Genomic DNA, 72089 nt, shown 5'->3' on the forward strand with positions numbered 1-72089 from the left:
ATTATCATTATCCACTTAACGAGTCTAGGTCCAAATAAAGATTTGGATCAAAGGAACTCCTAATTTGATTAGGAAGGCTGATCTTTATTTGTAGATAAGATAAGGGATTATCCTTATCACTTAAAGAGTCCAGATCCAAATAAAAGATTTGGATCAGGAAACTCCTAATGAGATTAGGCAATATTCTCTTTAAGAATATAAATAAGAGACTAGGGTGAACCTTCAAAACACACTCACTGAATACAGAGAGAAGACAACACAGTTAGACTGATCTTGCCTTTTGCTCTTTTTCTTACTGCTCTTGCCGCCTTACCCTATTCGATCTCCAGTTCTTGGATTGGATCAAGATTCGATCTTGATATTGTTTCTTTCTAGAATAAACAATTTAGAAGTTGTGCTCACTGTCCCATTCAATTCTTGCTGAAGAATCACTACTTCTTGGTGAAGAACTACCTACTGATCCTGCCTCATCCTAAGATGTGTCATCTTCAGTGAAGGGAGGATTTGGTACACTCATTGGGCTTGAACACCTACGTTGGGAGGAGCATTCTTGCATGGATTCCGTATCAGGTATATCCCTCCCTTAATTTGATTTCAGGTTTCGTCCGGTTTGGTTACAAGAATGAACCTTGAAAATGAAATTTACTAAATTGTGAATAGGATTCTCAGATGGGAGTGAAGAAATTTTAAAATTTTGCCCAACCTTCCTATAAGGTTCGGCCATCCATATGATGGATCTCCCATCCCTTCAATATCATCTACATAAACCTCCATTTCTCTATGGATCATGTCATGGAAGAGGGTGGTCATAGCTCGTTGGTAGGTTGCCCCAACATTCATCTACCCAAAAGGCATCACCTTGTAATAGAAAATATCCCAAGGGGTAATGAAAGCAGTCTTCTATTTATTTGATTCATCCATTTTTATCTGATTATACCCTGGGAAACCATCCATGAATGAAAACATTTCATGGCTAGCTATGTCATCCACCAGGATATTGATATTCGACAAAGGAAAATCATCTTTTGGACTTGCTCGGTTGAGATCACAAAAATCAAGACACATCCATACGTTACCATTTTCTTCAGCACTGGAACTATATTAGCCAACAATTCTGGGTATGTAGCCACTTCTATAAATTTGGCCTTAAACTGCTTTTTTACTTCTTCTTGAATCTAGAGTGACCACTTTGGGTTAAGTTTGCGAAGCTTTTGGTTGACCGGCTTCATATCAGGGAAAGTGGGGATCTTATGAACCACCAGATCAGTATCCAAACTAGGCATGTCTTTGTAAGACCATGCAGAAATGTTGTTGTAGTCATGCAACAATCTTATCAGATCCGCCTTTCGGGGAAGAGAAAGATCTGCTCCAATCATTACTTCTTTTGGTTCATCCTTAGTACCCAAGTTTACTATCTCAGATTCGGCTTTTGGCTTATTCTCCTCAATTCGCTCAACTTGATCAAGAAGTTCCTTCGGAACATCCTCATTAGGATGCTCTTGTTCAATACCCATGAGAGTGAAATCTATCTCAATGCTGAAATCATATGGCTCAAGAGTGGTATGACAGCTTTTAGAACTTTAACGGAAGACCAATCTATTGTGAAAACCATACCTTGACTTTCACTATGGCCACTAGAGCTATCTTCGGCAATTGGGAGGGATACCAAGCTCTTTCCCATACAGTGAGTAACCTCCTCTTCAATAAAGAGGGTAGAGAGGTCTGGGAATTTGATAGGCTCGAGTTGGGTTGTGGGGATTTGGATGTTGAGGGTTTGATCCTTAGATGTGGTTCCGACCTTAACAAAATGGATTGAAGTGCTTGAGGATGATGCTTTCTTCTTCTTCCTCCCAAACAGATCATATTCACCAGGCTTATACCCAAGACCAAATCTGCATCCAATTCTCTGGCTTTAAGTGGACTCTTTCACCCCAGTTGTTTCTTCCCCAAACTTCCAGCTAGATTAAACTTCATCTTAGCCATCATCTTCAAGTGCGGAGCCAATTCTTTTTTCATTGCCTGCTCTCTCTTTACTTTTACAATTGAATTCACTTCTTTGAATTGATATGAATAAAACTCGCTCCCTTCTTCCATGTGTTGAATTGAGGATGCTCCTATAGGGGCAATTAGACTATCCCCTAAAATAGTGATTAACTCATTCTCATGTACAAATTTCAATCTTTGATGCAAGGATGAAGGGACTGCCCCAGCCATATGAAGCCAAAGCTGTCCTAGCAACAGAGTGAAGGAAGTCTTGATATCTAACACTTGAAAGCTGATTTGGTATATAATTTTCCCTATAGTAACTGAAGGGATGAAAGATCCATCATATGGATGGCCAAATCCTGCAAGAAGGTTGGGCAAAATTTCAAAAACCAAACCAGATTTAGAAAACTACATTTTCAAGGTTTGTTCTTGAATCCAAAACCAGACCAGATCAGAAACCAAAAGGGAGGAGAGGGATATACCTGATATGAAGTAACAGTAACTCCCAATGAAGGTGTTCACACCCAAGGAGAAGTCCAAAATCCGCCTCCACTGAAGATGACACAGTGTGTGGTGAAGCAAGATCAGCAGGATGACTCTTTTGTAAGAACCAAAATTCTTCAGCAAGAATGAAACAAGGGCTGGTGAGCACGACTTCAGATTGTTTCTTCATCTAAGGAACAATATCAAGAACCTTTCATGATCAGATCCACAATTGGAGATCGAACTAGTTAGGGATGGCAAGGACAGGAGAGAACTCTACAGATTGTTGTGTATAAAACTGAGGAATTTGGCTCCTATTTATAGTCTTCTTTGAATTAGCCTCCTATTCTAATTAGGAGAGAGATTCATGATACAAATCTGATATTTGGATCTGGACTCTTAAATGGATAAGACTTATCTTATCCTTCAGCTAATCATAATTAGATTATAAATCAGATCTTGCCCCTTTTAATTAACTAACTTAAGCCCACTTTGAATTGGCCTTTAGACCCATTAAGCTTATATGCTCACTTACTCCTTAACTACTGCCTAGTTGGCTCTCTTTGTATGGTGTGGGACCCTTACATCGATCTACACATCAGTTACATGATTTCAGCCCAGCCTTTGTTACAAGGCCTAGCCGAATTCACTGTAGGAGACAGTGAACCCCAGAGTTCATTACCATGGGCTCTTAATGGGTCCAACATTTACACTAAATGGTTCTTGGATCCAATCACCTTATGCAAATCCAAGAACTGTGGACAGATGCAAGATTATCCCATTAGGTATTACCCACAATTGTCTTACACTTAACCTCTCAGCCCATAATGATCAAACACTGTCTAACAAGAGACGACCTCTCCCTTGGCGGGAAGGTACAGTGCTGCACTCTCTACTCACATGGATCCTGGTTATTAAAACCTTTTGCAAACATTTTGAAATCATAATATATATATATGTATATCTCTATATAAATATATTTTGCAAAAACAAATTTCAACGTTTTAAAGCAACTACCGACAGTTTAGGTTTCCATCAGAGAGAGTGCATTCCCTGGTCATTCACTTTGTCCGATAAGGGGTTGATCACTATGATCACCCACTCAGGTGAATTCTTGGACTGTCTCAACATACCCAGGTTTTGACACCCTCTAAGGATCTCACTAATTGGCATATCAAAGAAAGCCTAATCAGATACCTAGTAAGACACTTAAAGGTTTGAGGTTATCCGACACATGTTAAAAGAACGAGTGCGGACAAATTGGAATCCAAGACCAGTCATTGCTTATTTATAGGCTACCCCAAAGGCTCTATGGGTTACTCATTCTATGACCCAGGAGAACAAAAGGTGTTCTGTAGTCGAAATGCCCATTTTATGGAAGATGATTACATCCTGAACAATCATCATCAAGAAGTTGTTCTTGATGAGGAGAGCTCAGGGGTAGTGGGAGATGTTCCAAAAGCTCCATTTAATGACCAACCTAGAAGATCTACCCAGATTTCTAGGCCTCTAGTTTGTTTCGGCTATAACCAAGAAAGTTACTTGGTGGAAGGCACGACCAGTGAGGAGGATCCTGTGACTTATATGGATGCTATGTTGGACATAGATTCCTTGAAGTGGGTAGATGCCATGAGAGCAGAGATGGACTCAATGGAGACCAATGGAGTTTGGACTCTGGTAGATCCGGCCCTAGGGAAAAAGCAATTGGCTGCAAATGGATCTATAAGAGGAAGAAGGGCCCTGATGGTAAGGTTGAAACCTACAAGGCTCGTCTTATGGCGAAAGGGTACAGTCAGAAAGAAGGAATCGATTATGAGGAAACCTTTTCGCCGGTGGCCATGCTTAAATCCATTAGGATCCTGCTAGCTATAGTAGCATACCATGATTACGAGATTTGGCAAATAGATGTCAAAACTGCATTCCTGAATGGAGATCTTAGTGAAGATATCTATATGCAGCAACCGTAAGGTTTCATAGCTACGGGTTAGGAACACATGGTATGTAAACTAAACCGATCTATATATGGGCTTAAGCAAGCTTCTAGGAGTTGGAACATCTGATTTGACTCCACCATCAAAAGGTTTGACTTTGTGTAAAATCCGGATGAGCCCAGTGTTTATAGGAAATCCAGTGGGGATAAGGTTATATTCTTGGTTCTGTAAGTAGATGACATTCTACTCATTAGGAATGATGTAGGAATGTTGACTATGGTGAAAGTATGGCTTTCATAGTAATTTTCTATGAAAGATCTTGGAGAAACCTCCTACATATTGGGTCTTCGACTCTATAGAGATAGATCGAAGAGGATAATAGGATTATCCCAATCTGCTTACATTAACAAAATAATCAAGAGATACAGCATGGAGACCTCCAAGAAAGGAAATGTTCCTTTCAAGCATGGAGTCAATCTCTCCAAGGGTATGTCTCCCAAGACTCCCGAAGAGATTGAGGGCACATAGGGAGCATCATGTATGCCATGCTGTGCACTCGTCCTAACATCTCTTAGGCAGCGAGAGTGGTAAGAAGATTCCAATCAAACCCAAGGCAGGAGCATTGGACTACTATGAAAAACATACTAAAATACCTTCAAAGGACAAAAGAGTTTTGTCTGGTATTCGATGGTAGTTCACTACAGATCCAGGGGTATACTGATGCGAATTTACAGTCAGATCTAGATGATAGAAAGTCTACATCTACTTATATCTACACGATAGGATCGTGTGCTATTAGCTAGAAGGGAAGCAAACAAGGATCCTAAGTAGTAAGAATAATAGTCTACAACCCAAGCTGAACACATTGCCATAAGAGAGGCTACCTAATGAATAAAGGTGTTCATTCTAGAATTTGGAATTCAGCACATCACCCATTCCACTATTGTGTGACAACACTGGATATATGGGAGATTGATGTTAAAAGGTAGCATTAGTGGAAAATGTGGCAGACCCATTAACTAATCCACTAACACAGAAGGTGTTTGAGAAATACGTAGAAAGCTTGGGACTCCAGCTTGTACCCGACTGGGCCTAAGTGCAAGTGGGAGCTATTAGAAAGTGTATGCCCTTAGCTCCAATTAGAATGATGTACATTATGACATTTAATGTAAATGAATAAAGTACATATTTGATTCATGTTATTATGGTGGGAGCTGTTAGACAGTGTATGCCCTTAGCTCCAATTAAAATGATGTACATTATGACATTTAATGTAAATGAATAAAGTATATATTTGGTTCATGTTATTATGGTGTGTTTTTGTGTAATACCCTTAAATTGGACACATATGAGACTCCGGTTAGTTCAGAATCTTCACATCCGTTGGAAAGATCTAGGGAGATTTATCCTGCCAAGTCTGACATTGATGTGCCACCAAGTTGGTTGGGGTGGCTTGTCTCAGCTGCTAGGGTGAGACTTGAGCTACATGTAGTGTTGGTTTTATTGAAACCCTGAATCAGACCAGAATTCTAGTATTGCCCGAGACTTTGGAGATAGATGGGCAAAATTGGAATGTTTGACGGGTTTGTCGAAGCCCTCAAAATTAGTACTAGTCCCACAATAAAATATTTGCAATAAAAGTGGTTCTAGGTCGAATCCCACAGGGAGCAAATCAGTAATCTCTTAGCCGAATGGATAAAGTAATTGTGTGGGAATATTAAATAACTAAAATTAAAAGAATAACAAACTAAACAAACAAGAGAAAATCAGTCTTACCGAATTCTGGTTCAAGGTTTCGGGTTGAATCGATTGGCCATCGATCCTAGGTACAATTTAGCATTCTTGCAATTCAAGCATTTAACGTTAGATTTATTAGGATAGCTATAATAAACCTTATGTTTTCCTAATTCAGTTGACCAAACCCAGTATTCGATCAACACTTATCACCACTCAACTGGGTACGATGGCGTTCCATGTTAAACAATGATAGCATTAAGATTTGTGAAAATAGTTAAACCAAAATAACAATAATTGAGATAGCTGCAATTACTGAATTTTGTTCCATCAATTCTTTTAGGTTGAACCATGTTAAAACATTGGTCAAAGGCTGTCACGAACAATTGACCCAAAAAGATATCAACCTAATTGCTACTTGTACCATTATTCATGACAATTACGGATCACCGAAATCATGGATAGTAGTAGGAAAATCAACATTAATTCAGTTTGTCAGATTAATTAACATTAATATCCAATAAAAAATGTGCACAAGAACCAATGAATACTTGAATTAAAAAGAAAGAAAATAAAGTAACTACAGAACCTCACAATGACACAATCGAACCTCCCCCCTTGAACCAGAAAAAGAAGCTTAGCTGCTCATGATCTGTGCAATCTCCATGCTTTGCTTCTCCATGGCCGAACTGATCTTCTTGAGTTGCTTGATGCTTGATTGCTGGATGATTGAGTGATTTCTAGAGCTGGTTCGCCCCCCTCTTTATATAGCCAAAGGAGAGGGTTGTTTTCCAACTCCTTCTAGGAGATCATCTTATCCTTAGGGAGTTTTGATCTTATCTTGAACTAATCATATCCTATCTCTTATCTAATGCTCTAATCTCAATCTTTTTATCTCTCTAGGATTACATTCAAGACTTTAGATCTGATAAAACTCTCTCCTTAGAGATTACATTCGAAATTCGGACTCTTAACTCTTGAATTCGAGTTGGGCTGTTTCAAGGTACTTCTGCGAGTTGGGCTTAAGTTGTGAAATGGGCCTGGCTGCGAACTTGCTCCGACTTTGGGCTCATTGTCGTACTCGATGCGGGCCGAATCTGTCAAAACCCAAAACATAAAAGTTCTGGGCCTTCCTTTCCTCTTTCTAATGCTTCTTGAATTGTCCAATTCGGTGTCCAGAATGGAGAGTTAGGCCCAGATTACTGACTGTCGCCGAAACTGTGCAAAATCAAACGATTTGTCCAGTTTTCTTCCAATTGCCTTCTTTATTGCCCTAAATCGAAATACAAGAGTAATGAGTCCATTTAAGTGATAAATAAATGTAAAAGAATGAAAATTAGGGGATAAAATTAGGGTTCGTTTTGGTCTCATCAAATCCCCCCACACTTAAACTTTGCCCGTCCTCGGGCAAGGAAAAAACTCAAGTAACACAAGAGAGACTAGCTATTGATTTTCAATCTTTCTTTTTCTCTACATGAGGCCTAGTTCATTTCATGCTTTAGTTCAGACTTGGTAACCTTTCCCTTTTCATCTCTTTCTCCCCTATTTCTTGTCCAAGAGTGATCGCAAATCACCATTCCTCATGGTCCCACGTTAAATCGATAGTCAAGGAGACAAGCCTTCCATGGCTGAAACTCCTTGGACTGCACGGGTGCTCATTGTTTTTAACAAACCAATTCAGCCAGATGCAATTACTTTCCTTTGAATCAAAACAGGGTGTGCTTATTGCCATAAGTTTTCTATGTATCACATCTTCACCACTTAGTGTGAATTCGTAGGATCTGAAGGTGAGAATGGGGTTGGGGTTCTAGGGTGAGTGCATCTTATGCTCCATCTCACCCTTGCCTTCTTTTCAAGATGTGAGTGCATTTTATGCTCCATCTCACACTTGCTTTCATTTCTAGATGTGAGTGCATTTTATGCTCCATCTCACATTAGTTACGATTTTATTTTCAAACTCCCTCTTTTTTTTTTTCACAAGAATCACAGGGTTTCACCGCCTGATCCATGAATTCATTGATCATGGTCTCTATATGCCTAACACAGCAAGTTCTAGAATAATCAACCCATGTTTGACAGATAATTATGTGAAAATCAATCAAACCCTTATGCATCTTGCCTATTGATTGATTAAAAACATGAGGTACCATATGCAGCCAAGAAAGATTCAGTTAGTCATGCTTGCATCCTATCTTATCTATTCAGCCTAAGCACATGATTCCTGATAAGTTGAAATCGTTCAAGGATAAGTTCCTAGGGAGCAGAAATTTTAAGATGGTAAGGTATCTCAAATTTCCATCAGATTTCCCTAATCCCTCCACACTTAAGTGTTACATTGTCCCCAATGTATGTGATTATGCATAAAGTAGAAGGATTTGGGGGTACTTCCCTGTTTGTCTTGTTGGGTTCCTGCTAAACACAAAAATCAAAATCAAACAAAATAATAAAATTAACTAAACACAATGGGTTGCCTCCCACAAGCGCAATTGTTTAACGTCGTTATGCTCGACGTCGTCCTTTGCTACTTTAGCTCTTGTGGTTTCAGCTTTCGGTGTGCTCCCCTTCCATCCATCATGGGCGGGTTGAAATCTGGAATAGGGGCCTTCGTATCCAATTGTGCACTCAATTCTAGCTCCTCATTCATATCTTTTTCAAAAAATTCCTACACAGTTGGATCAATAGTATCAACCGAATGGTCTTCATTTGGGTACTTCATAGCTTCAAAAATATTAAATTTAATAGTCTCCCCGCCGATTTCGATGGAGAGGGTACCCTCATCCACATCTATTGTGGTCTTGGCTGTTTTCATAAATGGCCTGCCTAATAGAAGTGGGGCTGAACTTTCGATCGTGTCCTCCTCCATCTTTAGAATGTAAAAATCAGCTGGGAAAATTAAATCGTTAACCTGCACCATTACATTCTCAACAATCCCTTTTGGGTAGGTGTTAGAACGATCAGCTAATTGGATAACAGCTTTAGTTTCCCTTAAGGGACCTAATCTCAAAGCATAGTAAATCGAGTATGGCATGACATTGATAGATGCACCTAAGTCTAGCATGGCATGCTCGATTTGCTTATTGCCAATCGCACAAGGTAGGGTGAACATACCTGGATCAGCATGTTTTTTTGGTAAGGTCCTCTTGATCATGGCTGAAACGTTCTCTCTAACTCTTGAGTCCTGCACCTTGTCTTCTTCTTGTCTTTTATCCACCTTCCTTGGTGAGGTATGTTCTAGTTGCAGTTCCTTCCCGCTTCTCAGCACCACTGCACTTACAATCTCCTTGGGGTTCACTACCATTTGTGATGGTAGTTTCCCGGAGCTCTGCACCTCCAACTTGCTAACGGCAGTGGCAAGTTGGCTGATTTGGTTCCCCAAATTCTGAATGCTGGCTCTTGTTTCCTGTTGAAATTGCTGAGTATTAGTAGCTAGAGCCTCAACTATATCTTCTAATGACATACCTGAATTCGAGGGTTGGCCTTGCGCTGTGATGGGTGTTGAAAACTGGGGCGGTTGACTGAAAAAATGGGGCTGGTATTGCTGCTGTCCTCCTTGGTTCCCGTAGCTTAGGTTTGGGTGATCTCTCTACCCCGGTTTGTAATAATTGGAGTAGGGATCATACTTTCGTTGGGGGTGGCCCGAGAATTTTCCTACGGCATTGACTTGCTGCATCGAACCATCTTGCAATGATGGACACATGTCCATAGGATGGCCAGGAATCGAACAGATACCACACACCCTGGCAGTTTGTACTTGTCCTGCAGCGAGTTGTCTTACCAAAGCAGTTAGGTCAGAAATCTGATTTTCTAAATTTACATGGCTTACCTCATTAACCCGTCTAATGGTACCGTCTGTCCTTGCACCGAACTGTTGTGAATTTTCGGCCATGTTGGATACTAACTCCTTGGACGCTTCGGGTGTCTTGTTCACCAAGGCTCCTCCACTGGCTGCATCAACCATACTTCTATCCATGGGCTGCAGCCCTTCGTAGAAGTATTGGATTAACAGTTGTTCGGGTATTTGGTGATGTGGACAGCTAGTAACAAGTTGTTTAAATCTTTCCCAATACTCGTATAGTGTCTCACCACCAAATTGCCAAACTCCACATATTTCTTTTCTTATATTTGCAGCCCGGGATGCAGGAAAATATTTATCTAAAAATATCCTGTTCATCTCATCCCATGTGCGTACAGAACCGGGAGGGAGAATATACAACCAATCCTTTGCTTTATCTCTTAAAGTAAATGGAAAGGCTATGAGTTTTACTTGGTCCTCGGTCATACCATGGGGTTTCATGCTTGAACAGACGACATGAAATTCCTTTAGATGTTTGTGAGGGTCCTCACCTGGGAAACCATGAAACAGAGGTAATAATTGAATCAAACCAGATTTGAGTTCAAAGGCTACCTCAAGAGTGGGGTACGTGATGCATAAAGGTTGTTGGTTCATAATTGGTGTAGCCAACTCCCTTAATGTCCTCTCTCTGTCAGCCATTCTTTCTACTTCTTCGAAGATGGGAAGATCACAATCTGAATTCACCTTCTTTGGTGAACGATCATTCCTTTGCTTCGCCTCCTTTCTTAAACGACGGGTGGTCCTCTCAATTTCGGGATTGTACTCGAGTTCACCTTGTTGAGAAGCACGAGTCATAAAACAAAAGAGGTTAACAAGAGGAAGGTAATAGCTAAGAAATTAAAGTTGCTCCCCGACAACGCTGCCAAAATTTTGATGGGTTTGTCGAAGCCCTCAAAATTAGTACTAGTCCCACAATAAAATATTTGCAATAAAAGTGGTTCTACGTTGAATCCCACAGGGAGCAAATCAGTAATCTCTTAGCCGAATGGATAAAGTAATTGTGTGGGAATATTAAATAACTAAAATTAAAAGAATAACAAACTAAACAAACAAGAGAAAATCAGTCTTACCGAATTCTGGTTCAAGGGTTCGGGTTGAATCGATTGGCCATCGATCCTAGGTATAATTCAGCATTCTTGCAATTCAAGCATTTAACCTTAAATTTATTAGGATAGCTATAATAAACCTTATGTTTTCCTAATTCAGTTGACCAAACCCAGCATTCGATCAACACTTATCACCACTCAACTGGGTACGATAGCGTTCCATGTTAAATAATGATAGCATTAAGATTTGTGAAAGCAGTTAAACCAAAATAACAATAATTGAGATAGCTGCAATTATTGAATTTTGTTCCATCAATTCTTTTAGGTTGAACCATGTTAAAACATTGGTCAAAGGCTGTCACGAACAATTGACCCAAAAAGATATCAACCTAATTGCTACTTGTACCATTATTCGTGACAATTACGGATCACCGAAATCATGGATAGTAGTAGGAAAATCAACATTAATTCAATTTGTCAGACTAATTAACATTAATATCCAATAAAAAATGTGCACAAGAACCAATGAATACTTGAATTAAAAAGAAAGAAAATAAAGTAACTACAGAACCTCACAATGACACAATCGAACCTCCCCCCTTGAACCAGAAAAAGAAGCTTAGCTGCTCATGATTTGTGCAATCTCCATGCTTTGCTTCTCCATGGCCGAACTGATATTCTTGAGTTGCTTGATGCTTGATTGCTGGATGATTGAGTGATTTCTAGAGCTGGTTCACCCCCCTCTTTATATAGCCAAAGGAGAGGGCTGTTTTCCAACTCCTTCTAGGAGATCATCTTATCCTTAGGGAGTTTTGATCTTATCTTGAACTAATCATATCCTATCTCTTATCTAATGCTCTAATCTCAATCTTTTTATCTCTCTAGGATTACATTCAAGACTTTAGATCTGATAAAGCTCTCTCCTTGGAGATTGCATTCGAAATTCGGACTCTTAACTCTTGAATTCGAGTTGGGCTGTTTCAAGATACTTCTGCGAGTTGGGCTTAAGTTGTGAAATGGGCCTGGCTGCGAACTTGCTCCGACTTTGGGCTCGTTTTCGTACTCGATGCGGGCCGAATCTGTCAAAACCCAAAACATAAAAGTTGTGGGTCTTCCTTTCATCTTTCTAATGCTTCTTGAATTGTCCAATTCGGTGTCCGGAATGGAGAGTTAGGCCCAGATTAATGACTGTCGCCGAAACTGTGTAAAATCACCCGATTTGTCCAGTTTTCTTCCAATTGCCTTCTTTGTTGCCCTAAATCGAAATACAAGAGTAATGAGTCCATTTAAGTGATAAATAAATGTAAAAGAATGAATATTAGGGGATAAAATTAGGGTTCGTTTTGGTCTCATCAATGTTACACCTGACCCTGATCCCTAGACTCAACCGTTGAAATTTGTTTTGCAAAATATATTTATATAGAGATATACATATATATTATGGTTTCAAAATATTTTGCAAAAGGTTTTAATTCCCAGGATCCATGTGAGATTAAATGTTTGATCATTATGGGCTAAGAGGTTTAGTGTAAAACCATTGAGGGTAATACCTGATGGGCTAATCTTGCATCTGCCCACAATCCTTGGGTTTTTATAAGGTGGTTTGACCCAGGGACCATTTAGTGTAAATGTTGGGCCCATTAAGAGCCCATGGTGATGGGCTCTGGGGCTCACTATCTCCTACAGTGAATTCGGCCATGCCTTGTAACAGAGACTGGGCTGAACCGATGTGGCTGATGTGTAGATCAATGTTTGGGTCCCATGCCATACAAGGATATCCAAATGGGCAGTAGTTTGGAGGGTAAGTGAGCAAATGGATTTAATGGGCCTAAGGCCCAATTCGAACTAGCTTAGTGAGATTAATTAAAAGGGGGTGGTTCTGGGATTTAGATCAGCAGATAGGATAAGGGATTGTCCCTATCCGCTCAAAGAGTCCAGATCAAACTCCTAATTAGATTAAGAGGGTTGATCTTTATCTATAGATAAGATAAGGGATTATCCTTATCTCTTAAAGAGAGTCCAGATCCAAATACAAGATTTGGATTAGGAAACTCCTAATGGTGTTAGGAGATGCTCTCTTTGAAGGCTATAAATAAAGGAGAAGGGATAACCTCCAACACACAACAATTCTCAATTCAGAGATTAAAAAGGGAGAAGAACCTACAATTCGACTGCTCCTGTCTTCTACTCTTTCCTATTCTTGCCGCCATACCAGTTCGATCTCCATCTGTGGGAGTGATCAAGAAGTTGATAAGAGTAGAATTTATCATATTTTTATCCTCAATTATTCTGTCTTTTATACTGAATTAGCACATAATTGGACTCATATTTCTGTTCAGGGCATGAATGAAGGCATCGGGAGCAAAGAAAGACAAATCGGATGATTCAAGATCCACTGGAAAGAAAAGAGAAAAAGCCACAACTTTCATGTTTTGGGCTTTCGCAGATTCGTCCTGCATCGAAGTCAAATCTGGGCCCAAAGTCATGGCAATTTCATAGGAAGGCCCAATCTATAGCTGAAGCCCAACTTGCAGAAAATCCTAGCTGAAGCCCAATTCGTAGAGGAGGTCTAATACGAATCCAAGAACAAGAAACTGAGAAGAGTCCTTTCAGATCTAAATTCTTGATGTAATCTTAGAGAGATAAGAGGATTGGGTTCATTAGATTAAAAGATAAGATTAGAATTAGGATAGGACTTTCTATTCTTGTAAAGATCAACTTCAAGAGGAAGTAGGAGACCACCCCCTCCCCTTGAAGCTATATAAAGGAGGGGGCGAACCAGCTTTAGGCATCACTGAATCACTCAATTTCTGATTTGGATCAAGAAGCAAGGAGCAATCAATCAAAAAGGGTTCAAGAAAGGTTCAAGAATTCAAGAAACTTCAAGAAGAAGGTGGCGGCAAGAAGAGGAGATCTCAACACCATGGGTGAATTCAAGAGTTCTTTCTTCCCCTTTGTTTGCTTTAATTCTTCCATCATGGACTAATTTGTTTTTTGCTAGGGTTGAGGAAAGCCTAATCATGTTAATGAATATATTTTTATCTTTATGATTTATTCAAGATTGTGATTTTCATGTAGTTTATGAATTATTGTGCTTAATGCAATTAAGAGCTTAGCCACTTCATAGTGTGAATTGAATGGTATATAGAGATATATATATATACATGATTCATCTGAATTTAATGGTTTTCTTGGACTTAATGCACTCCCATCTTGAGAGCTCTACTCGAGAGATCGAAAGGCTACCTAATGGACATAGGTTTAGTATTTCTCGAGAGAGAATATTAAATAAATTTGGGAAAATCTCAGCTTATGGGAATGACAATTAGTCTTGGATAATCGGACCCATCAATATTCATTACATTGGTTAGGTGGACCAAAAGTCCTAGCGATTTCATCATTTGCATATTCGATTAGTGATCACCCTTATTTTTATTTTCTTTTTCTAGTTTTTATTTTCAATAGTTCTTGCTCAATTATGAAATTCAGTTGTCCAGATAATTAGGGAAGATTGTGGTTCTAATACTTATTTTGTTAAATCCCCGTGGGAACGATATTTTATACTACTTGAAAACTAGTGTACTTGTTAGGGTTATATGTTTATATCTATCAAAAGTGTTCTTAATATTACCTTTTGGCAGAAAAGGTAATCAGAAGTCGTGCTCACTAGCCCTCCATCAGATTCTTGCTGAAGAATCAGGTTCTTGCTGAAGAGTCATCTTGCTGATTCTGCTTCTTCCTGCACCATGTCATTTTCGGTGGAAGCAGTCATTGGATCTTTCCTTGGGCATGAACACATTCATTGGAGGTTATTGTTACTTTGTATCAGATATAACCCTCCACTACCTTTTGGTTTCAAATCTGGTCTGGTTTTGGTTCAAGATTGATCATTGAAAATGCAGTTTTCTAAAATAGGGAATGTGATTCCCATGTTAGAGAGAGAGAAATTTTCAAATTTCGCCCAACCTTCCTACAGGGTTTGGCCATCCATATGATGGATCTCTCATCCCTTCTCCTGTCACTATGATCACCCACTCAGGTGAATTCTCGGACTATCCCAACATACCCAGGTTTTGACCCCCTTTAAGGATCTCACTGATTGGCATATTAAAGACAACCCAATCCGACACTTAGTGCAGTACCATAATCAAGTCTAGTGGTCAGGTGTAAAATTCCAATTTTGCCCATCCATCTCTAAGGTCCAGGCCAATACTGAAATTTGGTTTGATTTAGGGTTTCAAGAAAACCCACACTACATGTACCTCAAGTCTCACCCTAGCAGTTGAGACAAGCCACCCCAACCAAGATGTAACCAAACGTAGACATTCTACCATCTGGATTTGATTGGCAGTTTGTATTAGTATACCCGACGATCTATAGTGAACTACCATGAATACCAAACAAAACTCCTCTCTGACACACCATTTAACTATGGTGTAGTAGGAGGGGCTAATTGTGATACTATCCCATTGTCCTTTAAGTAGTCCCTGAATTTGTTAGAGAGATACTCACCACCTTGATCTGATCAAAGGGCTTTAGTTTCTCTCCCTAACTGTTTCTCGACTTCTTGTCTAAACTCCTTAAACTTTTCAAAAGATTCAGACTTATGTCTCATTAGGTACACGTAACCATACCGAAAATAATCAATGGTAAAGGTTATGAAATAAATGTGTTGATTACGTGTCCTAACTATCTTGGTCATAACCAAAACGGACTGGTAGCCTAGATACCTAGGTAGATCTTCTAGGTTGGTCACTACCTGGAATTTGTGGAACACCTCCCACTACATCCAATCTCTCATCATCAACAATAATTTCCTGACGATGATTGCTCAGGATGTAATCATTTTCCAAGAATTGTGCATTTCGACTGCGAAACACCTTCTGCTCACTTGGGTCATAGAATAGGTAAACCACAGAGCCTTTGGGGTAGTCTACAAATAGGCAATGGCTTGTCTTGGATTCCAATTTGTTCAGACTCATTCTTTTAACGTGTGCCAGACAACCCAAAATCTTCAAGTGTCGTACACTTGGTTTCTTTCTGGTCCAAAGCTCATAGGGGAGTCTTTGGAACTGATTTGGTCGGAACCCAGTTCAGCACGTATATTGCAGTCTCCAATGTGTATCCCCAAAAGGATGTGGGTAACTCTGAATGAACGTGAAGTGACTGGACCATATCCAATAAGGTCCTATTCCTCCTCTCTAAAACACCATTAGGTTTTGGTGTATCAGGAAGAGCTAACTATAATACTATCCCGTTGACCTTCAAGTAGTCCCTAAATTCGTCAGGGAGATACTCGCTACCTTGATCTGATCGAAGGGTCTTAATTTCTCTCCCTAATTGTTTCTCGACCTCTTGTCTAAACACTTTGAAAATTTCAAAGGATTCAGACTTATGTCTCATTAGGTACACGTAACCATACTGACAATAATCATCAGTAAATGTAATAAAGTACATGTGCTGATTACGAGTCATAAATTTTGCACAAAAAGACAATCTTTAAGTACAATGGATCCTTCTCTAAAAAGTAACTCTACGGTTCCTATCATCGTAGCTGCAACACTTGCAGAAGTTCCCAAGTAGAGCGTCACTTCACCTTCATTCAGCCTTCTGCTTACCTTGAACCCCTGCAGTGAGTTACACGCATGAGTTGAAGCCCTAGAGTCTATACACCAGGACGCAGAAGCCACCAATAAATTGGTTTCTATGACACAAGATTCAAAATTACCTTTCTTGGATTCCAGGTATTGAGGACAATTCCTCTTCTAGTGGCCGGTCTGTTTGCAGAAGTGACACACATCCGATGCCCTATCTTTCTTCTACTTCTTGGGTTTGGTAGCTTTCTTCTGAGGCTTCTTTGCCATCCTCTTTTTCTTGCCCTATTTGCTAGCTTCAGCAAGCATAGCCTCAAGCTCATCCTTCTTAATCAAATCCTCGGCCCTCTACAACATATTGCTGAGTTCCTGGATGCTGACATTTAGCTTGTTCATATTGTAATTCATTATGAATGGATTGAAGGAAGGAGGCAAAGAGTTAAGGATGGCATCCACTTGTGTGCCAAGATCTAGCCTGGATCCAAGGGCTTCAAGCTTGTTGATATAACCCATCATCCAAAGACAATGGTCACGAACCTGTTGCCCCTTGGACATCTGAGCGGTCATGAACTGTTTCAAGACCTTCTGCCAAGTAGAACAATTCTACTCTTCGTACATTGTCTTTAAACTATCCAATATGCCATTGGCAAGTTCAATCTGATCGAACTGCCTCTGTATTGGATTGTCTAGGGAGGCAATGACATAGCAGTGGGCTAGGGAGTTTTTATCCTCCCAATCTTGGAATTCCCTCCTTCTAGCCTCAGAGGCCCTATCACTCGGACGCTCCAAGGCAGGATTTTTGACTATCTTATCCAAATTTTCAGATGTTAAGATCAGCATGAGGTTACGGTACCAATCAGCATAGTTCGGTTCCTTAAGCTTGTTGCTGTCAAGAAGCTTTGCAAATTATCCGTTTGCCATTTTCTGGTAAAACAACAAACATTAGTCCACAACCTAATTTGATTCATGTTCATTACATGGATATGACTTTTAATCTATGTTCCATTTCCATTTGTTCCATCTCTGAGATTTCCCTCCTATCTTAGTGGCGGAGATAGCGAATTGTCTTTGGAAATGTGGGAAACCACATAGGGTGCATGGAGCCAACGGTTTCAGCTGCAAAACCCCACCACCTTTCTATGAAGGATCATATCCACTCATCATATGAGTTTTCCCATTGGCCTCTGTCAGACAAGGTTCAGAGCCGTTTTCAGGTATACCTTTCTGTCCAGTGAGTGCTCACCCATCATATTCGTGAATGCCAACGTACCGTGAGAGAGTTCCCATTTTCTGGTGAAGCCCCTCCCACATCGATCTATGATGCCCCTATCATCTTATGAAACACTTAGACAATCCCAACAACAAATGGATAGCCCATTTTCTGGTGCATTTCCTCATTACTGAAGGACCCATCCTCATGTTAATGATGGAAGGCCTTTAGAGAGTTCATCATATGAATCTCCCTATCACATGCACTAATATTTGCTAGGGGGAATGAAAACTTACACCCTAATTTATATTAGGTCAAACCAAAGTGGCTCCCACTGACTTTCAGAAAGCCAGATTTTAGTGGGCCCAAATCGGCTAGGGTTCTGCACGATTCTTCTTTAGGAGGTGTGGGGCCCACCACTGAGGGAGGTCATCTAATGACCAGCAAGGACACCATGACAATGATGTGCATTTAGCCATGGTGCGTGCAAGAGCCACTATCGAATCAGCATGGGCCAAGCACCTATGGCCCATGAACATAGCATATCACACATCCATACATCACATGTAGGAAAGAATTGATCCGATCAATTAATAACTATAAAGCCCATTTAAAGCCCATAATATTAACCATTAATATTATCTAGGTATATGGGCCGAAATTAGGGTTGATCAAATCGGTCCATATGGCTTTATCTGCAAAGTGGGCTTTTAGCAGTTTTAACAATTTAAAACTGTGCCTTTACAGGTTGGGCCAAATTAAACATTCAATTAATCATCAATCCTTAGGCCCATTAGTGGGAGAATTAGGGCTGACATTTAGCCTTTATCGAACCCTAGATTTGGTCCAACCAGTTTGGACCAATTTGGTTCGAATGGGTCTAGGGTTTGATCTTTAATTAAAGATTTAATTCAAGAAATTAATCTGAAATTAAATACTGATAAAAGAAAATCAAGAATCAGTCAAATAGGGTTGTTCGCAGAATCCATCCTGCAAATCGTAGATAGCGATTTTCCCATCTATGAAATCTCCTTCCTTGCGCCAACATCCTCGATCCAAAATAAAAATAAATAGAAAACCTAATTTCTATTACAATTACATCAGATCGAATGCCTATACATTCAGTCTAAAAAATAAAAAAAAATATATTTTACAAACCAAATCTAATAAAATAATCAAGAAACTGCAAAATCGCAAGTTCCCTGCACCAATCAAGATTTCGATCTCCATGTGTACGAACAACCCATAAATCAAGAAGATTATAAAGAACATTTCTAAATACTAATCAGATTTATAAAATTTAATTGAAGATAAATCGCCCATCAACTAGAAACAAAATTTCCAGAAAAAACTTATATCTGCGCAAATCGGGTGGGATGCCTTCTGCCCATTTGTGCAGGTTCAGATTTGATCCAATTCGGTTCAAAACTTGAACCTGGCTCTGATACCACTGAAGGGAGGAGATATCCATCGTATGGATGCCCGAATCTTATGGAATAGAATGGGCAAATTTCAAAAATTTTTCTCCATCCTATTGGGAATCGTATTCCCTATCTTAGAAAAATCATATTTTTCCAGGATCAATCTTGAACCATTAACCGAACCATATCTGAACAAAAGCAGTAGGAAAGGGATATACCTGATACAAAGAAATATTATCTCCCAATGGAGATGTTCACGCCCAAGGAAGGAACCAAAAACTACTCCCATTGAAGATGGCACAGTGCAGGATGGAGTAGAATCAGTAGCATTCTTCAAAAGAACCAGATCCTTCACAAGAATCAACTGGACGACACGTGAGCACTTCTTCCAGTCAACCCTTTCACAAAGGACTGATATCAAGATCCAATCTTGATCACTCCTATTGACAAGAGGAGATCGAATTGGTAGATATGGCAGTGGTAGGAAGGAGGTGGCAAGAGAGATTTTGCACAGTGATGCTGAATTCTCTCTTCTGTGATTTCAGCTCTGAAGACAGAATGTGTTGTGCGTCTAAAGGCTGCCACCTCCTCCTCCTTTTATAACCTTAAAGGGATCAGCTCCTAATCCCATTAGAAGTTGCTAATCCAAATCATATTTTGATTAGAATTCCCTTTAAGTGATAAGGGTAAACTCTTATCTTATCTGCAGTTTAGATCAGCCCATTCCTAATCCTATTAGAAGGTTTCCAGATCTGAATCACAGATCTGAATCACATTCAGATCTGGACACTTTGAGTGGATAGGGTTAAGACCCAATCCTATCTGCTAATCTAATCTCAGAATTCACCCCCTCATTTAATTGATCAAATCAGCCCAGTTCAAAATGGGCTTAAGGCCCAATAAGGTTATGTGTTCACTTAGCCTTCCAAACTACTGCCCAATTGGGCTTCCTTGTATGGCGTGGGACCCAAAAATTGATCTACACAACAGCCACATGGGTTCAGCCCAGCCTTTGTTACAAGCCCTGGCCAAATACATTGTTATGGACAGTGCACCCCCTGAAACCCATCACATGGGCTCTATGGGCCCAACACTTACCCTAAGTGGTCCCTGGGCCAAGCCACCTTGTAACACCCAAGAACTGTGGGCAGATGCAAGATTAGCCCATCTGGTATTACCCTCAATGGTCTTACACTTATTCTCTCAGTCCATAATGATCAAACACTACCCAACAAGAGAGGACCTCTCCCTCGGCTGCAAGGAACAATGCTGCACTCTCTGCTCACATGGATCCCGAGAATTAAAATCTTTTGTAAACGTTTACAAAATATATATATATATATATATATATATGTATGTATATCAGTATATAAATATATTTTGCAAAATAAAATTTCAACGATTGAAATCGGATGTCGACAGTCTTAGTTTCCATCAGAGAGAGTGCATCCCTGATCATTACCTTTGTTCGACAAAGGGGCTGATCCTATCACTATGATCACCCACTCAGATGAATTCTCAGACTATCCCAACATACCCAGTTTTGATCCCTGCTAAGGATCTCACTGATTGGCATATCAAAGAGAGCCCAATCCGGTACCTAGTGCAGTATCATAATCAAGTCTAAGGGTCAGGTGTAACTTTCCAATTTTTCCCATCAATCTCCAAGGTCCAGGGAAATACTGAAAATTTGGTCCGGTTTAAAAATTTAATTAATCCTACACTACATGTGCCTTGGGCCTCACCCTGGCGGCTGAGACAGGTCACCCCAACATTTGGCAGCACACCAGTGTCAGCCTTGGCAGGATAAATCTCCCCAGACTTATCCAATGGCTATGAACATTTTAAACTAACATGAGTCTCATAAGTGTCCAGTTTAAGGGTATTACACAGAAACACACCATAGGAACATGAATCAAATATGTAATTTATTCATTTACAATAAATTCATAATGTACATCATTCTGATTGGAGCTAAGGGCATACAACTGTCTAACACTCCATCACTCAGTCTTCTACTTATCTTGAATCCTTGTAGTGAGTTACATGCATGAGTCGAAGCCCCAGAGTCAATACACCAGGAAGCAGATGTGACCAACAAATTGGTCTCTTTACTGAAAAAATCGAACATACCTTGTTTTTGAAGTGATGAGAGATCCATCATAGTTTCCATCAAAGAGAATGCATCCCCGTTCATTCACTTTGTCTAACAAAGGGGTTGATCTTGTCACTATGATCACCCACTCAGATGAATTCTCGGATTGTTCCAACATACCCAGGTTTTGACCCCCTCTAAGCATCTCACTGATTGGCATATTAAAGATAGCCTAATCCAACACCTAGTGCAGTACCATAATCGAGTCTAGGGGTCAGGTGTAGCATTCTAGTTTTGCCCATACATCTCTAAGGCCCAATGCAACACCGGAATTTCATTCTAGTTCAGGGTTTCAAGAAAACCCACATTGCATGCACCGTAGGTCTCACCCTGGTAGCTGAGACAAGCCACCCCAACCAACTTAGCGGCACATCAGTGTTAGCGTTGGCAAGATAAATCTCCCTAGATCTATCCAACAGCTGAGAAGTTTCTAAACTAACACGAGTCTCATAGGTGTCCAGTTTAAGGGTATTACACAAAAACATACCAAAACACATGAATCAATTATGTACTTTTATTCATTTTCAATAAATGTCATCAAGTACATCAATCTGATTGGAACTAAGGGTATACACTGTCTAACAACTCCACTTGCACTTAGGTTTAATCGGGTGCAAGCCCAAGACCCATACTTTCCACGTGTTTCTCAAACACTTTTTGTGTCAGTGGGTTAATTAATGGGTCTGCTACATTTTCTGCTAATGCTACCTTCTCGAAGTACATGGTACTTCCTCTCGATGTGCTTTGACTTCGAGTAGGATCGTGGCTCCTTAGCCTAAGCAATGGCTCCAGTGTTGTCAGACAACAACAGAATGGGTGATGTGTTAGATGGAACTACTTCTAATTCCTTAATGATCTTCTTCATCCAAACGACTTCCTTCGAAGCTTCACTTGCTGCAATGTATTCGGCCTTGGTTGCGGAATCTGTTATGGACCCCTGTTACTGCTTTTCTAGATAACAGCACATGATTCTATCATGAAGATATAACCTACTGTAGACTTTCTATCATTTGGATCTAACTAGAAATCAGCATCAGTATACCCCTGGATCCGTAGTAAACTACCACCGAATACCATACAAAAATCTTTTGTCCTTCGAAGGTATTTTAGTATGTTTTTCACAGTAGTCCAACGCTCCTGCCCTAGGTTAGATTGATATCTGCTTACCACACTCACTACTTGAAAAATGTCAGGACGAGTGCACATCATGGCATACATGATGCTCCCTACGGCTGATGCATAGGGAATCTCTTTCATGCCTTCAAACTCTTCAGAATTCTTGGGAGACATACCCTTGGAGAGAATGACCCCGTGTCTAAAAGGAACATTTCCTTTCTTAGAGTTCTCCATATTGTATTTTTTGATGATTTTGTCAATGTAAGCAGATTGGGATAATCCTATTATCCTCTTTCATCTATCTCTATAAAGTTGAAGTCCCAATATGTAGGAGGCTTCTCCAAGATCTTTCATGGAGAATTGCTATGAAAGTCACACTTTTACCATAGTTTACATTCTTACATCATTCCTAATGAGTAGAACTTCATCTGCATATAAAACAAAGAACGCAACCTTATCTCCCACTGTCTTCCTATAAACACAGGGCTCATTCAGATTTTGCTCAAAGTCGAACTGTTTGACGGTAGAGTCAAATCGGATGTTCCAACTCCTAGAAGCTTGCTTAAGTCCATATATGGATCGTTTAAGTTTACATACCATGTGTTCCTGACCTGCAACTATAAAACCTTGTGATTGTTACATATAGATATCTTCAGTAAGATCTCCATTCAGGAATGCGGTTTTGATATCCATTTGTCAGATCTCATAGTCATGGTATGCCACTACAGATAGCAGAATCCTAATGGATTTAAGCATGACCACAGGTGAAAAAGTTTCTACATAATCGATTCCCTCTTAAAGAGTCTACCCTTTCGCCCTTCTTCCTCTTATAGATCCATTTGCAACCAATTACCTTTACCCCAGGGGGTGGATCTACTAGAGTGTAGACTCCATTGGTCTCCATTGAGTCCATCTCAACTCTCATGGCATCTATCCACTTCAAGGAATATATGTCCAACATAGTTTCTGAAGAAGTCATTGGATCCTCCTCATTGGTCGTGTCTTCCAGCAAGTAACTTTCTTGATCATAGCCGTAACGAATTGGAGGCCTAGAAACCTAGGTAGATCTTCTAGATTGGTTATTTTATAGAGCTGGTGGGACATCTCCCACTACACCTAGGCTCTCCTTATCAAGAACAACTTCCTGATGATGATTATCGATGATGTAATCTTCCTATAGGAAGTGGGCATTTCGACTACAAAACATCTTTTGCTCTTTTGGATCATAGAACAAGTAACCTACAGAGTCTTTGGGGTAACTTACTTATGTGAATAAAAATTACTATATTTTTATCCCTAAATATTCATTCTTTTACACTTAATTAACAATTAATTAGACTCATTACTCTTGTATTTCGATTCAGGGCAAGCAAGAAGGCAATAGGAGTAATATAATGCTAATCAGATGATTTTGCACAGTTTCAGAACCATTTAGTAATCTGGGAATACCTCTCATATAAGGACTCCGATTGGGATGATTTAAGATGCACCAGAAAGATAAGGGAAAACTACACAACTTTCATGTTTTGGTTTTGACAGATTCACTCTGCATCGAGGTCAAAATCGGGCCCAAAGTCGAAGCAAATTTGTAGAGAAGCCCAGCTCACAGCTAAAGCCCAATTCACAGAAAAGCCTTATAGCAGCCCAATTCGCAAAAAAGCCTTGTAGCAGCCATTTTATTAAAGAAGCCCAACTCGAATTCAAGAATAAAGAGTCTTATCAGATTTAAATTTCAAATGTAATCCTAGAAAGATAAAGAAGATTGAGATTACTAGATAAGAGATAGGATATGATTAGATCAAAACTAATTAGGACTTTCTATTTTTGGGGAATGAACTCCTAAAAGGAGTTGGAAACAGCCCCTCCTCCTAAAGCTATATAAACGGGGGGGGGGGGTGGACTAGCTTTAGGCATCAATCAATCCATCTTGGAAGCAAAGAAAGAAGGAGAAAAAGAGGAAGGTGGCGGTAAGGAGAAGACAAACTCTTATATCTCAACTTCAAGGGTGACATCATGAGTTCTTTCTTACCCCTTGTTTGTTTTATTTCCTTTATCATGAATTTATTTATTTGTAGCTAGGGCTGTGGAAAGACTAACCATGACAATGGATTGATTTTTATTATGATTTATCCAAGATTGTGATTTTCATATTGTCTATGAGTTATTATGCATAATGCGATTAGGAGTTTAGCCACCTCTTAATTGATTTGGTTTATTGATGTGTGGCTCATTGTGACACTAGCAAGTGCACTAGCCGTTCAAGTAATAAAGTAGTGAGTGAAGTATCGTTCCCACAAGGATTTAGGAAACAATTACCAATACTAAATTGAGCACTTCTTATCTGATCAACAAATAAATCAAAAATTTAATGAAAGCTAAAAAAAAAATCCTAAATTAAAATCTATCTAAATCATTGGCCCAATTGCCTTCAAATCAGGTTAGAAGAGTAAGCAGTAAATGTCAATCTCAGAATTCAGCAATCTATCAATTTGGATCATTCGAATAAATCATGATTGAGCCTTGGGTTGGTGAAACCCCAAGGTCATGAACAGCCTCTCTCAAGTGCATGTTCATCCTATGCATGAGTGACGGTTCTTCTATCTCTAGCAAGAATCTAATCCCCATGCATGCATTTCTTCAAACACTTTTAAGGCATCAATTCAAGTTTGAATTGATCACCAACTGAATTGTGCAAGTTATCTCTAACCTTGCACTCAATTCAGTTCTTGAATAGTAGATCTGAATTCCTAGGGTCTCTCTCAAGCACTCTAGGAATTCCAAGCTTTAGATCCATTCGGCCAATCTGAAAATTGCATATCTGAATTCTCTTTCAAGCAATTCAGATCTTGCAATCTCAGATCTGAGAATTCAGATATGAGTTTTGAAGGTTAGTTGGCCGAATTAATCTACAATAACACCCTTATTCAAGAAACTTCAAGTACAATTCATGACCATTTGAATGAATCAAAAAGAATTAGATTGCTGAACTGAAATTTTACAAGCTGAAATACATCAAGGAAGAATGGAAACAAGGAGAAAGAAGAAAGAAAATACAACAAAGAAACTGAATTCAAATCAAAATAGAATGAAACTACAAATGATTTATTACAAAAGATCTTTGAATCACAAACCCTCAATTCGAACTCACCTTCTCTTCTCGCTTGCTTGTCTTGAACTTCCTTCAGCCCTTCTTCTTCTTCTTCCTTGCGCCTAGCCTTCTTCTCTTCTCTTCTCTCAAGGTGGCCGAACCTCTAAGAGTGGGAGAGCCTTCCTCTCAAGCAATTGAACACCTCTCCCCCCTCCTAGAGGCCTCCTTATATAGTTTTTCAAGGGGGCTCTTGCCCCTTCTTGAAGCCTCTAGAATGGGGTGTATTACACCTCTTTCTTGATCTTTCTAGAGCTCTCTTGAAAGCCTCCTAAGGGCTGCTATTTGGGCTGCACTTTGGCTCTCTCTTAGCACATGATAGCTATACATTGAGCTGCTCTTTTGGGCTGAGAATGGGCCTTTCTTGCTGGGCTGAATTTTACTCATAGCTAGGCTTTCTTTTCTTGGGTTTTCTTAAGAAATTCACTTGCTCTTCTTGGGCCGAAGTGCTATCTCTTGCTTCCACGACCGGGCTGGACTGAAATTGGTATTTTTGAACATTCTTTTCTTGCCTTTTTCTTTCCTTTTCTTGGATTAATTATCCCTAAACTTATTCTTAGCATTAAGCTAAATTAAGGCAAAAATTAATAAAACCGGCATAAAAATCCATGCTAAAGTCCTCAAAAATTATAGATAAATTGTAAGTTCATCATTTATATGAATGAATCGAGAGAATAATTCATATAGTAGACTGAATAATTCATAGTGTGAACTGAAAGGTATATAGGAATATATATACATGATTCATTTGATGATATAAGTTTTTCATAGAACTTACTGCATCTATATCACGAGAACTCTAGTCGAGAGATCAAAGGGTTACTTGATAGAGGTAGATTTGATATATCCTGAGAGGGAATATCAAATAAATTTGGAAAAACTTCAACTTATGAAAATAATAAATTGTCTTGGTTAATCTAATAAATTGATATCCATTGGAAGGGTTAGGTGGACCAATAGTCCTAGCGCTTCCAATTAGATTGTTGCAAGTTTTGTCATTGCTTGCCCTTATTTTTATTTCTTTTTTTCTTCCATTCTTAATTTTCAATAGTTCTTTTTGTTAGATCTTAAATTCGGTTGTCCAAATAATTAATAAAGGCTATAGTTCTAATACTTATTTTGTTAAATCATCATGGGAATGATATCTTTATACTACTTGATAACTAGTTCACTTGCTAGGGTTATATAATTATAACTATTAGAACATGTTAACCTTGGTTAATATGGATTTTTATTTTTTTATTTTTACATTGTTTTTTTAAATTCTTGTTTAGTGTATGACATGCACTAGAGGAGAAGAACTAGCAGAATTCGATCCTGAGATAGAGAGAACCTTTCGCATGCTACAAAGAGCCAACAAAAGAAAAGAAAGAGAAACAGTTGAAGAGGGTGAACCAGTAGAAGAAGATATGGCAGAAGCAAATCAAACTCTTTTAGACTATGCCTGTCCAACAATGGATGGGGCTACTTCTAGCATTTGCAAACCAACAACCCAAACCAATAATTTTGAGATCAAGCGCGATTATCCAAATTATCCAAATGAGTATTCAGTTTAGTGGGTTGCCGAGTGATGATCCTATTAGATAGTTTAGTATGCCCTTAGCTTCAATCAAAATGATGTACTTTATGAGTTTATTGTAAATGAATAAAAATGTACATTTGATTCATGTTCCCTTGGTATGTTTCTGTGTGATACCCTTAAACTGGACATTTAATGAGACTCGTGTTAGTTTAGAATGTTCACAGCCAGTGGATCGGTCTGGGGAGATCTATCCTGACAAGGCTGACATTGTGGTGCCACCAAGTCAGTTGGGGTGGCTTGTCTCAGCTACTAGGGTGAGACCCTAGGCACATACAGTGTGGGATTAATTGAATCTTTGAACTGGACCAGATTTCTAGTATTGCCCTGGACCTTGGAGATTGATGGGCAAAACTAGAAAGTTACACCCGACCCCTAGACTCGATTATGATACTGCACTAGGTGTCGGATTGGGCTGTCTTTGATGTACCAATCAGTGAGATCCTTAGCGATGGTCAAAACTTGGGTATGTTGGGACAGTCTGAGAATTCATCTCAATGGGTGATCATAGTGACAGGATCAGCCCCTTTGTCGGACAAAGGTAATGATCAAGGATGCACTCTCACTAATGGAAACCAAGACTACCGATAGCCGATTTCAATCGTTGAAATTTGTTTTTGCAAATTTTATTTTATATATAAAAGTATATATCTATAGTTTCGAAATGATTTGCAAAAGGTTTTAATTCCTAGGATCCATACTTGAGAGAGTGCAACACTGTTCCTTGCAGCCGAGGGAGAGGTCCTCTCTTGTCGGGCAGTGTATGATCATTATGGGCTGAGAGGTTAAGTGTAAGGCCATTGAGGATAATACCTGATGGGCTAATCTTGCATCTGCCCACAGTCCCTGGGTGTTACAAGGTGGTTTGGCCCAGGGACCACTTAGGGTAAGTGTTGGGCCCATAGAGCCCATCTGATGGGTTTTCTGGGGGTGCACTGTCCATAACAGTGTATTCGACCAGGCCTTGTAATAAAGGCTGGGCTGAACCCATGTGGCTGATGTGTAGATCAATGTTTGTGTCCCACGCCATATAAGGAAGCCCAAATGGGCAGCAGTTTGGAAGGCTTAATGAATACATAACCCTAAATGGACCTTAAGCCCATTTTGAACTGGGCTAATTTGATTAGTCTTTAAGGGGCGAATTCTGAAATAAGATCAGCTAATAGGATTGGGCCCACACCCTATCCACTCAGATAGTTCAAGATCTAAATGAGATTTAGATTTGGAAACTTCCTAATTAGATTAGGAGTTGGCTGATCTAATCTGCAGATAAGATAAGGATTATCCCTTATCTTAAAGGGACTTCTAATCCAGATATGATTTGGGTTAGCAACTCCTAATGGGATTAGGAGTTGATCCCTTTAAGTCTATAAAAGTAAGAGGGGGCAACACCCTTTAGACACAACATCCAATAGACTCACCAGCAACAGTCTTGTCTTCAGAGCTGAAATCACAGAAGAGAGAATTCTGCAACCTGCAAATACTCTCTAGCCCCCTCCTTCCTGCAACCGCCACCTATAGCAGTTTGATCTCCATTGCTTGGGAGAAATCAAGATTGGATCTTTATTCCAATCTTTTGGAGAAAAGATTGGTAGGAGTTGTATTCACAAGCCATCTAGGTGATTCTTGAGAAGAATCAAGTTCTTAGGAAGGACACTGTTGATTCTGCTTCACCTTGCACTGCACCATCTTTAGTGGGAGCAGTTTTTAGTTTCTACCTTGGGCGTGAACACCTCCATTGAGAGATATTGTTTCTCTGTATCAGGTATTATCTCTTTCCTCCTTTTGGTTTAGATCTGGTTCAGTTTATGGTTTAAGAATGATCCTTGAAAATATGATTTTCTAAATAGGGAATTTGATTCCTAGTTGAAGGGAGAGAAAAATTTTTGAAATTTGCCCCCTTTATTCCGCAATCTTGGGCGTCCATGTGATGGATTTCTTATCCCCTTAGTGGTATCAAAGCCATGGTTCAAATCTTGAACCACTCTGTTTCAAAAACAGATGGGCAAATAATCTAAAATTAATTTTGAATAAATCTGATTATTATTTAGAATAGTTCTCTATAATTTTCTTGATTTATGGGCTATTCGTACAAGAGGAGATTGAACTTTTGGTTTGCGTAGGGAGAACTGCAAGATTTGTAGTTTATTGAATTTATTTATTACATTTGGTCTGTAAATAATTTTTTTTTTATTTTTAGACTCAATGTATAGGCATTCGATCTGATGTAACAATTAATAGAAATAGGATTTGTATTTATTTTAATTTTGGATCGAAGATGGCGGTGCAGAGAAGGAGATTTCGCAGATGGGAGATTCGCTATTTGCGATTTGCAGTTTGAGAAACTACAATCTGTGATCTAACCTCTGTTTTGCAGGATGGAGTGTGCGAACAACCCTGATTAACTGATTAATGATTTTCTTTTATCAGTTATTTAATTTCAGATTATTTTCTTGAATTAAGGATTTAATTAAAAATCAAACCCCAGACCCATTCAAACCAAGATTGGTTCAAACTGTTTGGACTAAATCTAGGGTTTAATCAAGGCTGAAAGTCAGCCCTAATTTTTCCCACTAATGGGCCTAAGGATTGATATTTAATTAAATGGTTAATTAGGCCCAACCTCTAAAGGCCTAGTTTTAAATAGTTACAATTGCAAAAGCCCATTTTACAGGATAAAGCTATATGGGCTGAACTGGGTAACTCTAATTCAACCCATATACCTAGATAATATTAATGGTTAATATTATGGATTTTTTAACGGGCTTCCAACTGGCCTTATAGATAATTAATTGATTGGATCAATTTATCCTTGCATGAGATGTATGGATGTGTGATGTGTTGCATACATGGGCCATAAGTACTTGGCCCATGCTCATTCGACAATGGCTTTTGCGCACACCATGGCTGAATGCACATCATTGCCATGTTGTCACTTTTGGTCATTGGATGACCTCCCTCAGTGGTGAGATCCACACCTCATCAAGAGGTTATGTGCGGAACCCTAGCCGATTTAAGGCCCATCGAAATCTGGCTTTATGAAAGTCATTGGGAGCCACTTTGGATTGACCTAAATCAAACTAGGGCGTAATTATTTGTTCCCTCCAGCTAATATGAGTGCAAGTGATAGGGAGATTCATATGATGAACTCTCTAAAGGTCTTTCATCATTAGCATGAGGATGGGTCCTTCAGTAATGAGGAGACGCACTAGAAAATGGGCTATCCATTTGTTGTTGGGCTTATCTAGGTGTTTCATAAGATGATAGGGGTGTCATAGACCGGTGTGGGAGGGGCTTCACCAGAAAATGGGAACTCTCTCATTGTACCTTGGCGTTCACGAATATGATGGGTAAGCACTCACTGGACAGAAAAGTTTACCTGAAAATGGCTCTGAACCTTGTCTGATAGAGGCCAAAGGGAAAACTCATATGATGAATGGATATGATCCTTCACAAAATGGTGGTGGGGTTATGCAGCTGAAATAGTTGGCTCCATGCACCCTATGTGATTTCCCACATTTCCAGAGACAACCCGTAGTCTCCGTCACTGAGAAAGGAGGGAAATCTCAGAGATGAATAAATGGAAATGGATCGTAGATTAAATGCCATATCTATGAAATGAACATGAATCAAATTAGGTTGTGGACTGATGTTTGCTCTTTTATTAGAAAATGGCAAACAGATCTTTTGCAAAGCTACTTGATGACAACAAGCTTAAGGGCCCAAACTACGCCGACTGGTACAGGAACCTTATGCTGGTCCTGGCTTCAGAAAAGCTGGACAATGTGGCAAAGAATCCTGCCCCAGAGTGTTTGGGAGACAGGACTTCTGAGGCCCGAAGGAGAGACTTTTTGGAATGGGAGGAGAAAAACTCCCTAGCCCGGTGTTACATCATCGCCTCCTTGGACAACCCAATACAGAGGCAGTTCGATCAGATCAAACTTGCCAAGGACATATTGGACAGCCTGAGGATGATGTATGAAGAGTAGAATCGTTCTACTCGGCAAAAGGTCTTGAAACAATTCATGACCACTCAAATGTCCAAGGGCCAACAAGTTCACGACCATTGTCTTTGGATGATGGGTTACATCAACAAACTGGAGGCTCTTGGATCCGAGCTGGACCTCGCAACCCAGATAGACACTATCCTTAATTCTTTGCCTCCTTCCTTTAATCCGTTCATCATGAACTATAACATGAACAAGCTGAATGTCAGCTTGCAAGAGCTTAGCAATATGTTGCAAAGAGCTGAAGAACTTATTAAAAAGGATGAGCCTGCAGCTATGCTTGTTGAAGCTAGCAAAAGGGACAAGATAAAGAGGAAGGCAAAGAAGCCTCAGAAGAAAGTCACCAAGGGCAAAAGGCAGAAGAAAGACAAAGCATCGGATGCCTGTCACTTCTGCAAGAAGACTGGCCACTGGAAATGGAATTGTCCTGCCTACCTGGAATCCAAGAAAGGTAATTTTGAAACTTGTGTTATAGAAACCAATTTATTGGTATGCGTCCTGGTGTATTGACTCCGGAGCTTCAACTCATGCGTGTAACTCACTGTAGGGGTTCAAGGTAAGCAGAAGGCTGAGTGAAGGAGAAGTCACTCTCTACTTGGGGACTACTGCAACAGTTGCAGCCACGACAATAGGAACCGTGGAGTTAATTTTTAGAGAAGAAAAAATTGTACTCAAAGATTGTCTTTATGTACAAAACTTAAGAAGAAATTTGATTTTTGTTTCAAAACTGTGTGCAGATGATTATTCTGTCTTCTTTAGTAATACGATTACTATTAAAAGAAATAACAGATTCATCTTATATGGGGAAATGAAGAATGGTCTCTATGTTCGACATCCTTCTCTAGAAACTAACATAACCGAAACTACATCGGCTGAAATCCCCAAGAAGAGACGCTGTGATATAGTTAATCCCATGTGTCTGTGGCATTATTGACTTGGGCACATCGGTGTTGACCGAATCACAAGGTTGGTAAAGGATGGTCCTTTGGATTTTCTGATTGTAGAAGATCTTCCCACCTATGAGCCTTGCCTACAAGGCAAGATGATGAAATGGCCATTTGATGGTAAGCCTGAAAGAAGTACAGGCACACTTGACTTAATACATACTGATGTATGTGGTCCCCTGAGTGTTAGAACACGGAATCAACATGTGTATTTCGTCACCTTCACAGATGATTTCTCATGATATGGTTACATGTACCTAATGAGACACAAGTCTGAATCCTTTGAAAAGTTCAAAGAGTTCAGACAAGAGGTCGAGAAATAGTTGGGGAGAGAAATTAAAGCCCTTCGATCTGATCGAGGTGGCGAGTATCTCTCTAACAAGTTCAGGGACTACTTAAAGGACAATGGGATTGTATCACAATTAGCTCCTCCTTCTACACCACAACTTAACGGTGTTTTAGAGAGGAGGAATAGGACCTTATTGGATATGGTCCGGTCACTTCTCATACACTTAGAGTTACCCACATCCTTTTGGGGTTACGCATTAGAGACTGTGATTTATGTGCTGAATCGGGTTCCAACCAAATCGGTTCTGAACACTTCATATGAACTTTGGACCGGAAAGAAACCAAGTGTTAGACACTTGAAGATTTGGGGTTGTCTAGCACACGTTAAAAGAATGAGTGCAGACAAGTTGGAATCCAAGACCAGTCGTTGCCTATTTGTAGGCTACCCAAAAGGCTCTATAGGTTACCTTTTCTATGACCCAAGTGAGCAGAAAGTGTTCTGCAGTCGAAATGCCCAGTTCTTGGAGACCGATTACATCCTAGACACCCATCGTCAGGAAATTGTTCTTGATGAGGAGAGCTCAGGAGCAGTGGGAGATGTCCCACAAGTTCTAGGTAGTGACCAACCTAGAAGATCCACTTGGGTATCCAGGCCACCAGTCTGTTATGGTTATGACCAGGATAGTTACCTGGTGGAAACCTTGACTAGTGAGGAGGATCCCATGACTTACGTGGAAGCTATGTTGGACATAGATTCCTAGAAGTGGGTGGAGGCCATGAGAGCAGAGATGGACTCAATGGATACAAATGGAGTCTAGACTCTAGTAGATCCGCCCTCCAGGGTAAAAGCAATCGGTTGCAAATGGATTTACATGAGGAAGAAGGGCCCCGATGGTAGAGTTGAGACATTCAAAGCTCGTCTGGTGGCGAAAAGGTACACTCAGAAAGAGGGCATCGATTATGAGGAAACCTTTTTGCCTGTGGCCATGCTTAAATCCATTAGGATCTTGCTAGCTGTAGCAGCATACCATGATTATGAGATTTGGCAGATGGATGTCAAAACTGCATTCCTAAATGGAGATCTTACTGAAGATATCTATATGCAGCAGCCGCAAGGCTTCATAGCTACGGGTGAGGAAAACATGGTGTGTAAACTTAATAGATCCATTTATGGACTTAAGCAAGCTTCTAGAAGTTGGAACTTCCATTTTGACTCTGCTGTCAAATCGTTTGACTTCGAGCAGAATCCGGATGAACTCTGTGTTTATAGGAAGTACAGTGGAGATAAGGTTACCTTCTTGGTTCTGTATGTAGATGGCATTCTACTCATTGGGAATGATGTAGGAATGTTGACTACAGTGAAAGTATGGCTTTCATAGCAGTTCTCCATGAAAGATCTTGGAGAGGCCTCCTATATACTGGGTCTTCGACTCTATAGAGATAGATCGAAGTGGATAATAGGATTATCCCAATCTGCCTACATTGACAAAATAGTCAAAAGATACAGCATGGAAAACTCCAAGAAAGGAAATGTTTCTTTCAGGCACGGAGTCACTCTCTCCAAGAAGATGTCTCCCAAGACTTCTGAGGAGATTGATGGCATGAAAGACGTTCCCTATGCCTCTGCTGTAGGGAGCATCATATATGCCATACTGTGCACTCGCCCTGACATTGCTCAGGCAGTGAGTGTAGTAAGCAAATTTCAGGCCAAACCAGGACAGGAGCATTGGACTGCTATGAAAAACATACTTAAGTACCTTCGAAGGACAAAAGAGTTTTGTCTAGTATTCGATGGTAGCTCACTATAGATCCAAGGGTATACAGATGCCGATTTCCAGTCGGATCCAAATGATAGAAAGTCTACATCTGGATATGTTTTCACGATAGGATCGTGTGTTGTTTGCTGGAAAAGCAGCAAATAGGGGTCCACTACAGACTCCACGACCGAGTCCGAGTACATTGTCGCAAGTGAGTCTGCCAAAGAAGTCGTGTGCATGAAGAAGTTCATTCACGAGTTGGGAGTAGTTCCGTCTAGCACATCACCCATCCCATTGTTGTGTGACAACAATGGAGCTATTGCTCAGGCTAAGGAGCCACGAGCCCACACGAAGTCGAAGCACATCGAGAGGAAGTACCATGTACTAAGGGAGATTGTTGGTAGAGGGGATGTCCTGATTCAGAAGGTAGCGTTAGCGGAAAATGTAGCAGACCCATTGACAAAGCCACTATCATAGAAAGTGTTTGAGAAACACGTGGAAAGTATGGGACTCTGGCTTGTACCTGATTGGACCTAAGTGCAAGTGGGAGCTGTTAGACAATTTTGTATGCCCTTAGCTTCAATCAAAATGATGTACTTTATGAGTTTATTGTGAATGAATAAAAGTGCATATTTGATTCATGTTCCCTTGGTATGTTTCTGTGTGATACCCTTAAATTGGACACTTAACGAGACTCGTGTTAGTTTAGAATGTTCACAGCTAGTGGGTCGGTCTGGGGAGACCTATCCTGACAAGGCTGACACTATGGTGCCACCAAGGCGGTTGGGGTGGCTTGTCTCAGCTACTAGGGTGAAACCCTAGGCACATACAGTGTGGGATTAATTGAATCTTTGAATTGGACTAAATTTCCAGTATTGCCCTGGACCTTGGAAATTGATGGGCAAAACTGGAAAGTTACACCCGACCCCATGACTCGATTATGATACTGCACTAGGTGTCAGATTGGGCTGTCTTTGATGTACCAACTAGTGAGATCCTTAGCGGGGGTCAAAACCTGGGTATGTTGGGATAGTCTAAGAATTCATCTGAGTGGGTGATCATAGTGACAGGACCAGCCCCTTTGTCGGACAAAGGTAATGATCGGGGATGCACTCTCACTAATGGAAACCAAGACTGCCGGCATCCAGTTTCAATCGTTGAAATTTGTTTTTGCAAAATATATTTTATATATAAAAGTATATATATTATGGTTTCGAAATGATTTGTGAAAGCTTTTAATTCCCGGGATCCATACTTGAGAGAGTGCAACACTGTTCCTTGCAGCCGAGGGAGAGGTCCTCTCTTGTTGGGCAGTGTATGTTCATTATGGGCTGAGAGGTTAAGTGTAAGGCCATTGAGGATAATACCTGATGGGCTAATCTTGCATCTGCCCACAGTCCCTGAGTGTTACAAGGTGGCTTGGCCTAGGGACCACTTAGGGTAAGTGTTGGGCCCATAGAGCTCATCTGATGGTTTTCAGGGGGTGCACTGTCCATAACAGTGTATTCGGTCAGGCCTTGTAACAAAGGTTGGGCTGAACCCATGTGGCTAATGTGTAGATCAATGTTTGGGTCCCAAGCCATACAAGGAAGCCCAATTGGGCAGCAGTTTGGAAGGCTTAATGAATACATAACCCTAAATGGGCCTTAAGCCCATTTCGAACTGGACTAATTTGATTAGTCTTTAAGGGGCGAATTCTGTGATAAGATCAGCTGATAGGATTGAGCCCACACCCTATCCACTCAGAGAGTCGAAGATCTAAATGAGATTTAGATTTGGTAACTTTCTAATTAGATTATGAGCTGGCTGATCTAATTTGTAGATAAGATAAGGGTAATCCCTTATCTTAAAGGGACTTCTAATCCAGATATGATTTGGGTTAGCAACTCCTAATGGGATTAGGAGCTAGTCCCTTTAGACACAACATCCAATAGACTCACCATCAACAGTCTTGTCTTCAAAGCTGAGATCATAGAAGAGAGAATTCTGCACCCTACAAATACTCTCTAGCCGCCTCCTTCTTGCAATCGCCGCCTATAGTAGTTCGATCTCCATGGCTTGGGAGAAATCAAGATTGGATCTTGATTCCAACCTTTTAGAGAAAAGATTGGTAGGAGTTGTATGCACAAGCCATCCAGGTGATTCTTGGAAAGAATCAAGTTCTTAGGAAGGACACTGCTAATTCTGCTTCACCTTGCACTGCGCCATCTTTAGTGGGAGCAGTTTTTGGTTTGTACCTTGGGCGTGAACACCTCCATTGAGAGATATCGTTTCTCTGTATCAGGTATTATCTCTCTCTTCCTTTTGGTTCAGATCTGGTTCAGTTTATGGTTCAAGAATGATCATTGAAATTTTGATTTTCTAAATAGGGAATTCGATTCCCAGTTGAAGGGAGAGAAAAATTTTTGAAAATTTCCCCCTTAATTCCATAATCTTGGGCATCCATGTGATGGATTTCCTATCCCATCATATCCTAATCCACATCTTGTTAACTTCCCAGAAATATGTGACACATTCAAGCATAATGGAGTTAGCGATGATGTTTTTAGGCTTAGGCTCTTTCCATTCTCATTACGTGATAGAGCTAAGTATTGGCTTAACTCACTCCCTGCAGGAAGTATCACTACTTGGAATGATTTGACTCAAAAATTCTTGGCTAAGTATTTTCCTCCCTTTAAAACAGCAAAATTGATTAATGATATCACTACTTTTGTTCAACTAGAGAGGGAATATTTGTATGAGGTATGTGAATGATTTAAAGAGATGCTTAGGAAGTGTCCTCACCATAGAATACCATTTTGGTGTCAAATTCAAACTTTTTATAATGGTATTACTCCATCTAATCGTTCCATTATTGATGCAGCTACAGGTGGCACAATCATAAGGAAAACTCCAAAGGAAGCCTATGATCTCATGGAAGAAATGGTATCAAATAGCTACCAATGGAATAATGACTGAACTAATCGAAAAGGGAGTACACCATATAGATTCTTTTGCAGCTTTATCTACTCAACTTGCTAGTTTGAATAAAAAACTAGACAATCTTAGTATTGCAGAATAAATATGTCATCTTGTAATCCATGTGATGTTTGTGGCCAATTAGGACATATAAATTCTGATTGTTAGGTAGGAAGTCATTTTGCTTCACATAAAAGTGCTAATTTTGTTTCTCATGGTGGCGGGACAAAATTCAACCCTTATGTGAATACATACAACCCAGGGTGGAGGAGTCATCCGAATTTTTCATGGAATAACAACCAACAACAGCCGCCCCCGTAAGAAAATAAGGGAAACTTGGAGGACATGATTTATAAGTTCATTAATACTGCTGAAGCAAAGTTCCAAGATCACGAAAAGAAATTCTTAAATCAAGAGGCATCTACTAAGAACTTAGAAGTTCAAGTGGGGCAAATTATGAGCATGCAGTCAGAAAGAAGAGAGGAACAATTGCCTAGCAATACAGAGAAGAATCCAAGGGAGCAAGTGAATGCCATTGCCTTGAGAAGTGGAAAGACTATTGGTGAGATCAAGGATGATGATCAAAAAGTTAAGGTAGCCGATTCTCAAATGGAGATCAAAGGGAGTACACCTAAACTTAATTTAGATGCTATTAAACTTCCTCTTCCCTACCCTAGAAGAGTTTTGAAAGCTAATTTGGATAAACAATTTGAGAAATTTTTAGAAGTATTTAGAAAAATACATATTAACATCCCTCTTCTTGATGTATTGTCGTAGAAGCCTTATGCGATTTAGGTGCCAGTATAAATCTAATGCCATATTCTATTTTTGAAAAACTTGGTATGGACTAACATCTACTACTATTACCCTGCAATTAGCTAATAGAAGCATTAAATATCCTAGGGGAATAGTAGAAGATATTTTAGTCAAAGTGGGCAATTTTATTATTCCTGTTGATTTCATTGTATTGGATATAGAGGAAGATAGGACAATGCCCTTGATTTTAGGGAGACCTTTTCTTGCTACTAGTAATGCTTTAATTGATGTGTAGAAAGGTCTACTTACTCTTAGAATCAATGGGGAAGAAGTAGTATTTAATGTATTTAAAACCATGAAGTATCCCAACACAATTGAACATGAAATATATGCAATAGATTGCATTGATGTTTGGGCAGCTGAAGTTGATACAAATGATCATTTAGAACATTGCAGTCTTAATTCTTGTAAAAATGTGCAAGTCTTGGATGAAGAAGTTAAGGAGGCTTTGAACTATTTGGAGGTCGGTCAAGAAGAGTGCAAGCCAAGATAAGGAAAAGTTTTACCATTGGATGGACCGACCTCTACCAAGCAATTGCGACCTTCCAATGAAACACCTCCAGCTCACACAAAACTCCTTCCATCTATTGTGCATGCCCCTATTCCAAATTTAAACCCACCCATGATGGATGAGAGGGGAAAACATCGGAAGTTGCAACTACAAAGCTTGGAGGATCCAGTTTATGATTAAAAATAGGGAAGTTTGTTTTTCTTCTTTCCTCTCATCTTGATTTTATAGTTAAGTTATTTCCACCTTTTCTTTTTACCTTATGTTGAAGACAATACGTAGACTAAGTGTGGGGAGGGGGGGAGAGTATAGGATTTTATTTTAGTTCAAAAAAAAAAAATCAAAACCTTAGCTCCTTTGAAATCAATTGAAATAACGTTCTAGGAAAATTCTTGTGAACCTTGTAATGAGATACGATCAAGGAGTACATGACTTATTTGAAGCCATTTTCAGTTAAGCTAGTCCTAAATTCAGGTTTAAGTAAATGGGGTAGTTGTTTTACCTTTGCTACAATTGGTAGGATGGAGCATAAAATGCACCTACTAACCAAGTAATTCAATAGTAGGATGGAGCATAAAATGCACCTACTGGCCGAGTGATCTAAAAGTGAGACGGAGCATAAAATGCACTCACTCCCGATAAAAAGCAATAAAAGAGAGAAAATAAAAGAGAGGTTTTCCCTGATTTACTACTTGGTTTGTAGTAGCAAAAATTGGATTGACTGATGAATAAGTCATGTATGACTTGGTTGTATTAATTTAATAGTATGCAATAGTTAATCTAGAATATTTGTGGAGAAAGATGAAGGAGAAAAAAATCGGTAGGATAGTTAGTTTGTTCTTGTTTTATTTTGTCTTGCTCGAAGACGGGCAAAGCTTAAGTGTTGGGGGATCTGATGTGAATAAAAATTAACATATTTTTATCCCCAATGATTCATTCTTTTATACTTAATTAACACTTAATTGGACTCATTACTCTTGTATTTCGATTCAGGGCAAGCAAGAAAGCGACAGGAGGAAAATAAGGCTAATTGGATGATTTTGCACAGTTTCGGAACCGTTCAGTAATCTAAGCATAACTCTCACAACTTTTATGTTTTGAGTTTTGATAGATTCGCTTTGCACTGAGGTAAAAATCTAGCCCAAAGTCGAAGCAAATTCGTAGAGAAGCCTAGCTCACAGCTGAAGCCCAATTCGTACAAAAGCCTTGTAGCAGTCCAATTTATTAAATAAGCCCAACTCGAATTCAAGAATAAAGAGTCTTATCAGATTTAAATTTCAAATGTAATCCTATAAAGATAAAGAAGATTGAGATTACTAGATAAAAGATAGGATAGGATTAGATCAAAACTAATTAGGACTTTCTATTTTTGGGGAATGAACTCCTAAAAGGAGTTGGAAACAGCCCCTCCTCCTAAAGCTATATAAAGGGGGGTGTGCGGACTAGCTTTAGGCATCAATCAATCCATCTTGGAAGCAAAGCAAGAAGGAGAAAAAGAGGAAGGTGGCGGCAAAGAGAAGACAAACTCTTAGATCCCAACTTCAAGGGCGACTTCATGAGTTCTTTCTTACCCCTTGTTTGTTTTATTTCCTTTATCATGAATTAATTTATTTGTAGCTAGGGCTGTGAAAAGCCTAACCATGACAATGGATTGATTTTTATTCTAATTTATCCAAGATTGTTATTTTCATATTAATGTGATTAGGAATTTAGCCACCTCTTAATTGATTTGGTTTGTATGAATGAATCGAGAGAGGAATTCATATAGTGGACTGAATAATTCATAGTGTGAATTGAATGGTATATAGGAATATATATAAATGATTTATCTGATGATATAAGTTTTTCATAGAGCTTACTGCATCTCTATCATGAGAACTCTAGTCGAGAGATCGAAGGGTTATTTGATAGAGGTAGATTTGATATATCCTGAGAGGGAATATCAAATAAATTTGGAAAAACTTCAGCTTATGAAAATAATAAATTATCTTGGTTAATCTAATAAATTGGTGTCCATTGGAAGGGTTAGGTGGACCAATAGTCCTAGCGCTTCCAATTAGATTGTTGCAAGTTTTGTCATTGCTTGCCCTTATTTTTATTTCTTTTTTTCTTCTATTCTTAATTTTCAATAGTTCTTTTTGTTAGATCTTAAATTCGGTTGTCCAAATAATTAATAAAGGCTATAGTTCTAATACTTATTTTGTTAAATCCTCATGGGAATGATATCTTTATATTACTTGATAACTAGTTCACTTGCTAGGGTTATATAATTATAACTATTAGAACATGTTAACCTTGGTTAATATGGATTTTTATTTTTTTATTTTTACATTGTTTTTTCAAATTCTAGTTATAACTATTTGAACATGTTAACCTTCTGATACAATCTATATTAATGTGGCCAAGTCAGTAATGTCACAGGAACGTGGGATTCACTGTATCACGAGTCCTCTTCTTGGGGATTATTTCTGACGTAGTTTTGGTAATGTTTGTTTCCAGTGAAGGATGGAGAACATAGAGACCATTCTCATGTTCTCTGTATGTGAGAAATTTGTTCTTCCGTTTTCTAGTAATCACATTACTAAATAAGATAGAATAACCATCCAAACACAATTTTGAGATAAAAATGAAATTTATTCTTAAATTAGGTACGAAAAGACAATCTTTAAGTATAATTATTCCTTCTCTGAAAATTAGTTCTACAGTTCCTATGGTTGTAGTTGCAACTATTGCAGAAGTCCCCAAGTAGAGTGTCACTTCTCCATCACTCAGTCTTTTGTTTATCTTGAACCCTTGTAGTGATTTACATGCATGAGTTGAAGCCCTGGAGTCAATACATTAGGAAGCCAAAGTGGCCAACAAATTGGTCTCTATGATAAAAGGTTCAAAATTAGCTTGTTTCTTAGTCTCTAGATATTGAGGACGGTTCCTCTTCCAATGGCCAGTCTATTTGCAAAAGTGACATGCATCTGATGCTTTGTCCTTCTTTTGCTTTTTTGTTTTGCTAGTCTATTTCTAAGTCTTTTTCTTTGCCCTCCTCTTTTTCTTACCCAAATTGCCACCTTCAACAAGCATGGCTATCAGTTTATCCTTCTTGATTAGTTCTTTAGCCCTCTGCAACATATTGTTGAGTTCTTGAGGGCTAACATTTAGTTTATTCATGTTGTAATTCATGATAAACTGATTGAAGGAGGGAGGCAAGGAATTTAGGATGGCATCAACCTTGGTGACATGATCTAGTCTTGACCTGAGTGCCTCTAGTTCATTAATGTAACTCATCATCTTGAGATAATGGTCATGAACCATCTGGCTCTTGGTCATTTTTGTGGTCATGAATAGCTTCATGACCTTCAACAAGTAGAATGATTATACTCTTCATACATTGTCTTCATACTATCCAGGATATCCTTGGACACTTTGATCTTATCGAATTGTCTCTGTACTGGATTGTCGAGGGAGGCTATGATGTAGATCGGGCAAGAGAATTTTTATCTTTCCATTCTTGATATTCCTTCCTACATGCCTCAGAAGCCCTATCACCTAGACGATTCAGAGCAGGGTTCTTACCAACTTTGTCTAATTTTTCAGGCACTAATACCAGCCTAAGGTTATTGTACCAGTCAACATAATGTGGGCCCTTAAGTTTGTTGTCGTCCAATAGCTTGGCGAATTGTTCGTTTGCCACTTCTGATAAGAGGCAAGGAAGATTATTAGTCCATAACCTAAATTGATTAACATTTACTACATAGATATGGCTTTTAATCTGTGTTCCATTTCCATTTGTTCATATCTGAGATTTCTAGTGAGTATTTGCTACACTAGCAAGTGCACTAACTGCACAAGTAATAGAGTGATGAATAGAGTATTGTTCCCACGAGGACATATACAACAACTACTAGTAAAATTTCAACCATCTATTATCTGCTTAACCGAAATGCTAACCTAATCAAAACCGAATTCCTATCTAACAAACTATTTCTAACAAATTGGCTCAAACACCTTTCATGCAATTGAGAAGAAAAGCTAAATATGCACAGAATTGCTTCGGCAATTAGTTCTCTAGGTCATTCAAGTGGATTGGGATTTAGCCTTGGTTTGGTGAAACCGCAAGGAAATGAACAACCTCTCTCAAGCGCATGATGATGGTTCTTCTATTTCTAACAAGAATCTAATACCCATGCATGCATTAAGATCTAGGCATTCTAGGGCCTCAATTCAGATTGAATGAGCACCAACTTAATTGTGCAAGTTATCTCTAACCTTGCACTCAATTCGGTTCTTAATTAGCACATTTGAATTTCTAGAGTCTTTTTCAAGCAATCTAGAACTTCCAAAAATCAAGAACAGTTGGGCCAAATAGAATTGAGGTTGCCTAAATTCCATCTCAAGCAATTCAGACATTACAAAGATCAAGATCAATTCGGCTAGCAGTTCTAACAATTAAAATTCTAATCAAGAAACATCAAGATTGAATCTAATCCATTCGAATAACCCTAGAGAACTAATTACAGATCTGAAATTACTTGAAACATCATTCAATTATAGCAAGAAAGATTGAATTAATGGAGAAAATAAACATGAAAACGCAAGTTGAATTCAATTACCACTTGGACAGAAATCAAGGAAGAAGACAACCTAGATTGATCTCCTCCAATGGCTTCTCCTCCAAATTTGAAATCAGCAACTCTTCTTCTCTTGAATATTCTTGAATATTCTCCTTTCTTCTCTCTTATGCACCTTTCTTCCCAAATCTCCCAAAAGGAATTCGCCCCAAAAGGTATTGACCCCTTTTCCCCTCTTTCTCTTCTCCTTTTATTGCTTTCTCTTTAGCCCCTTTTTCTCTCATCTAGAAAGTTTGGTGCCTTTAGCCTCTCTTGAACCTTCTAGAAGTTGCTGCCCCTAGCTTCTCTTGGGCTGCTCTTGAGCTACAAATGGGCTTCCTCCTTACTGGGCCGAATAGGCTCCCTTGGAAGCTTCGACTGGGCTCTCTCTTTGGGCTCTCCCAAATAGTGGCGTATGGGCTTTAAGTGCCGAATAGCCCTCCTTTGACCTTTCGGATGAGCCTTGCTCTCAGCTGGGCTGTATTACCTCCAATTTGGCCTCTTGTAGCATGGTTTATGTTATTTTTCCCCTAGACTTGTCCCCTTTGATAATTTCTTGAAATCAAGCTAAATTGGGGTAAGAATTCACACAAATCAGCATCAAAACCATACATAAACACCAGAATTTATATGTAAATTGTGCACACATCAAACACCCCCACACTTAAGCTTTTGCTTATCCTCAAGCAAAGACATCACCCATAAACTAATCATCTCCCCCTATTATTACCATTTACCGGATGACCTTTTTGATGATAATGCATTGAGTGGTCGGGAAACTTGTGTACGTATTCTGATTCATTCCTATGAACCACCATTCTTATCACATACATAAGAGCCAAGGAAGGGGAGAATATGAAATTCTTCACGCTCCAACATTCACTTCCATTCAATATGTAAATCAGCACCTTGACCTCTAAAATTAACCATTACTTTGAGCTTGGTTTCAAATCTGTCACTGCATTTAATTAAGTGTTCAACCACATTTTGTCCCTTTCAACTTCAGCCGTCACCAAAATTTTTTCTTTCCCCCTTTGTTTTTTGGTGTGAGTGCATTTTATGCTCCATCTCACATGGGGAATTTTCTCTTTTTATTTTTTTTTCTCTTTTTCTTTTTGTGTGAGTGCATTTTATGCTCCATCTCACATGAGGCATTTTCTCTTTTTATTTATTTGTTTCTTTTTTTGTGTGTGAATGCATTTTATGCTCCATCTCATACTGGTCATAGGCTAGAGGCAAACAACAATACTCATATTCAAAATTGCTAGTTTTACTATTCAGCTCAGAATAGCGGAGTTAGGACTGAACTCATATCATAAACCGCTAGTTTTACTATTCAGTTCATGATAGCAGAGTCATTTGGACTTTGTCCCTTCTTCTCTCGCTTTTTTTTTCAATTGTTGAACCTCGTGCATTAACAGTTCAGATATGAACATAGCTCGAATGATCATCAATTATTCAATCGAGTGCATTGTACACATGAAAGTAACTAGGGTCGGTCATGCTGAAAATCATATTCAGCTCCCTTAACCTCATAAATTTTGATAAGTTTGGATCATTCACAAGAATAAACTCGATCACTTACCTTGATTTCCCTCGACTCAATGTATTCCCTCTTAGAATTTACCTAATAAACAACAAAAATCTAGGGGAAATTTTAGTCTATTCGGCCTGTCCATGCATGTATGTATGTGTTGGGATGAGTGAGGTGCAGGGCTATAGCCTAATTCCCCCAAACTTAAGATGAGCATTGTCCTCAATGTTTCTAGTGTTAGAGAGCAACAATAAATCCAACAATAAGGGGTAATTTCTAAAGGGATAGGAAATCCATCAAATGGATGCCCAAAGATTGCGGAATAAGGGGGCGAATTTGAAAAAAAAAATTTCTCCCTTCAACTGGGAATCGAATTCCCCATTTAGAAAATCATATTTTCATGGATCATTCTTGAACCATAAACTAAACCAGATCTGAACCAAAAGGAGTAGGGAGAGATAATACCTGATATAGAGAAGTAGTATCTCCCAATTGAGGTGTTCACGCCCAAGGAAGGATCCAAAATCTGCTCCCACTGAATATGACGCAGTGCAGGGTGGAGCAGAATCAACAGTGTTCTTCCAAAAGAACTTGACCCTTCTCAAGAATCACCTGGACGGCTTGTGAATACAACTCCCACCAATCTTTTCTCCAAAAGATTGGAATCAAGATCCAATCTTGATTTCTTCCAAGAACTGGAGATCGAACTGCTATAGGCGGCGACTGCAGGAAGGAGGCAACAAGAGAGTATTTGCAGGGTGCAGATTCTCTCTTCTGTGATTTAAGCTCTGAAGACAAGACTATGTATTGCTTGCTTGGGATGATTAAAGGCTGTCACCCCCTCTTCCTTTTATAGACTTAAAGGGATCAGCTCCTGACGGGTTTGTCGAAGCCCTCAAAATTAGTACTAGTCCCACAATAAAATATTTGCAGTAAAAGTGGTTCTAGGTCGAATCCCACAGGGAGCAAATCAATAATCTCTTAGCCGAATGGGTAAAGTAATTGTGTGGGAAAATTAAATAACAAAAATTAAAAGAATAACAAACCAAACAAACAAGAGAAAATCAGTCTTACCGAATTCTGGTTCAAGGGTTTGGGTTGAATCGATTGGCCATCGATCCTAGGTACAATTTAGCATTCTTGCAATTCAAGCATTTAACCTTAGATTTATTAGGATAGCCATAATAAACCTTGTGTTTTCCTATTTCAGTTGACCAAACCCAGCATTCGATCAACACTTATCACCACTCAACTGGGTATGATAGCGTTCCAAGTTAAATAATGATAGCATTAAGATTTGTGAAAATAGTTAAACCAAATTAACAATAATTGAGATAGCTGCAATTACTGAATTTTGTTCCATCGATTCTTTTAGGTTGAATCATGTTAAAACATTGGTCAAAGGCTGTCACGAACAATTGACCCAAAAAGATATCAACCTAATTGCTACTTGTACCATTATTCGTGACAATTATGGATCACCGAAATCATGGATAGCAATAGGAAAATCAACATTAATTCAGTTTGTCAGACTAATTAACATTAACATCCAAAATAAATGTGCACAAGAACCAATGAATACTTGAATTAAAAAGAAAGAAAATAAAGTAACTACAGAACCTCACAATGACACAATCGAACCTCCCCCCTTGAACCAGAAAAAGAAGCTTAGCTACTCATGATCTGCGCAATCTCCATGCTCTTCTTCTCCATAGCCGAACTGCCTTCTTGCTTCTTGGTCTTCTTGATGATCTCTTGGATCTTGGAATGAGTGATTAGTAGAGCTGGTTTGCCCCCCTCTTTATATATCCAAAGGAGAGGGCTGTTTTCCATCTCCTTCTAGGAGATCATCTTATCCTTAGGGAGTTTTGATCTTATCTTGAACTAATCCTATCCTATCTCTTATCTAATGCTCTAATCTCAATCTTCTTATCTCTCTAGGATTACATTCAATACTTTAGATCTGATAAAACTCTCTCCTTGGAGATTACATTCGAAATTCGGACTCTTAACTCTTGAATTCGAGTTGGGCTGCTTCAAGGTACTTCTGCGAGTTGGGCTTAAGTTATGAAATGGGTCTGACTGCGAACTTGCTCCGACTTTGGGCTCGTTTTCGTACTCGATGCGGGCCGAATCTGTCAAAACCCAAAACATAAAAGTTGTGGGCCTTCTTTTCATCTTTCTAATGCTTCTTGAATTTTATAATTCGGTATCCGGAATTGAGAGTTAGGCCCAGATTACTAACTGTCGCCGAAACTGTGCAAAATCACCCGATTTGCCCTGTTTTCTTCCAATTGCCTTCTTTATTGCCCTGAATCGAAATACAAGAGCAATGAATCCATTTAAGTGCTAAATAAATGTAAAAGAGTGAATATTAGGGGATAAAATTAGGATTCATTTTGGTCTCATCAGCTCCTAATCCCATTAGAAGTTTCTAACCCAAATCATATTTGGATTAGAAGTCCCTTTAAGATAAGGGATAACCCTTATCTTATCTGCAGATTAGATCAGTCATCTCCTAATCTAATTAGAAAGTTTCCAGATCTAAATATCATTTAGATCTTGGACTCTCTAAGTGAATAGGGTGTGGGCCCAATCCTATTAGCTGATCCATCTCAGAATTTGCCCCTTAAGTGACTAATCAAATTAGTCCAATTCAAAATGGGCTTAAGGCCCATTTAAGGTCATGTATTCATTTAGCCTTCTAAACTATTGCCTAGTTGGGCTTTCTTGTATGGCGTGGGACCTAAACATTGATCTACACATCAGCCACATGGGTTCAGACCAGCCTTTGTTACAAGGCCTGGCCGAATACACTGTTATGGACAGTGCACCCCCTGAAACCCATCAGATGGGCTCTATGGGCCCAACACTTACCCTAAGTGGTCCCTAGGCCAAGCCACCTTGTAACACCCAGGGACTGTGGGCAGATGCAAGATTAGCCCTTAGGTATTATCCTCAATTGTCTTACACTTAACCTCTCAGCCCATAATGATCATACACTGCTCGACAAGAGAGGACCTCTCCCTCGACTGCAAGGAACAGTGTTGCACTCTCTACTTATATGGATCCCAGGAATTAAAACATATTTGAAAACATTTCAAAACCATAATATATATACTTTTATATCTCATATAAAATATATTTTGCAAAACAAATCTCTACGACTGAAATCGGCTACCGGCAGTCTTAGTTTCCATCAGTGAGAGTGCATCCCCGATCATTACCTTTGTCCGACAAAGGGGCTGATCCTATCACTATGATCACCCACTCAGATGAATTCTCAGATTGCCCCAACATACCTAGGTTTTGACCCCCGCTAAGGACCTCACTGATTGGTATATTAAAGACAGCCCAATCCGACACCTAGTGCAGTATCATAATCGAATCTAGGGGTCGGGTGTAACTTTTCAGTTTTTCCCATCAATCTCCAAGGTCCAGGGCAATACTGGAAATCTGGTTTAGTTCATAGATTCAATTAATCCTACACTGTATGTCCCTAGGGTCTCACCCCGATGGCTGAGACAAGCCACCCCAATCGACTTGGTGGCGCCACAGTGTCAGCCTTGTCTGGATAGGTCTCCCCAGACCGACCCACTGGCTGTGATCATTCTAAACTAACACGAGTCTCATTAAGTGTCCAGTTTAAGGGTATTACATAGAAACATACAAAGGGAACATGAATCAAATATGCACTTTTATTCATTTACAATAAACTCATAAATTAAATCATTTTGATTGAAGCTAATGGCATACAAAACTGTCTAACAATTTCATGAAGAACATTATCAAGTAAGGAGAGGGGTTTAGAGGACTTCCCTGATGATTATTCTAAATTCTACAATAGCTCTTTTGTTAGGAAGCCTCTAGCTACTAAGAATCACATACAACTAGAGAGAGATCAACAACTTATTCAATTAACAACCAAAGAAACAAAAACTAACTAAACTCAACTGGCATGACTAAGAAAAGCAGAAAGCAAGTAAGATAATTTATGACTAAGCATCTAAATTAGGATGTCTCCCAACAGCCTCTTGTTTTCTTGGGTTCACCACGGTGGTGCTTGGTAGAGTGCTTGGTACCCTTGCTGAAATCATTTGTGCCAATTGCCCAACTTGATTCTCCAAGTTCCTTATTGATGCTTCATTATTCTGAAATCTTGTTTCAACACTAGCTATGAACTTGGTCATTAGATCCTTTAGGTTAGATTTCTATTCCGGTTGATGGAAGTTTTAGGGGAGGGGCTTCGGTGCATGCTGATTTGGCCATGGCTGATTCGGGTGGCCTCTCCATCCGGGGTTGAAGGCATGATGGTACTGATTTCCTTGCTACTTTGCAAAGTTGCCAACAAAGTCAACCTATTCTGTGGACTGCCTAAAATGATTGCCAACTTGGCATTCAATGCTGATATGTCCTCCCCCACACTTATCACAAGTCATGGACTGCACATGCATGGCTGCCATCTGCATCTCATCTACTTTCTTGCTGAGTGCACTTATTTGTGCAGATAGAGTTGTGTATGTGTCCACATTGTGAAGACCATGCTGCTTCCTCACTTGTGATCTCTCTGAATGTCATTGGTAATTATTGGCTGCCATCTCCTCTATGAGTGCATGGGCCACTTCAGGGGTCTTATTGTTGATGGAGCCCCCGGCTGCCGCATCTAGGATGGTCTTGTTGGCTTCGGTTAGACCATTGTAGAAGGTTTGCACTTGCAGCCATATAGGAAGTCCATGGTGAGGGACCTTCCTTAACACCTCCTTATAACGCTCCCATGACTCATATAAAGATTCTCATCCCAAGTGGCTATAGATCCAACTAGCCATCTCATCCCAAGTGGCTATAGATCCGGCTGGTAATGAATTCAGCCAAGCCTTGGCCTTGTCTTTCAATGAAAATGGGAATAACTTCAGCCTAACAGCATCATCACTCACCCCATTGTGCTTGAAAGTGTCATAAATCTCCAAGAAATTGGCTATGTGAGAATTCGGATCTTCATGAGCCATGCCACAAAATTGAAATGTGTTTTGGATCATCTGAATTATGGCTGGTTTGATTTCAAAGTTATTAGCAACAATGGCTCATCTTATAATGCTTGAAGTAGCTCCGGTTAAGGTTGGTTTGGCATAGTCCATCATAGTCCTTGGTTCGGCCATCTCTTCAATTTCAGCTCTAACTTGTCTAGCAGCTCTTAAGTGGATGCGAAGGCTTCTTTCAATTTCTGGATCATTAGGGACTTCCTCCGGTTCAGGTCTGCTTTTCATAAACTGTACAAGTCAAAGCAAGAAAAAGACTAATGTACTCCAATTAGAAATGTGAATAATCAAACAATCAGCAATCCTCATAAAGAAGTATTGTTAACCACTACTGTAGCAGGAATTTACAAGACAAAGACTGAATGCTATCTTAAAAGAAAAGCTTCAAACACAAGAACAATCAGCAAGCTGAATATAGACAGATCTGAAATCTGATATACATGATTGAAATCAGAGAAGTACCCTCTCAAATCAAGAAAACTGCACCCTATCGAGCTGATATACAAGATTGGACAAGACTAGTAGCCTAATATATATACGGTTGGCAAGAAGAAAGAGGATTTCTGATTTCATCCATGAAGGTAAATGTGCACAAATCTAAACTGTAATATTTTCATGGAATATACATAACTAACAATCAGCTACATTACCGAAATTACCAAATCATAACATATCAAATCAAAAAGAACTACACACTACCAAATTTGTAACAGTAACCTAAGACAAAGCTAATATGCAAGAAGAACAGTCAGCAATCTCAAAACACAGAAGCTAGCTAAAAGGAAAAAGCAACCTACATAATTCTGTCAAATCAGAGAAATGACCTATAGACTCAAGAAACTACACTCTACCGCAACATGAGTAGCTATTTTTGTGTGTGCACAGGTCTGATTTCTGATTTCAGCAATGAATGTTAATGTGTGCAAATATGAACTATACTATTTTTATAAAGTATACAAAACAAAAATTCAGCTACACTACCAAGACTAGACAACAACCAAAAGCTAAGCAAATCAGCAATTGGAAAGAAGACTACTGATATCAGAAATGAAGGTTACTATATACAGATTTGAATTCTACTACAAATCTGAAATCTATCAAGTCAGAAATCTATCAAATCATAAATGAAATCTATAACACCAAGCTATAGAGAACTTCCTACAAAACACAGATCTGAAATCTACCAAATCAGCAAAGTAACTTATAGAATCACGAAGCTACATTCTATAAAAACAAGAAAAACAACCTAAACTAGATGCATTCGGCAAGGGGAAAGAAATCTGAAACTACTGAACTAGTATAGCAGCCTAAGTTTGAGACAATCGGCTATAAGAAAGAAAATTTCCTAAATCAGCAATAGAGGTTAATGCACACCAATTTGAACTACAATGTACAAAGTTAGAAATTAGATAAACAGTGGCTAATAGTTCCTAATATTGCTACAATAAATCCCCGACAACGGCGCCAAAAACTTGGTGCATATTTGCTACACTAGCAAGTGCACTAGCCACACAAGTAATAGAGTGATGAATAGAGTATCGTTCCGACGATGACTTATATAACAACTACTAGTAATACATCAGCCATCTATTATCCGATTAACTGAAATGCTAACCTAATCAAAACTGAATTCCTATCTAACAAACTATTTCTAGCAAATTGGATCAAACACCTTTCATGCAATTGAGAAGATAAGCTAAATATGCATAGAATTGCTTAAGTAGTTAGTTCTCTATGTCATTTAAGTGGATTGGGATTCAGCCTTGGTTTGGTGAAACCCCAAGGCAATGAACAGCCTCTCTCAAGCGCATGTTCACTCTATGCATGATGATGGTTCTTCTATCTCTAGCAAGAATCTAATCCTCATGCATGCATTAAGATCTAGGCATTCTAGGGCCTCAATTCAGATTGAATGAGCACTAACAAAATTGTGCAAGCAATCTCTAACCGCACTTAATTCGGTTCTTGATTAGCAGATCCAAATTTCTAGAGTCTTTCTCAAGAACTCTAGAACTTTCAAGAATCAAGAATAGTTTAGCCAAACAAAATTGAGGTTGCCTAAATTCTTTCTCAAGAAATTCAGACATTACAAAGATCAAGATCAATTCGGCTAGCAATTCTAACAATTAAATTTCTAATCAAGAAACATCAAGATTGAATCTAATCCATTCGAATAACCCTAGAGAACTAATTACAGATCTGAAATTACATGAAACATCATTCAATTACAGCAAGAAAGATTAAATTAATGAAAAAAATAAATATGAAAACCCTAGCTGAATTAGATTACCACTTGTGCAGAAATCAAGGAAGAAGACAACCTAGATTGATCTCCTCCAATGGCTTCTCCTCCAAATTCGAAATCAGCAATTCTTCTTCTCTTGAATATTCTTGAATCTTCTCCTTTCTTCTCTCTTATGCACCCTTCTTCCCAAATCTCCCAAAAGCAATTCATCCCAAAAGGTATTGACCCCTTTTCCCCCTCTTTCTCTTCTCCTTTTATTGCTTTCTCTTCAGCCCCTTTTTCTCTCATCTAGAAATTTGGCGCCTTTAGCTTCTCTTGAACCTTCTAGAAGTTGCTGCCCCTAGCTTCTCTTGGGTTGTAATTTGGGCTGCTCTTGAGCTGCAAATGGGCCTCCTCCTTGCTAGGCCGAATAGGCTCCCTTGGAAGCTTCGGCTGGGCTCTCTCTTTGGGCTCTCTCAAATAGTGTTGGATGGGCTTTAAGGGCCGAATAACCCTCCTTTGACCTTTCGTCTGAGCCTTGCTCCCAGCTGGGCTGTATTACCTCCAATTTGGCCTCTTGTAGTATGGTTTTATGTTCTTTTTCCCTTAGACTTGTCCCCTTTGATAATTTCCTGAAATCAAGCTAAATTGGGGTAAGAATTCACACAAATCAGCATCAAAACCATACATAAACACCAGAATTTATATGTAAATTATGCACAAATCAAACACTCCCACACTTAAGCTTTTACTTATCCTCAAGCAAATACATCACCCATAAATTGATCATCCCCCCTTATTATTACCATTTACCATATGAATTTTTGGATGAAAATGCATTGAGTGGTCGGGAAACTTGTGTACATATTCTGATTCATTCCTATGAACTACCATTCTTATCACATACATAAGAGCCAAAGAAGGGGAGAATATGAGATTCTTCATGCTCCAACGTTCACTTCCATTCAATATGTAAATTAGCACCTTGACCTCTAAAATTAAGCATTAATATTATCTAGGTATATGGCATTCATGTTGAATTGGGCTAAAGCAATTTTAACAGATTAAAACTAGGTTTTACAGATGTGGGTTGAATTGCATCTTGCAATTAACCATCAATCCCTCACCCCATGAAGGAAATTTTAGGTCTGAGAACAGCCCCATCGAACCATAGATTCGGCCAAACCAATTTGGTCCAATCTGGTTCGAATGGGTATAGGGTTTGATGTTTAATTCAATATTCAATTCAAGAAGATGATCTAAAATTAAATAACTGATAAATGACATTCAAGAATCAGTGAACAAACACAAAAGGGGGCTGTTCGTAAGGCTGCAACCCTACAAAATGAGAAATTAGTTCACAGATTGCAATTTCCGTTACTGCAATTAACAGATTGCAGATTTCTTATCTGCGCAAATCTTCTCCTCCATATGAACCAGCTTCGTCTTCAATGAAATAAAATAGAAAAAACCAATTTTTTTCTGTCAATATTACATCAAAAGCAAATCCTATACATCTCGTCTATAAATGAAATAAAATATATATATATTTATAGACCAAGAAAGAATAGAATAAATTAGTAGGTGCACAAATTTCTTGTGCCAATAAAAGAATTCGATCTCCACCATATGAACAGCCCAAATTTCAAGAAATATAAATAGAACAGTTCTAAATATATTACAAAAAATAAAGAATTTAATTTCAGATCAATCGCCCATGTTTGAGAACTAAATTCTCAGAAAAAACTTAATCTGCACAAATCGGGTAGAACTGATTCTGCCGAATTGCACAGGTTCATATCAGATCTGATATTGGTTCAAGAATGTGATCCTAGCTCTGATACCACTAAAGGGATGAGAGATCCATCATATGAATGGCAGAACCCTGCAAGACGGTTGGGCAAAATTTCAAAAATTTCTCTCTCCTGTCTGGGAATCACATTCCCTATTTTAGAAAACTACATTTTCAATGATCATTCTTGAAACAAAACTGGACCTGATCTGAAACCAAAGGGAGGAAAGGGATATACCTGATATGAAGTAATGGTAACTCCCAATGAAGGTGTTCATGCCCAAGGAGAAAACTGAAACTTTCTTCCACTAAAGATGACACAATGCATAGTGAAGCAGGATCAGTAGGACGACTCTTCAACAAGAACTGAATTCATCAGCAAGAAAGGAGTAAAGGGCTGGTGATCATGACTTTAGATTGTTTCTTCAGCCAAGAAACAATATCATAAACTCTTATTGATCAGTTTCACAGGTGGAGATCGAACTGGGTAGGGATCGCAAGGACAAGGAGAGAATTCTACAGATTGTTGTGTGTAAAGCTGAGGAATTCGCCCCATATTTATAGTCTTCTTTGGATCAGCCTCCTAATCTAATTAGGAGAGAGTTTCTTGATCCAAATCTGATATTCGGATCTGGACTCTTAAATGGATAAGACTTATCTCATCCTTTCAACTAATCCTAATCAGATTATAAATAAGTTCTTGCCTTCTTTTAATTAACCAATTTAAGCCTAGTTCGAATTGGGCTTTAGGCCCATTAAGCCTATGTGCTCACTTACACCTTTAACCTGCTGCCCAATTGCCTCTCTTTGTATGGTGTGGGACCCATACATCGATCTACACATCAGCCACATGGGTTCAGCCTAGCCTTTGTTACAAGACCTAGCCGAATTCATAGCGAAGACAGTGAAACCCTGAGTCCACCACCATGGGCTCTTAGTGGGCCCAACATTTACACTAAATGGTCATTGGGTCCAGTAACCTTATGAAAACCCAAGGATTGTGGGCAGATGCAAGATTAGCCCATTAGGTACTACCCTCAGTGGTCTTACACTTAACCTCTCAGCCCATAATGATCAAACACTGCCCGACAAGAGAAGACATCTCCCTCGGCGGCAAGGAACAGTGTTGCACTCTCTACTTACATGGATCCTGGGAATTAAAACCTTTTGCAAACATTTTGAAACCATAATATATACATGTATATAAATATATTTTGCAAAAAACAAATTTCAAAGTTTGAAATCAACTGCCTGCAGTTAGGTTTCCATCAAAGAGAGTGCATCCCCGATCATTCACTTTGTCCAACAAAGGTACTGATACTGTCATTATGATCACCCACTCAGATGAATTCTCGAACTGTCCCAACATACCCAGGTTTTGACTCCCTCTAAGGTTCTCATTGATTGGCATATCAAAAATAGCCCAATCCGACACCTAGTGCAGTACCATAATCGAGTTTAGGGGTCAGGTGTAACATTCCAATCTTGCCCATTTGTCTCTAAGGTCTAGGGCAATATTGAAATTTTGGTCTGGTTTAGGGTTTTAAGAAAACCCACACTACATGCACCTCAGGTCTCACCCTGGCAGTTGAGACAAGCCACCCCAACCAACTTAGCAGCACATCAGTGTTAGCCTTGGCAGGATAAATCTCCCAGATCTATCCAATGGCTGTGAATATTTTAAACTAACACGAGGCTCATAGGTGTCCAGTTTAAGGGTATTACATAGAAACATACCAAAACACATGAATCAATTATGTACTTTTATTCATATACAATAAATTGTTAGATAGTTGTATGCCCTTAGCTCTAATTTGAATGATGTACATTATGAATTTATTGTAAATGAATAAAGTACATATTTGATTCATATTCCTATGGTGTGATTCTATGTAATAACCTTAAACTAGACACTTATGAGACTCGTGTTAGTTTAGAATGTTCACAGTCGTTGGTTAAGTTTGGGGGGATTTATCCTGCCAAGGCTGACACTAGTGTGCTGCCAAATGTTGGGGTGGCCTGTCTCAGCCACCAGGGTGAGACCCAAGGCACATGCAATATAAGATTAATTGAATATTTGAACCAGACTAGATTTTCAGTATTGCCCTGGACCTTGGAGATTGATGAAAACCCACTCAGATTAACTCTCAGACTATCCCAAATGTTGGGATCCTTGTGAGTAGAGAGTGCAGCACAGTTCCTTGCAGCCAAGGTAGAGGTCCTCTCTTGTCGGATAGTGTTTGATCATTATGGGCTGAGAGGTTAAGTGTAAGACCATTAAGGGTAATATCTAATGGGCTAATCTTGCATCTGCCCATAGTCCTTGGGTGTTACAAGGTTCCTTGGCCCAGGGACCACTTAGGGTAAGTGTTGGGCACATAGAGCCCATGTGATGGGTTTTAGGTGGTGCATTATCCATAACAGTGTATTCGGCCAGGCCTTGTAACAAAGGCTGGGCTGAATCCATGTGGCTGATGTGTAGATCAATGTTTGGGTCCCACACCATACAAGGAAGCCCAACTGGGCAGTAGTTTGGAAGGCTAAGTGAGCACATAACCTTATTGGGCCTAAAGCCCATTTCGAACTGGGCTGATTTGATCAGTTAAATAAGGGGCGAATTCTGGGATTGGATTAGCAGATAGGATTGGGTCTTAACCCTATCCACTCAGAGAGTCCAGATCTAAATGTGATTCAGATCTGGAAACCTCTTAATGAGATTAGGAGAAGGCTGATCTAATCTGCAGATAAGATAAGGGTTTATCCTTATCACTTAAAGGGAATTCTGATCCAAATGTGATTTGGATCAGCAACTCCTAATGGGATTAGGAGAGGAGGGGGTGTCAGCCTTTAGTAGATACATATTCACATCCTCTTTAGAGCTGAAATCACAGAAGGAAGAATTCAGCAACCCTGCGAAATTCTTTCTTGCTGCCTCCTTCCTGCCGCCGCCTCACCTACCAGTTCGATCTTCAGTTAGGTGGGAGAAATTAAGATTGGATCTTGATATCAGTTTCTTGTGAAGGGACTGATAGGAAGCTGTGCTCACATGCCATCTTGTTGATTCTTGCGAAGGATTAGGTTCTTGGGAAGAACACTACTGACACTGCTCCATCCTGCATTACGCCATCTTCAGTGGGAGCAGTTTTTGGTTCCTTCCTTGGGTGTGAACACCTCCATTGAGAGATACTATTTCTCCGTATCAGGTGTATCCCTCTCCTATTTCTTTTGTTTAGATCTGGTTCGGTTCTTGGTTCAAGATTGATCATTGAAAAATATGATTTTTCTAAAATAGGGAATACGATTCCTAGTAGGATGGAGAGAAGTTTTTGAAATTCACCCATTCTATTCCACAAGATTCAGGCATCCATACGATGGATATCCCACTCCTTCATAAATTCCATCAAGTACATCAATCTGATTGGAGCTAAGGGCATACAGTGTCTAGAATTTTCTTAGTCTCCATGTATTGAGGACAATTCCTCTTCTAGTGGTCGTTCTGCTTGTAAAAGTGATAGGCATCTGATGCCTTATCTTTCTTCTGCTTTTTGGTTTTCCTACCCTTCTTCTAAGCATTTCTTTTAGCCTTCCACTTTTTCTTGCCCACTTTGCCACCTTCAAAAAGCATGGCTATCGGCTTATCCATCTTAATCAGTTCTTCAGCCCTCTTAATCAGTTCTTCAGCCCTCTCTCCTTTGGGCCTCAGAAGCCCTATCACCCAGATGATTTGGAGCAGGGTTGCTAGCAATTTTGTCCAATTTCTTGGATGTCAGAACTAGCATAAGGTTTCAGAACCAGTCAGCATAATTAAGGCCCTTGAGTTTGTTATCATCCAATAACTTGGTGAAGTTTTCGTTTGCCATTTCTGGTAAAGGCAAAGCAGATTTATAAGTCCACAACCTAAATTGATTCATGTCATTACATAGAAAGGGATTTTAATCTATGTTCCATTTCCATTTTGGGCATCTTTGAGATTCCCTCCAATCTCTATGATGGAGACAGTTGTGTCTCTAGAAATGTGGGAAACCACATGGGGTGCATGGAGCCAAGTGTTTTAGCTGCAAAACCTCACCACCTTTTATGAAGGATCTCATCCACTCATCTTATGAGCTTTCCCTTTGACCTCTGTCGGACAAGGTTCATAGTCATTTTAGGTTAAACCTTTCTATCCAGTAAATGCTCACCCATCATGTTCGTGAACACTAAGGTACCGTGAGAGAGCCTTCCATTTTAGGATAGGCCCCACCCACATCGGTGTATGACGCTCCTATCATCTTATGAAGCAATTTAGCCGACTGCATTAGCAGATAGAAAGCCCAATTTTATGGTGCATTTTCACCCACCAATACAACCAACCTTCAACTAATGATGAAAGGCCTTTAGAGAATTCATCATATGGGGTGTTCCTCTTGGGGAGAAACTAAAATGGGCCCCACTGAGAAGGGAGATCATCCAATGATCTTAAGGGCACCATGGCAATGATGTGCATTCAGCCATGGTGTTCGAAAGAGCCACTATTGAATTAACATGGACCAAGCACTTATGGCCCATGTACGCAGCACATCACATCACATACATCATATGCATAAAATCCATAATTGATCCAATCAATTAAATAATTGTAAAACCCATAATTAAATTTTAAAAACCTTTTCAGCCCATTTAAAGCCCATAATATTATCTAGGTATATTGACTGAATTGCAAAGAGTAGTTCGGCCCATATAGAATTTATGCTGAGTTATGCTAAAGCAATTTTGACAAATCAAAACTGGGTTTTACAGACGTGGGCCAAATTGCATCTTGCAATTAACCATCAATCCCTTGGCCCATGAAGAAAATTTTATGGCTGAGAACAGCCCCCATCGATCCACAGATTCGGCCCAACCAGTTTGGTCCAATTTGGTTTGAATGGGTCTAGGGTTTGATGTTTAATTCAAGATTCAATTCAAGAAGATGATTTGAAAATTAAATACAGCTGATAAATGACAATCAAAATCAGCAAACAAACACATCAATGGTTTGTTCGTGTGGATCTAAACCTGCAAGAAAAAGGTCAGTCGCAACTTACAAATTTGATTTCTGCAAATCATAGATTGCAGATTTCTTATCTACGCAAATCTTCTCTTCCATGCAAACCAGCTTCGCCTTCAATGAAATAAAATAGAAAAACCTAATTTTTTTATTAATATTACATCAGAATCAAATCCTATGCATTCTATCTAAATTCAAAAAAAAAAAATTAATTACAAACCAAGAATGAATAGAAACGTAGATGTGTAGATTTCTTGCGTCGTAGAAAGATTTCGATCTCCTCCATACAAACAACCCAAAATTCAAGAAATATAAATATAACAATTCTAAATATATAATAGAATAATAGAGATTTACTTTTCAGATCAATTGCCCAAAACTGGGAAATGATTTCCAAAAAAAAAATGCTAACCACGCAAATCAGGTAGAACACCTTCTACCTATTTGCATAGATCCAGATCTAATCTAATTCAGTTCAAGACTTGAACCAGGCTCTGATACCACTGAAGGGATGGGAGATCCATCATATGGATGGCTGAACCCTACAGGAAGGTTAGGCAAAATTTCAAAAATTTCTTTTCTCCCATCTGGGAATCACATTCCCTAATTTTGAAAACTACATTTTCAAGGTTCATTCTTGAATCCAAAACCAGACCAGATCCGAAACCAAGAGGAAGGAGAGGGATATACCTGATACGAAGTAACAGTAACTCCAAATAAAGGTTTTCATGCCCAAGGAGAAGACTAAAATCCCCATCCACTGAAGATGACACAATGTGTGGTGAAGCAGGATCAGCAAGACGACTCTTTAATAAGAACCAAAATTCTTCAGCAAGAATGAAACAAGGACTAGTGAGCATGACTTCAGATTGTTTCTTCAGCCAAGGAACAACATCAAGAACCATTCTTGATCAAATTCACAAGTGGAGATCGAACTTGGTAGGGATGGAAAGAAAAGGAGAGAACTTTGTAGATTTTTGTGTATAAAATTGAGGAATTCCCTCCTATTTATAGTCTTTTTTGGATCAGCCTCGTAATCTAATTAGGAGAGAGTTTCTTGATCCAAATCTGATATTTGGATCTAGACTCTTAAATGGATTAAACTTATCTTATCCTTTAGCTAATGCTAAATAGATTATAAATCAGATCTTGCCCCTATTAATTAATTAACTTAAGCCCAATTCGAATTAGACTTTAGGCCCATTAAGCTTATATGCTCACTTACTCCTTAACCTGCTGCCCAATTGGCTCTCTTTGTATGGCATGGGATCCTTACATCGATCTACACATCAGCCACATGGGTTCAGCCTAGCCTTTTTACAAGGCTTGGCCGAATTCACTGTAGGAGACAGTGAACCCTTGAGTCCATCACCATGGGCTCTTAATGGGCCCAACATTTACACTAAATGGTTCTTGGATTCAGCCACCTTACAAAAACCCAAGAACTGTGGGCAAATGCAAGCTTAGCCCATCAGGTATTACCCTCAATGGTCTTACACTTAACCTCTCAGCCCATAATGATCAAACACTACCCGACAAGAGAGGAATTCTCCCTCGACTTAAAGGTACAGTGCTACACTATCTACTCACATGGCTCTCGGGAATTAAAACCTTTTGCAAACATTTTGAAACCATAATATATATATATATATATATATATATATATATATATATATGTATATCTCTATATAAATATATTTTGCAAAAACAAATTTCAACCTTTGAAATCAACTTTCGGTAGTTTAGGTTTCCATTAGAGAGAGTGCATTCCCCGATCATTTAGTTTGTCCGACAAAGGGGCTGATCATGTCACTATGATCACTCACGTAGGTGAATTCTTGGACTATCCCAGCATACCTAGGTTTTGACCCCCTCTAATGATCTCAGTGATTGGCATATCAAAGACAACACAATCTGACACCTAGTGCAGTACCATAATCGAGTCTAGGGGTCAGGTTTAACATTCCAGTTTTGCCCATCTATCTCCAAAATCTGGGGCAATACTAGAATTTGGTCCGGTTCAGGGTTTCAAGAAAACCCACACTACATGTACCTCAGGTCTCACCCTAGCCACTAAGACAAGCCACCCCAACCAACTTGGCGGCACATCAGTGTCAGCCTTGGTAGGATAAATCTCCCCAGATCTATCCAATAGTTGTGATGATTCTAAACTAACATGAGTCTCATAAGTGTCCATTTAAGGGTATTACACAGAAAAACACCACAATGACTTGAATCAATTATGTGCTTTACTCATTTATAATAAATGACAATAAGTGCATCAATCTGATTGGAGCTAAGGGCATACACTATCTAACAGTAACATCCAAGCTAATGTCTCTTAGATTTGACAGAACAGAATTATCAGATGCTCTGATGGTCATGGGTCGCTTCACTTCATCCTTTTCTCCAAGGCCTAAAGCATGTAGGGTGCCAAGGGTGCACACATTCAAGCTAGATGCATTGTCAATTAACACCGAGGGGATCCTCATTCTCCTACATACAACTGTGATGTATAATGACAGATTATGAGAGGTACCATATGTGGGGATTTCATCATTCGAGAAAGTGATGGTCCTGGGAGCCAAAGTCATTTTACCATCTGCGCCAACTTTTCTGGTTGAATATCAGGAAGGACATGAGCCCTTCAAAATACTTCCATGATCTATAAACGATTATGCTTAGAAGTGAGGAGAAGTCCCAAATTAGATACCTGGGCAGGTACTTTTGTCAGTTGGTCCTCCATATTATATCTAGACTTCTCAATGAACTTCCAGAACTCATCCCCCTCCCTTGTTTCCTCTTCTTTTGGCATAATTTCCTTCAACGTTTCCCCTACCTTAGCTTTTTCTTTTGTCATCTCTCGAAGGCCCAATCCTTCTTGACCGTAGTAGGGCTCCACATTCTTCTTCAGAGGGGCCTCGCATATGAGCACTACAAGCTTCACCAAGTAATTTTCAAGGACCCGGTCAGTGTCTTGGTAGACTGGTTTCATAGCAGGGTGGAAAGAAGGGTTTTGGGGTGGAAAGTTAATGGGTCTGAGAGGTGGGCGGTGGAGTGTTATCGGGCAGTATTGATTTTCATACGGAGGGTAAGAAATAACAAGGGGGGGCTTCTGGGTTCCATGGTGAGGACAAAGGTGTCGAGATGACTCATTAGATGGTTGGGGATGATGGGGTTCTCTATCGAGACTATGACTTCTTAGGGATCAACAAAATTCTCTTCTCCATATTCTATGATACTGATGGACGAAATGGGACTGGATCTGTGATCGGGCATAGGATTCTGTGTTATTCCCATACCTTGTTATGAAGGGTGATTTGATATAGGATTAAAGGTAATCAAATTCTGATCAATCAGATCTTGTATGGCCAACTTTAATGGCCAACAATGATCGGTGTTGTGATCGGGTCCCTGGTGAAAGGCACAGTAGGCATTCTCATCAGAATTTTAGGGTTTTGGTTCTAGGGGCGGCTTCCACTTCAGCAATTTCAAATATCCTTCCTAGACCAAGGTGGGCAATAACTGAGAGTGGGGATATGGGATTTGGGTGAGCTCTCTCCATTCCCTACGGGGACGAGGAGGAGCTGTTGAGGGATAGATATGAGGGATGTTGTTGTACCTAGGAAGGGAATGTGGGAGGTTTGCTGCTGGTGTCGGTTGATAAGGCATCATCGGGTTGGGTGGTTATGGTCTAAGATGAGGGTTCATTACAAAGGTGTCCTGGCAGGTGTAGGATGAGCCTGAATAGTGGCTACAAAACCAATTTGTGGAAGGGGATAGGTGGAGACTACATGGATCTCAGTTTCAGCCTTTGGTTGGGGTGGGGGTCTCCTTGGTCCAGGAGTAGAATCAGTCGGGTTTCCTACCCCAGATATAATGGGATTCATGCGCCCGTGACACACAGACTCTTCTATCCTCATAGCACCCTTAACAACATCACTGAAATCCTTCAATGGTTGGGCCACCAATAATGTATGATAGGGATCCTTTAATGTCCTAATGAAGGTCCTCACCCTTTCCTCTTTAGGCAGGGGATGGTGGAGCTTGGCTGCCACCTCACGCTAATGATAATAGTAGTCCAGAAATGATTCCCCTGACTTCTAACTCATCAACTCCAGATCAGCTCAGTCGGGTACCAACTCCATATTGTAAGAAAAATGGTAAAGGAATGCTTCAGAGACCTTTTTTCATGACTTCTTCTTGTCCTCCTCCAGGTTAGTGAACCATGTTCTTGCACTGATAGTCAAACTCTTTTGGAACATTTGAATCAATAACTTCTCATCAGACCCGTAGTGAAACATATCTCCGCAGAAGATTTTCAAATGAGTCTGAGGGCAACTCTTACCATCATATTTTTCAAAATCAAGGATCTTAAACTTCTCAGGATGCTTAGCATCGAGATAAAGACATAACTCTTTAAAATCCGTGACCCCTAAATTGTGCACTCCTTTCACTTGTCTCATCTCCTCCTTCAATTTTTCTACATCATCCTTTAGAGGGGTTTGAAATAGGGGAGGTGACATAGTGAATTTGGGGTCATCCTCACTAGAAAGAGTTGGTGAGGGTTGAATATAAGCTTGCCCTAGGAAGCTAAAGGAGGGTTGACATTGGGGTTGATGGTAAGATTGTACGGTAAAAGTCGGTTAAGAAAAAGGCTGATGATATGGTTGCTCTGTGGAGCTAAATACGGGTGGGGGTGGAGGTGCAAAGTTGAAGGATGATTGGGGCGAGGATTGTTGAGGCAAAGCTGTGAAGGTAAAGGGAGGGGGTGTAAAAGTGATATTAGTGGTTGATGTAGTGGAAGGCGTGCTAGCGGGTGTGGTTCCTGATATTGGGGGCTGAGGATATGGACCTGTGGAAGAGGGAGGAGGTGGCACTGATTGGTTATGTTCTTCGCGAAAAGCTGCAAATTGAGCTATTACATCTTGGAATTGTTCTTGAAGTTTGAGGTATTCAATGTATGGAACCGAGGCTGGTATCCTTGAGTCTGACAGAGTAGTTGAACCTATGGAGGAAGGGAGTATGGTGTTGTCATTCTGATGCGATTCTTGTGCCATTGCTCACGCAACAGACCTTGTGATTATACACCGAGCTATGGCCCTAGGATTCCCAATGATGCTCTGACAAATCACCAAACTCAATTAGTGTCACTTTCTCTATCTTTTCTCCTCTTTGTTTATTTTTATATTTTTATTATTGTTATTTCTTTCTCTCTCTTCTCTCTCTCTCTCCTTTTCTCTTTTTTTCTTTTTTCTATCATCATCATTTTTTATTTTCTTTTTAATTACTTTTTTATCATTTTTATTCTTTTCTTTTTTTATATATATTTTTATTCTCTTTCATTTTTTAATTGATTTATTATTATCATTTACTACATTATCTCACTTCTTCTTTCTTTGTTGTATATGCTCCCTTTCCTTAATCATCCCTTTTATCCTTTCTCTCTGTTTCCCTTTCTTCTCTCTCTCTCTTCTTCTTGTTTTTGTTTGTTTTTGTTTGATTTGTATATTATTATTATTATTATTATTATTATTGTTATTATTATTATTATTATTACTTATTCTTTTTTTATTATTATTACTTTTGTACATATATGTTTTTTATTTTATTTATTATTATTATTGTTTATTACATATTTATTACTTATTTACTTATTTTTTCTTTTTCTTCTTTCCTTTTTTTGTTGTTCCAACACAGCCCCCTTTATATTAACGAAAGAACAAAACAAAGTCAAAAGGTCCTTTCTCGCAAAGGAAGCCACATCAAATACATCCTGACATCCTGAAGCTCATCTCTGTATACCAATAACGTTAGACTGATTAACCCAGCGGATCATCGGTCTGACTTTTGAATCTTGCCCCTTTGTGGTTCAAATGCACTCAGCAGGCAACGTTTATGTGCGGCTTGGGACGAAAGAGATCCAGGTGAAGTTAAGGGTAGCTCCAGATCGAGCGTACATGGGTGATTGTCTGACTGCTACAGCCATTGGTAATAAGCAGGATCGTACAAAGGCTGCTCCGTGTATTCTACATAGAGCAAGTCTCTCTTACTTGCGGACCAATGCAGTTTAAACTACTGCTATAGATTTGCATCCAGCCTTGAGAATTCAATGATATTGGAGTCCATAAAACCAATGGAAGGTATTATTTGTTTAATACCAAACTGTTTAAGCACCCTCATAGGAGCATAGGGAACCGAACCATGACCCCTGCCAAAATGATGCTTTGTCTACGTTCGGTGGCTAGACGTGGCTGGCTACACCCTTCTTGCAATCTCAGATCCAATCGCCAATTAATAGAATTTTCTGCCACATTTTGCAGCACTTCATAATAATCCTGCCATGTCGTAAATGCTGGTTGTGGTCGAATGTAGAGTATTTCAATGACCCGAAAGTGAGGTCTCTGCCACACATTCTATCTTCCTGGAATACTCAGAAAAGGAAGATGATGTGTAAGCCACAGTTGCAATATCTGAAGAGAGCCTTGAAAAGGCCATGTTTTCTTAGTCTGTAACAGGAATAAACCTCTCAAGATTTCAGATAACACCATAGGGACAAGGGTCACCTTTGCGCAGCTAGATGACATGCTGAACGGATCTAATTGTTGCAACACAGTAACTAGGCATGCATGAATTTTATCACGATCCAAAGGAAACAATAAATGTCCTACCAAGGCTAGGAAAAGTGCGTATCTCTGCCCTACCCTTTCGCATTTTTCATTATGCGGCTTGTATTCAGTGATGTTTCTTAAGCAGGTAGTCAATGGAGAGAATGCAGTCATTTATTATCTTTACTTGACTATTCTTGCAACGAAGGTACCGTGCTACACCATCCTTGTATCCATGCTTATACAGAGGGACCAATGCGTCATCTGCCAACCACATGCAAAGTATGTAAGCCACTTTCTTCGAGGGTTGGACATAGTTGGTTATTGCCAAAGCAAAACACCTTCTTCTTAGAGTCCCAACACTTGAAGGCTGCTTTGAGCATTGACCAATCTAAGTCAACACGAGCTAGATGAATCATATTCCCCCATGTGAGGGAGCCTAGTAAATCATTCATATTTGGCTCTCCACCTTCGATTTTCTTTAGAAACCTTGGATTGCATCCTGGATATTCAAAAAGCTCCGGCTCCATTCCTAATTACAACAAGAGAAAAGGACAGTTCATTATTGTACGTAAGAGCAAAATTTTGTATTTGTTATACATTGTTTCCTTTCTTTTCACCCTTTCCTATTTTGTTTATTTTTCTCTTTTTTTTTTTGTTACTTCTTATTGCCTTCTTTTCCTCTCTCTTTTGTTTATTTTATTATTTAATTTTTTTCCTCTTTTTTTTATCATTTTATCTATCTCCATTATTATTTATTTTTGAATTTTTTCTTCATATTTGTCTTTTCTTCTGCTCTTCCCTCTTTAGTATTATTCTAAAATGTGCATCATACATGTCCTATCCTAAAAGCTAGGGTAGCTTCCGCACTTCCGTTCAAGATTGGGTTCTATATGAGGATGCATGGGCTGACTTGACTTGTTTGTAGACACAAGGCTCAATAAGGTAGCCAGCCTTCAAACTTTCACCCATCGGACAAGCTTCTCGGGTTAGTGGCTGGTTTGTGGGTTATCGGTCCGGTTAGTGGCTGGTTTGTGGGTTATCGGTCCAAATCGTATAGGACACTAGAATCTAATGAAAGTGGCGTGTGAAAAGCGTGAGTGATATCAAGCATGCAAAAAGTAAAGCAAAGAAAGCAACAGCTAAACATCATTATCATATGCAAACTTAACTGGGTATCCAGTATAATGGCACACTCACTGAAACGCATTCTACAAGAGAAATATTTACATGCATTGAATTTTCATTTCTAGGAAGGTACACTTATTTAGAATGTAAAATTATTAAAAACACACCCCCTCCTCTTTTCTTCTTGACCTAAGCCTTAATACTTGCTTCTTCTTTTTCTTTTTAATTTGACTTGATTTTCTATTTTTTTTTATTTCTTTTTTGGTTTTGTATTTTTTTAGTTGCCTTGAAACTTGAGCACATTTCAGCTTAAGAGGTTCTTCTTACAAAGTCCAAGTTATTTAATCTAAGTGAGTTTTCATGGCCTCTTTATGGTTTAAAAGATCATTCTTCTTGAATGGTTTTATTGCTCTTTCCATTTCAGCATTTAATCATATTTATCCTCAAGGAAACAAGGCTGAAAACATCTCCCAATCATATCCACAATGAGAAAGTTAACCAAGTTCAACAAAGCCAACTCTACCCAAAAGACTAGAAACCCATCCTTATTTCAACATGTCAAATCAACAACCTGAAAGGAGCAATGCTGAAACTTCTTCTAAAGTCTCCCAAAATAAGCAAGTTCAAGGCTCAATTACTTCAAAGAAAATACTTGCCAAACTAAATCAGCCTATGTTTCTCTTTTATTGCTTATTGTTAAGGAAAAAAAAAAGAATTAAACCTCTACCCTAAAGCTGATTTATTTCATCTCACAACACACAAGACCCATTGAATCTCATTTGTTGGTATTTTATTCATGATCAATCTAGGAACATCCTATTAAGCCTCCACCTACTAACCTAAAGCTAAGAGATCCCACAACTCTCATCCTTCTTTCTATAGGGAACAATCTAATACCACAACACCGAATCAGTCTACTGCATTCCATGCTAGCAATTCTCAATCTCAATTTGATCCTACTTGGTATTCAGAAGTTGGCGCTACACATCACATGACCGCTAATCTCAATAATCTACAAACCAAATGTGAATATTCTGGGATAGATCAGATTCGTGTTGGTAATGGTGTGGGTTTGAATATTTCTCATACAAGACATTCATCATTCTCACTTCATAATCATAATTTTCATCTAAATAATATTCTTCATGTCCCTTATATCACCAAAAATTTACTCTCCATTCATTAATTTGCTCGTGATAATGACTATTTCTTTGAATTTCACCCTTCCTTGTTCTTGGTTAAGGATCGATCCTCAGGGAACCTCCTCATGCACGGTGTAAGTAAAGATGGTCTCTATTAGCTTTTTCCTTCAATTGCTTCTTCTTTTCCTTCTGCTCTTGTTGGTGACATTTCAAGTTTGGAATCATGGCATTCTCACTTGGAGCACCATGCTTTTCAAGTCGTGAAGAATGTTCTTTCTAGTATCGACACTTCTTTTGGTAGTAGTTTTTATACAATTTATCATCATTGTCAAGTTTCCAAAAGTCATAGATTGTCTTACTATAATGTTCATACTATGTCTTTAGCTCATTTAGAACAAATATATTCAGACATTTGGGGTCCTGCACCTTGTTCTTTTGTTAATGGTTTTAATTATTATATTTTATTTTTGGATGATTATAGCTGTTTCTCTTGGGTCTTTCCTATTACTCATAAATCTGATGCTCTACCCATCGTTTTACATTTCAAGACATATGCTGAGAATTTGTTTTTTTGCAAAATTAAACAGTTTTAGTCCAATTGGGGAGGGGAGTATCATTCTATTTGCACTCAACTTGCTCACTTTGGTATACACCATCACATATCTTGTCCCCATGCTCATGCTCAGAATGGTGCACTGGAGAGAAAGCATAGACACATCACTGGAACCATGCTAGTCTTACTCTCTCAAGACTCTATGACCCTCACATATTTGGATGATGCAATGCAGACTGTTGTTTTCCTTATCAATCGACTTCCCACTCCCATTTTACAAGGTAATTCTCCGTACCAACTCTTGTTTAAACAAGCCCCCGACTACTCCATTCTTCGTGCCTTTGGTTGTGCTTGTTATTCGTATTTGCATCCTTATAATATGCATAAGTTTGATTTCAAATCCTCTCTCTATGTTTTTTCTTGGCTGTAATGCTTCACATAAGGGTATCGTTGCTTGGACCCCTCTACTGGTCGTATTATAATTAGTAGAGATGCTTTTGTAGAGTCTTCATTTTCTTTTGCATCACTTTAAGTTACCTCCTCTACTTCTTCTTCCCCATCCTATTGGTACATACATATTTGCTCCTTTTTTTTCTTCTCCACAACCATCATGCCCCTCACCTCCCACTGCCTTACCTCTTGTACAACCTCTCTCCCCTGTAACTTCATGTGCCTCCCTTTTATCCTCCTCTCCAATCCCTAAGATGCGAATGTTTGAATCTATTATGAGAAATACTAAACCTATCCCACCTCCACTCGATCTCAAACTATGGTTACAAGATCCCAAACTTGTGCCTCTACTTCTCTTGCCACGAGGTACCCCCTCTCTAAGGCACTTCTTGCTCACCATGTAAGCATTCCTAGTGAGCCCACTTGCTTCTTACAAGTTAATAAACATATAGAGTGGCAACAAGCTATGTGTGATGAGTTCGTTGTTTTAATGAAAAATGGAACTTGGACCCTAGTCCCTCCTCATTTTTCCATGAATATTATTGGTTCAAAGTGGGTGTATCATGTAAAAAATGCAGATGGTTCTATTTAGCAGTATAAGGCACGTATTGTAGCACAAGGCTTCTCCCAACAACAAGTTGTTGATGTTGGTGAAACCTTTAGCCTAATGGTCCAACTGGCTACCATAAGAATTATTCTAAGCCTTGCTCTCATGCAACATTGGCTTCTTTGGCAACTTGATATTTCTAATGCCTTCATGGTGAAATCACTGAAGAAGTCTATATGCGCCAACCACAAGGATTTATTGACCCATAGTTCCCAAATCATGTTTGCCAACTCCATAAAGCTCTTTATGGACTCAAGCAAACCTCATGTGCTTGGTTCTCCAAGCTAAGTAATAAACTTATGCATATGGGATTTACTGCTTCTAATGTTGATTCTTCCCTTTTTCTCTTCAACAAAGATGGGATTCTTATTTATTTGTTGATTTATGTTGATGACTTGTTGGTTACTCGCAATGATGCTTTTGCTCTCTCTCAGTTTATTTCTCAACTTTCTCAACTAGCTTCTTACTTTGCTATCAAAGATTTGGGCAATTTAAGCTACTTTCTAGGCATTGAGGTCACACACTCCTCTTTTGAACTTCAACTCTCTCAACACAAATAAACATGTTCATGGGCCGAGCCAGGCCGGGCTTTTGCTCTTCATTAATAGAAAATTTTCAAGCCTGAGCCCGAGCCCGGCTCTCATAAAAAGCCCAAAGCCCAGGCCTGAGCTTGAAGCCTAATCTGGGAGTCTAACCGCCGGTGCCTGAGTTCACCTCTAAGAGTGAGAGAATGGTGCTTGAGTTCGCCAGTTCCTAGGAGTTTGATAGTGAGAATGAAAATTGAGAAAGTGAGAAGATAAAAGATAAAAAGAGTGCCGGCTGGGGAGAGAGAGAGAGAGAGAGAGAGAGACGACCTAGTTCTGGTGGCACCGGATGTTGATACCTGAGTTCGCAGAGTGAAAATGGTGCGCCTAGGTTTGTTGAGAGTCTGAGAGTGAGAAACTGAGAATGAGAAGAAAAGTGAGAAGATAGAAGATGAAAACGATGTCGGTCACAGAGAGGGAGAGGGAGAGGGAGAGAGAGGGAGAGAGAGAGAGAGAGAGAGAGAGAGAGAGCTCACCGCTGGAGAGAGACGACCTAGTTTTGGTGGTGCTGGCCGCCGCTGCCTGAGTTCACAGAGTGAAAACGGTACGCCTGGGTTCGCTGATTTTGAGAGTTTGAGAGTGAGAAACTGAGAATGAAAAAAAAAAAGTGAGAAGAATTTAGCGTTAGGGTTAGGTGGTTTAGGAATTTAGGGTATAAATTATATAAAAGTTGGATCGGGCTAGGCTCGGGCCAGGATTTTTTGATAAATCCCAAGCCCAATCCAAAAAAAATTGAACTTTCTCCTTCGTGCTGACCTTGATGGTTGCAAACTTGTCACTACTCTCATTGCAGTCAATTGGATGGTGCTCCACTCGATGACCCATCTGAATATAGAAGAAGCATTGTTGGCTCCAACAAGAGATTTCCTCTGCCGTGAACAAAGCGTGTTAGTTCCTGCAAAACTGTGGTTTCAGGTTTATAGGAGCTTTGCTCGAAGTTGATTGGATGACCGACGTTTCCTAAACTAACGAGAAAGGATTGGACCAACGTTCACGGTAGGCAATGGGATGATCTCGTGAGGTGGAGCATATGCTTTTGTTTTTTGCTAGTGCGATAATTTCAAGATCAGATTAAAACGAAAGTTTTCATGCTGTAAACACCCCCTTGAATTTAAATACGTTGGTCTCAGATCTGAACCGTCCATAACTCACCTATTTGGAATTACCCGGATCAGTAGTGATCTGACATATCAATTTAAACACGTGTCAATCCAAAAATGGTTTTCACAATCAGAATGCACAAATTAGTACAGTAGTTTTACTTTATAAAAGCCCATTGTGATGATGCACCCCAAGTCTCCAAATGAAGCAACAAGTTGTACCTTCGTAACTGTGTTGAACATGGACTGTACTAAAGTGTGAGCTGGCCCAACAACTTCAATTAAATACATCCCAATGAAAGCAAAACCATGGGCCCAACATTTAAGAGAGTGTCGGTGGAGTATCAGCAAAGTTGTAATCGTGTATGGATGATGGAATTTTACTTTTGGTTAATTGCTGAAATCTTTCCTAAAATTTGTTAATAACAGTCATGTCCCCTCAGTTTTTTTGAGGGCAGACCCTTTTTCTTGTTGAAGTCCTCTAATAAGAGGCACAGAAAAGCCCAAAATATACATACCACTGAGACTGATTTCTACAGAAAAAAACAATTCAAAATTCATGAACAACTGAAATAAGAGAGTTTAATTAAAGTTGTAGCTTTACCTTTAAGCATTGATATGAAGAGCAAATTAAGAAAAAAACAAAAGAGATTAGAGAGGTTTGTGGTAGTAATTGATATGAATAAAAAAATTTAAAAAATAAATATTTGAATAAAAGTAATTGCATGAGTGTTTTGGACATCTTTTGTGCCCGTTGCTAAGAGATTCTAATATAAAGAGATAATTATAATTACCAAACTTTAGGGGAGGTTTCTGCAATTTACTCTTCTACTTTTAGAGGTTTATTTTACCTATGTGTATTCTATATTTCTATGGATTCTATATATTATTCTCCATATTTTGTAGGTTGTCATTTATCCCCTATACTTTACATATTGATTATATAGGCATCTCCAATGTGAATAAGTGGTACCTATGTCTTATGTGAATAAGTAACTTTTCCACTTGAGGAAGGTTGTCAAAACTTGGATGTGACAAAATTGTCATTTTAGTAATAACTTTTTATGGCTAAAATGCCATTTTTCTATTTACGTGAGAAATAAAAAAACAATGGATCACTTACCCAATTACCCGAGCAAATGTAAACCATTATATTAATAAAATAAAGTA

General features: G+C 39.2%; 1 non-coding gene across 1 annotated transcript; it reads right to left on the minus strand.

Moving 5' to 3' along the window:
- Nucleotides 1–36934: 36934 nt before the first annotated feature.
- On the minus strand, nucleotides 36935–37041 carry LOC148848935 (small nucleolar RNA R71). Its single transcript, XR_016101570.1, has one exon. It is a non-coding gene; the product is annotated as a small nucleolar RNA R71 (small nucleolar RNA).
- Between the last annotated feature and the right edge of the window lie 35048 nt (nucleotides 37042–72089).

The sequence above is a fragment of the Nelumbo lutea genome, chromosome 6, assembly GCF_056320005.1.
Source record: "Nelumbo lutea isolate HS-2025 chromosome 6, American lotus-T2T, whole genome shotgun sequence".
In the NCBI taxonomy this organism is placed as follows: Eukaryota; Viridiplantae; Streptophyta; class Magnoliopsida; order Proteales; family Nelumbonaceae; genus Nelumbo; species Nelumbo lutea.